At 47.7% G+C, this 60,948-nt stretch overlaps 7 protein-coding genes across 7 annotated transcripts; all 7 read left to right on the forward strand.

Annotated features, from left to right (window-relative positions):
- Positions 1–29,803: 29,803 nt before the first annotated feature.
- On the forward strand, positions 29,804–32,839 carry LOC146761705 (uncharacterized). The gene is made up of 2 exons (XM_085537079.1): positions 29,804–31,575; positions 31,753–32,839. Exon 2 carries the CDS (start codon positions 31,836–31,838, stop codon positions 32,817–32,819), a length of 984 nt encoding a protein of 327 aa, XP_085393205.1. The 5' UTR covers positions 29,804–31,575; positions 31,753–31,835; the 3' UTR covers positions 32,820–32,839.
- Positions 32,840–33,176: 337 nt separating this feature from the next.
- LOC146761706 (uncharacterized) lies at positions 33,177–36,742 on the forward strand. The gene is made up of 2 exons (XM_085537080.1): positions 33,177–35,478; positions 35,656–36,742. Exon 2 carries the CDS (start codon positions 35,739–35,741, stop codon positions 36,720–36,722), a length of 984 nt encoding a protein of 327 aa, XP_085393206.1. The 5' UTR covers positions 33,177–35,478; positions 35,656–35,738; the 3' UTR covers positions 36,723–36,742.
- Positions 36,743–37,079: 337 nt separating this feature from the next.
- On the forward strand, positions 37,080–40,646 carry LOC146761707 (uncharacterized). Its single transcript, XM_085537081.1, has 2 exons — positions 37,080–39,382; positions 39,560–40,646. The coding sequence occupies exon 2, from the start codon at positions 39,643–39,645 to the stop codon at positions 40,624–40,626; it is 984 nt and encodes a 327-aa protein (XP_085393207.1). The 5' UTR covers positions 37,080–39,382; positions 39,560–39,642; the 3' UTR covers positions 40,627–40,646.
- Positions 40,647–40,983: 337 nt separating this feature from the next.
- LOC146761708 (uncharacterized) lies at positions 40,984–44,550 on the forward strand. The gene is made up of 2 exons (XM_085537082.1): positions 40,984–43,286; positions 43,464–44,550. The coding sequence occupies exon 2, from the start codon at positions 43,547–43,549 to the stop codon at positions 44,528–44,530; it is 984 nt and encodes a 327-aa protein (XP_085393208.1). The 5' UTR covers positions 40,984–43,286; positions 43,464–43,546; the 3' UTR covers positions 44,531–44,550.
- A 361-nt stretch (positions 44,551–44,911) lies between these two features.
- Positions 44,912–48,453, forward strand: LOC116652932 (uncharacterized). The gene is made up of 2 exons (XM_085537083.1): positions 44,912–47,189; positions 47,367–48,453. Exon 2 carries the CDS (start codon positions 47,450–47,452, stop codon positions 48,431–48,433), a length of 984 nt encoding a protein of 327 aa, XP_085393209.1. The 5' UTR covers positions 44,912–47,189; positions 47,367–47,449; the 3' UTR covers positions 48,434–48,453.
- Positions 48,454–48,790: 337 nt separating this feature from the next.
- LOC146761709 (uncharacterized) lies at positions 48,791–52,357 on the forward strand. Its single transcript, XM_085537084.1, has 2 exons — positions 48,791–51,093; positions 51,271–52,357. The coding sequence occupies exon 2, from the start codon at positions 51,354–51,356 to the stop codon at positions 52,335–52,337; it is 984 nt and encodes a 327-aa protein (XP_085393210.1). The 5' UTR covers positions 48,791–51,093; positions 51,271–51,353; the 3' UTR covers positions 52,338–52,357.
- A 337-nt stretch (positions 52,358–52,694) lies between these two features.
- Positions 52,695–56,260, forward strand: LOC146761710 (uncharacterized). Its single transcript, XM_085537085.1, has 2 exons — positions 52,695–54,996; positions 55,174–56,260. The coding sequence occupies exon 2, from the start codon at positions 55,257–55,259 to the stop codon at positions 56,238–56,240; it is 984 nt and encodes a 327-aa protein (XP_085393211.1). The 5' UTR covers positions 52,695–54,996; positions 55,174–55,256; the 3' UTR covers positions 56,241–56,260.
- The last annotated feature ends 4,688 nt before the right edge of the window (positions 56,261–60,948 follow it).

The following is a 60,948-nucleotide window of genomic DNA, read 5'->3' on the forward strand; positions in this document are numbered from 1 at the left end:
AAATGGAGCTCACAAGGAAGAGACAATGTGGGAGAAAAGATATATCCATGAAACAACTTCACTGAAAAAAAAAAAAAAAAAAAAAAAAAAAAAAGAAAGAAAGAAGAAAAAGAAAAAGAAAAAGAAAAAGAAAAAGAAAAAGAAAAAGAAAAAGAAAAAGAAAAAGAAAAAGAAAAAGAAAAAGAAAAAGAAAAAGGAAAAGAAAAAGAAAAAGGAAAAGAAAAAGAAAAAGAAAAAGAAAAAGGAAAAGAAAAAGAAAAAGAAAATAAAGGACAAAAACCAGGGACCTCGAAAATCATAGCATTCCATGAAGTATTTGGATTGTTACTGAAATACACAGGCAGGTGGATTTGGAAGGACAACCTCAAAATCTCAGATTCAAAATGCAATATAAAAATATGTAACAGTGGCTGAGCATATCGGAGGACTGCAATATGCTTCTGTTCATACAGATATTTAATAACACTGAATGGCCAGTGCACACTGACACAGAAAAACAAACTTCACTACAGCCATCATTAAAGCACAAAGGCAGCTGTGCATAGGTTGCAAATCCCTATCTAGTGAACAGATGTTTTAAAATGTACAACTATAACACACTTACTTTTCACATCAACAAGATTGTGAAATACATTTCAAGATTTTGAGTAGATGTATATATCAGGTTGAGAAACTGAATCAATAAAAGGTAGGTAGAATAGAAACAAATGTGGGAGAGAATGGTAAGGGCTTTTTAAATGCTAGCTACAGTATTAAGAACCTTTGGAAATCATAATTTTTGTTATTTAAAGCCAAAGGACTGTATAAATTTGCCAATGAAGTCTGAAAAGATGTAAGACTGCATTGCTCTGGTTCCACTCTACAATGACAACCAGTAAGAAACTGAGGGGGAAAATCTGATTTGCTTCAAAACCCTCAGAATCAGCTTTGAATTTGGCTAACTATAAAAACAGATTTAGAAAACAGTACCTCACATGCAAAATACTGATAGAAGTATGAAGGAAATCTTGATTTTGTACAATGAATAATACCTAAATACATTGAGATTTTCTTAAATATCTGTTACGGTGTCCTTTAAATATGCATTTCCTATATGTATCAGTATTCAAGTCTATGTAATCATGTTCAGCATGTATATAATCTTCTCTGAATAGTGAGCTTGTGTTTACATATATCTTATGTTCTATATAAGTGTACACACAATATGGATCAGTTGGTTTTGTAGACTGAGATTAATTTTACCCCAGTTTTGTGCACATCTTCAGAAGCCATTACAGTATGTTACCAAGGCGTAAAAATACCCCTCTATTTTCACATTATAAAAATTAGAGTAACAAATGAGCATACGACCAGATTTTCCTGTCTGCAGAGTATAGAAAAACACGTGATTAGAGACCTCCTGAAAAGGACATTTATGATAAGAAGGTTCTATATGTCGCCATTTAGAGGTCATTTGCTGGTTAAATAAGCAAAATTAAACTGGCCATCGGAAAACAGCAAATGGAAAAGTCTTCTGCCTGATGCCAGATATCTCCATTCCTCTTTTTGTCATGGATGTGAGTGCCAACAGTTTGCACCTTCTGAAGGATTTACAGTAAATGAGAGGTAGAGAAGATGAAAAGGGGGGGAAAAGGGGGCAAAAAGATATTATTTGTTATCTTAATATTTTTCTTTTTAAAAGACTGAAGTGTGGGCAGCCACCATTGCATGGAGGTCAGATGGAGAAGCCCAGCTCCAAGCTGGGAGCAGTGGGTGAGTAGTGTGACTGCAAGGCTGAGCTCATGGAATGGAGCAAGCGTGCTGCTGCTAGCAGAGCTGCACAGATAACTCGGTAACAGCGGTTTTGTCTCCCACACTTCCAGTTAAATATCATTCAATTTTTAAGGCCCATAAAAGTCAGAGAGCCTGAAAGGAAGAAGAGATCTTGGGAAGATCTGAGGGGAAAAATGGTATTTTTAATTAGTATAAAGATTATTTAACTTTGGAGCTCTACTAATGATAATTTCTGTGACCAAAAATGTCCCCTTACGATTAATCAATTATGCAAACCATCCCCATTTCAAGGCTAGTAAAGACTTATTTAATGACATTTTTCATGCATCTCATGTCTTTAATATATTATTTTTCCCTTTGCTCTGACAGAGCAATCTGCTCTGCAGAAGGAGTACAGTGTGCTGCCAAATAAGATCATTCCCCATATTGGGAAACAATTGTTTATTTATAATACATTCTAAAAACTGATCCTTTTAAAATAACTGATTGAGGGTTGAGCTTGTTTTCTTTGCAGCATGTCTTATCCCTCCACAGGAATGTTTCAGTGCAGATTGTTCCCACATTAATGGCATAGGAAACAGAATATCAGGTCAGTTTTGGGCTTTTTTTTTTACTGTCTGCATGCACTGGCCTGGAGATTGATCCCACCTCACCTTGGGTACACCCTGTACCTGTGGATGCCACGAGCAGCAACACAATCCTTTCACTGATTCATTTTAGGGCATCTTCTGGGAGGGACTGGCAGTAATCTGCACACTCTGTGGTGTGCACCTCTGTGTCCCTATGAAATGAGCTGAGACAGCCAAGCTCATTTCAGCTAAGACCAGTCTGTAGCAGCATCCAAAGGCCTGATGTCAGTGCATTTTATGCCACTCTGCAATGTAATTTGCTAAAGTCCAGTTTACTGAAGGGAGAAAAGATAATCCATCAAGAAAGAAAGCATTTAAGACAATAGCTCAATATATGATTCACGTTTTATGGCTGAGTTTGCTGTAGCATGAAAGAAAGGCACACTTACAAAACAAACAACATGTTAACAGGAGGGGTTTGTTCATTACCATGTGCACAAGTCATATGGAGATCTGGGGAAAAGTGAAAGAAAGCAACGTTCACAGCTGTATTGCTCAGGTTTAGTTGGCACACAAAGATTGTATTTATGCAAACAACAGTGCTTGGGTCATCAGTAGTGCTGCACGTGAATGGCTCCACTGTCTTATCATAACCTGTGCTGCACAGTAGTAGGACAACTGTCAGTGTAGCCACGTCCTGCACTGAAAAGCGAGAAAACAATTGTAATATGCCATTGGAATTAAATAATTCATATGAAGAAAAGCATGTGTTCTGCAGTTCCAGATGCATTCCCTTCTCTTTTGGAAGATACGGTATAACCTTAAACTTGTATGTTTAAAAGTAAATATTTATTTACTTTAGATTATCCTTCCCTTATAATAAATAAATAAATAAATAAACTAGTAAAAAACATAAATGCCTGAAGAGTAAACTTGCATTGCATGTACTCTGTCCATGATAAAACAGATTAAAATAAAGCAGAGCAGGATAAAGGAGTCTCTGGCATGGCTGACTCAAGATCCCCATCTAGCGTCCATATGAAGATTAACAGAACTGTTTAAAAATTAGTACTTTAAATTTAAATTTAAATATATACACATATTTCCCCGAGGTTTTACGTTTCTTAATATTATGTTACATCATAATATAGAAGAGTTAGGCCACATTTATTTATTTATTTGTTTATTTTATGATCACTGATTTGTTTCCCATCACTTTGCTTCTATTCTTTTCCTGCTCTGCCCTGCTGTATTCATGTCCTTACACTGCCATCCTCAACACTACTTACAGGGATGGGGCTAACACACACCATGTACTTTTCTCCTAACTTCTCTTTGGCACAAATTTTTATTTAGTAAGGTGTCTAATTAGGGTATTTTGAAGTGGTTTGCATGTCCAGCTAAGCTTCTGCTAATGTCTTTCTGCTGCTGTCACTGCATATGCAGAGAATGATCTGAATTTCTGTCATAAAAGGTCAGAGAAAAGTATGGTGTGCTCAGGGAAGCAGGTAGATGGGGTTGCATAAGTTGCTGCTTTATAGCACTACCATGCTGACCTGCCATATTCCCCTCCCATTGAAGTCAGTAACCTAATGTAAGGTTCAATGGTCATGGGGTATTCCACTTCAGAGCCTACAATGGGTAGCAACACATTAACAAATACCAGAAACATTTAAGAAAGAAAAAGTAATATTTAATCCGAAATTATAATACACGCTAGCTTAAAATTAAGACTATTTGAAGTTGGAGGAGAGATTTTTTTTCCTTCTTCTCTTTTTACAGATCGATGCCTCTACAGTCTCTATAGTTCAGGTAGAAAAGAGGATGATATTTTAAGAAAGCTTTTACTATCCGCACATGTTTATACAGCAAATACCTCTCAGCTATCTTCCTCTGGCTAGCAACACAGGAAGGAAATTCAGCTATACAAAGGAAAGAGAAGCTTGTGCTTCTGCTACTCAAGCCCAGAAATAACTCTGCTAGACCCAGAAGTGCTGCTCCACATGTGACTGTAGTGTAGGCACCTACAAAGGTTTAGTTGTCACAGGGCACAGAGGGCTGTTGCCTGTCCATTTGGATGGAGATGTCTTAGTGCCTCGATGAACACATGACTGTGTGTCTCTCTCAGGTGTGAAATTCCGTGTGTATCCTCAGTGCCAGCCAGCAGGACTAGGAAATGGGTTACAGGAACACATGCACATAAAAACAAAACAGAACAGTCTGAGTTGCTGAGAAAGGCTGCATTTGATATTGTTTTCAATACATAAAGGACTAGTAGACAAAACTTTCATAAGACAGTCTCTTCTTTGAGATATTCTCCAGTCTTTGGATTGGAGCAGTTTGGATGGAGCGAGCCTGCAGATACCTGGGGCTCGTGCTCCTTCACTTCATGTGAACTAGAACACTTGAGCACCTGACCCTGGTTCTTATAACTTCCCACATGGGTTTGGGGCTTTTTTGTTTGTTTGTTCATTTTGTTTTGTTTTGTTCTGAAATTCCTTATATTTACAGTGAAGAATCCTGCTAGAATTGGTAATATTTCTGAAAGTGGAATCAATTTTTCAAGAGCAGGGCTGTAACTAAGCACATTACAACCCTGCTGAACTCAGCAAATGAACAAGAATCTCTGAGCTGACTCCTAAATCCAGCTGGATATTCTGTGAGGGAAGGATAAAGTGCTCTGTCTTTTCCATACTTAAACTTTCAGATCAGGACTGGGCTTTCATAACACACAAAGACCATGTACCCCAGGTGTAGTATGTAGTCTGTATGGGGGCATCCTTCAGCTCTAGGGATAGGGTATGAGAAAGGGAGAAAGAAGAATAGATCTGACAAAAGTTAAAATTAGGCAGCAGCAGCTGGCAGTCACAGGGTGGATGGAGGTAGGAATCAGACATGTCAAGGTGTGGAATAACAAATGAAGGAACCAAATGTGGTGAGATGAGGTAAGGGCCAATCAGTCACCGTAGCCAACACACTTAACAGGACAAAGCAGTGCCTTTCCTCCAGGTGGTATCACTAAAATACTAAGGGCTGAGGATCAGATATGTGCTTTTATGCATTATGAATACTTTTATTTCTTTCTAAAAATAAGAATCAGCTGCACCTTTTAAGCAGTAAGAGAAAAAAATTAAAAGTTCATATGTAGTTGTATTCTTTACTCTTGAGTTTTTAGAAGCATAAATATCTCCAAAACCTTTGTGCATCTTTAATTTTCAAACAAAACCTGATTGCTTTTCCATGCATTGGTCTTTCTCAGGGTAAAGTACTGCATTACATACAAATGCATGCTGTGTGTTCGCTTCCTTTAATTCACAGATTCTTAATTTTTGTTTGTCTACACTTTCATACACTGTTAAGTACTATGATTAACAGAAATGATGGGAAAATGGCAAACTGACAGAAGAAATGAATATCAACCAAATCTTTGTAATCTTGTATGTACCAGTGAAACAATCACTTTCTTTCTGGCTGCTATATCCACATGTGTACACATAGATAAATCTTTTCTAACCGTACTCCTAAAGCCTTGTTATCCAGGATCCTGGTTCTTTGAAGAAGAGCCTTCACATCCAAATTTCTTCCCTCTTCAGATCCATTCTGGAATTCCTTCTCCTTCACACTTTGCTTCCCTCATTTCCTATGATTACCCATATCAGGTCTCATTGCTTCCAGTCCAATGCAGTTCCAGTTTACATACTTGTAAACATCTCCCCATTAGTAGTTTGGCCAGGATACATTTTGTGGAACTATGTGGTGCTGTTTGATAAGATAGCAGGAAAGAAGCTATTTTCTGATTTGAGAGATAACGTATCTCTCTTGACAGTTTGTGTGGCAGTTAAAAAGTCCTAAAAACATTTGGATTCCCATTAGAACTCTGATGGTAGGACACAGATAAAATGACAAATTTTATCAACTTGCAAAAATTTCCTCCGTTCTTAAAGTGTAAACCTGGCCCTGTTATATCAGTTGTTAGTTCCTTAGGTAAACCAAAAGTCACAGAAATGCAGTGACCTTTAGAGTTGAAGAAACTGAATAAAAGGCATAGGGAAATTCTGGCTGTTTTGGTCTCATACACAAAGTTTTCATTCAAGAAATGGCTGGCAAAAGCAACACGAGATCTCTGTCATCAACATGGTGGGCATTTTGCAGGGATTTGTTGGTGAAGGAGAAGCTTTCAGCTATAAAAACTGCCAGGCTTTATAGCTATAAATTGATTCTGCAATACCTTCTGACCACTGAAGCCTAAGCCTAGCTCAGGTTTTCACGTGGGACACATTTGAAGGGACCTCCTATTGGCAGGCATTTTCCAGTGCTGTAAGTTTGGCACCCACAAGAGGTATTGCTTTTCTACTGAAATTCATTCTTCTTATAAATAATCACATCTCCAAAGCGGTGTGGTATACTTTCCAAAGTATCTCTGGAGTTGAGGGGCCACTTTGCATTGCATTTGTGAGAATGGGTTTGGTATTTGAGATAATATGGTCTCACTGAGTGCTCTCTGTCTTGAGCATGATTTAACAATATTTAACAGTAGGTTGATGACCTTTTCTGAGGCTAGCTATGCAGATTATAAATATGCAGTACTGCTTGCAAAGCTCAGACTTCTCCAACCAGTCATAACCAGGTGACTTGATATCATCATGCCGCTCTTATATTTGCCCATGTTGTCAGAGGTGGATGTTGTTGGTATGGCAGTAGAGGTAGAACTTTCCCCCCAGTATTCCATTACATTTTGTTGCTATCTGACAGATGGCAGCAGAGGGACAATATGACAAAATGCCTTCTGACAAAGAAGCAAAGGTGTGGAACTGAATTTCTCCATGCAGAAAAAATGGCACCCATTGACAGTCACTGACACTTGCTGAACGTTTCTGGAGACCAAGCAGTGGATGTGAGCACAGGGAGGTGGTGGGTGGTGCGTTTCAGCAGTGATGACAGCAACAGTGGGTCACCTCCACTGATGCAGATGTTTGCAAGTGTGGCATGCAGGCTCTTGTTCATCGCTTGCAAAAATGTGTAGCTAATGGTGGTGACTGTGTTGAAAAATAGTGTTTTGTAGCTGAGGCTTTGCCATATCAAAGACTGTTATTGTATTTTTCTATGTGTTTCCATGGAAATAAATAGGAGGCATTAGTTTCAGAGCGACCTATTTATGTGGCCCTGAAACAGTCTGCTTTCACTTGGTGTCAAGGCAAGAAAAGAAAAATGGAGTAAAAAAGCTGTCTAAGACTCTGAATAAAGACAGAGCAGAAGCCTGCCCTGCCTGACACGGTTCTCATTTAGAATTAGCTGTAGTGCCAGCTTTGGGATGGTAAATTCTCCCTGTGTGCTCTTACACTGGGGAAATCTTTGCTCATCTCCTGCTACAAATAGCCAGAAACTGAACTATAGTTATATTTAAACAAGACATTGTTTATTCAAGACAGAGAGAGAGAGAGAGAGAGAAAGCACTGACAAAGCCAAATAAATAAAATAAAAGCCTGACAAGAGCTTTCCTAAAGGAATCCAAACTTCACTATGAAACAGTGGTAGCAGTAACCTTCCACAGCTCTGACTCCCTCCCTGATATCAGCAGTTCCTGACAGGTCGCCCAGAAGGGAGGCTGTTTTTCTTCACCTTCCAAAGCATTTGGTACTTGCTTCCAATAAGAGGCTGTGGCAACACCCTTGGGCTCCAGTAGGACAGTAGCACCGAACTGTGCTCATCTCAGTTCAACCACGCAGCGAACACTGCTTGAGAACTGCTTTAAATCAACACATTACCAGATGCTCAGCCCTGCCAGGTTTGGCAGCTGTGCCATCTGTCTCAGTCCCCATGATGGAGTAGATTTCATGGACTGTTTGCAGCTCCCAAGGGTTCCTGTGCTCAGAGCACACAATGCCAGGACGTGCTACCTGGGCTCTGCCATTAAAACAAGAGGAATTAATCCATCTGAATGATCCACAGCAACAATGGTGGTGATATCTGTAAAAAAGTGTTTCCCTCAATGTGCATCCCAGAAGGAGTAATCTTTATTTCCATGTAGAACTCCCATTTTCAGAAGAGACAACAGGCTTGGATTTAAAATCTACAAAGGCTTTTTAAAGTTCTGCCTTCTTTCTTGTATCTTTTTGCTGAAGTCTGGAGAAATTGTTATCACTTGCCCTTGGAATTCAATGCTTCTCTTTCCAGGCAGCCTGGAGGATCTTCTCCTTATCTCTCATTTCCACTAAAGTCACAAGCACTGTGTTCTTGGAAGGAGTACCCTTCAGTTGGTTGTGGGTGAGCATTTCAGAGCATCAATCAATGCAGGAAACAGCCTCATTCTCTGGCAACTCCCAAATAGTAGATTGTCATTTTTCTAGGAAACTGCTAGATGCTTTCAGTCACTTCCAGCTGAAGATACTGAGAGTTATTCACACCGAGGGACTGGTTGAAATACTAGCTTGTTTCTGGGAAATTCTGCTCCCTGAACGTGGGTTATATGGCACATTTCAACTGATCTTTATTTAGCCTGCACACAGAAGGCCTCTATGTGTCTGACCCATTGATCTGTACAGTCGATGTGATTTTCCCACACACCAATATAGAATAGGAATACTACTCAGCTTTGCTGGAAGCCAGACACTACCCAAGAGACAAATCCAAGGTCTGCATAAATAATCAGGATCTAAAGAAAGAATGCTACTGTTACCTTCTCATTCTTTTCCCCTTCCCCACTTTAGAAATCAGTGAGTTGTGTGCAGAGATGTGGGACTGAGAGAGGGGAGAGGAAAGGGTTGGCACAGAGGACAATTTCTGATATCTCGTTTAACAGAACTGATTCCGTGTTTTCCCCTTTTTATTTCTCCTCCTAATTCTATTACTCAGCTGAGATTGCAAAGATTTTGTTAAAAATATTTGTATAAAAATCAACCTTCGCTCACTGAGTACCGGACAGATGAAATTACTTTATTACATACTGAATGTATTACAGTAAGTGACATCTTCGCTTCAAAGTTTAAAAACCTCGCTGGATTTCTTGAAGAGATGGAGAGCAAAGAAATCCAGATTCCCATCCTGTGACCCTCCAGCATTCACATTCGATAAAGCTGAAACAATGGCAAACAGTCCAAAATCAAATGAGAAAGAATGCAATGAATTCTGCTGTGCCACATTCATAACAAATTGGGATTAATCTCAGCAACCCCATCTCTCACTGAGAGTGCAGAGAAGCAGCAATCCAGCCCATGGTGGAAATAATCCCATATCTCCCCTGTCAGCCAGAATTCCTTTGGAGACACTTCCAGAAGTGGCACTCCCTGTACAACCCATCTCTTACATTTTAGTACCTTGTTGCAGACAAGATCTTCATCAAGAATAAATCAGTTTAGCTCCACTGAAGGCTGTGAAATCATATCAGTGTAAACCAATTTAGAGAGTGATACAATCTTGATCAAAGTGTGCTTCATTAGGAAACATTCAAGATTCTGAATTCATTAAAATTAGGAGGTTATTATTTAAAAGATAAAAAATAAAAATGGTAAGGAGCACATATATGGCAATTTTTGACTTTTCCCATCTACAGATTAATCAGAAATCACTTACAGATTTGTGAAATATACATATTATTTGAAATCAGTGGAAATTTTATGAATAATTTAATCCTCAAATTGTGTATCTTCGGGCCTTATTAAGAATTTTTTATCCACGGTCTGAGATATTTATATTTGTTTTGACTGAACACACAGATCAGTGATGGATTTCTGCTCATTAGTATGAATTTTATGTTGTTGCACGTAAGATTTACTATCCCATAAATAATATCAGCAAACTCATTTGTTAGCATAGCCTGACAAAATGAACACAAGAAGAATATAAGCACAGCTGAATATAATGTAGTTAGAAACTGGATCATCACAGAATTTGACCTTTTCAAAGCCTCTTTGTGTGGATCTAGCTTTAGTATGCTGAGAAGTAGTCAAGTCTTTAATATATTTAGGGGGAAAAATGTGAATTTATGCTCTTTTATACCTTTTTATATAGTCTCAAATGGAACTGAAAGCATATGCCGATGAGATGCTGCAATAGCAACAGCTGGGGAAGAGATAGAGACAAAGAGCTGGGCAGAAGATGGACTCTTGGCACACAGCAAGAAAATAGTAAATTCAATATGTAAGTACACTGTGGGCAGAGGGAGACAGTACCTGCTCTGAGATCTCTTTGATATGGTGTGAACCAGGTGTCAGAATAACCACAGCTAGTTCAAGAGATGGTCAGAGATGTCAGTGGGTTTGAGAGGTTGTGAGATATACCTCACAACCAAGCTCTGCTCATTTTGTATCACAGCTTTCTTTCCTTGCAGGAATCTGTAGCAGTCATGGTGCCTTCCTGACTTCTTTCAGAGCTGAAGCAATCTGAGATGCCACCAGGTTCAAGCCTGGCCCAAGGTCTCAAGAGGATAACTTGAGCCTCCTGAGGAATACAGGAGGGCATGGTGGCTCTCTGCAGGAGGCCAGTGCTGGGCTCCAGAGGGGTATTTTCCTTTCCACAGTCTTCATGAGTCAGTTTGCTTCATGTTATGCCTGTTCTGTTTATTTCTGAAACAACCTCCTACAGTGGAAGTCTCTATTTGCTCCTATTTGATATCAGTTTTCTCTAACAGTGACAGTTTGGTACAGCATTACTTTTGTATTCTGAGAAGTACTATGGCTATCTTGAAAACAGTCACTTTCTGTCCACCACAGTTTCAGGCTTTCCTGGGATCCCACCTCCCCAGGCTTCTTGTGAAAGTACAGCAAGCTGTAGAGAATTTAAATGGTCGATTTCTTTCTATACCCAACTATAAAACTTCATGTTGATATTAAGGGTTTAATAATTATGGTGCAAAGCATTTACAGTCTCAGCTGAGAAATGAGTCACACCATCAAGGAAACTTCCCAGTAACGCCGTAAGATTTGTATATGTAATCTGTAGTTGTCACTCGTAAGATAAAGGAGAAAATAATTATAAGCATTATATGATGTTGAAAATTTTTATGGATGAACAAAAGACAGAAACACTGTCAAAGGAAGAAAATAAATAAATAAAAGTAGGAGGCGAGGTTGCCCTGGACAGAAAATGTGTACTGTTGGACTGAGTTTGTGTTAGGAATTCCTTTGAGATGAGGCTGTTTGTGTAGCCCATCACTGATAAATAAAACATTAACAAACTAGGTCAAGATTAGAGCAATGAGACACACACACACACAAAAAAAAAAACTTGATAATGAGCAGCTCTTTTATGCTGAATAAATATGCCAAGACTCATGAGCTGAAACTGTTAAAAACTGCTCATTATTAACTTTAAATGTCCAGTGGAAAAATGAGAGCCATAAGAAAGAAACCTATGGAAAAATTCAGAGTATCTGAGCTGCTCAATTTTGGCTGAAGTTCTTCGGCTTCAGGACATTTGAACTTTAAACAATGTTTTGTAAGTACGAAGGAATCTGTTTAGCATAGTCAGCCTTTACTGTGGAAGTAAAATTGGCAATGACATGGAAAATGATTCAAAAAATTGTGTTTATCATATCACTACTCAACATGTATGACAGTATATACAGGGCACAGGAGCGTATGACAGTATATACAGGGCACAGGAGTGTTGGGAACAGCTTGTCAGAACTATGGGATGCAAAAAGGTTACTGCCAGCCAGTCTGTGACAGGCAAAGCAGATATCAGAACATTGAAGCCACGTCACTGAATAAAGCCTATCCCAGGCCATGCTCCCGTGTTGTGCCCACATTTGCTGCCATGTTTCAAGGCATGAGGGGCAGCACAGCTTCTATTCCTGAGTCTGAGATCTATGGCAGTGCACTGAATTCACTTTCCAAGAAAGTGGTAGCAAATAGAAGATCTCTCATACCAGTTGAGGAAACATCACAAATGTGGACTGCTGTCTTCAGCTTCTGCCTGGATCTGGATCCAGACAGTGTGGGTCTACTGTGGGATTGTTAGAGCAATTCAGTCAAACCTGGAGGTTATTAGTTTCTTTTGTCATTCTACAGCCTGTGTGACTCTGATCATAGCCTCACATGCTACTCACACCGGGATTTCAGTTTTATTACATTCCTGAGGACAAAAATTGTTCTTATTTAGAGATTATCTTGTCTCCAGCATGAAGCAATCCTATATCCTAATCCAAATATACTTCAAGGGTTTGATCCAGGAATGGCCAGTTCAGGCACCATCACTGAGACTAATGGTGTAGGTTTGCTGTGGGAGTTACCTGTTACTTGAAGCATCTGCTTCCAAGAGGTACTCACAAAGAGCAAGTTTGGTAGTTTGATTAGCTTGAACTGGTGTGGGATCCAAAGATCTACACATACACAGGGGAACAGATTCTGAATTTGGTAAGATAAATGCAAGCAGTGTGAAAGAGGAAACATAGTTTAATATCTTCTTTGACTTCTGGCAGAACACATTTTATTGTTGATCTGTTCATTCACTGATGAATATGGAAGTACCTGATTAAGATGGGTGTCTGACCAAAGAATCTGTGTTAGTAAGTGAGCATTCTGATCGGTTCAGAATTAGCTTATTTTAAAAGCTGCCTCACTCAGCAAGCAGTGATAGCCACATTTCAACAGGAATTTTTCAGCAGCGGATTTTAACTTTCGCTTCCTGAAAACAGGGAAGTGGCTGTGACGGATCTCTCGCCTTCGTCTCCTCGACAAAGGACCGCAGCAGCTCCTCCAGCCGGTGCCGGAGCACGCCATGCTGAGGCCGCTAGGGGCTGCTCTCCGGCCGGCGCTGAGGGCGCGGGCCCGGCTGAGTGTGGGCAGGGCGCGGCGGGGGGCGAGGCCTTGCGGGCAAACTGCTTCCCTGTCAGCTCGGTGCCATACACAGCCCAGTTATGGTGTGAGACAGTCCCAGCTAGGTGCGTTATCTGGGCTATTGTCTGTTTTTAGGGCACAGTGATCAGAGGGAAACCAGAGGGACCCAGCTGGCTGGTTGATGTGAAGTTTTTCACAGAGGGAGGTGAGGCGCTGGCACAGGCTGCCCAGAGAAGCTGTGGATGCCCCATCCCTGGAGATATTCAGTGCCTGGTTGGAAGGGGCTCTGGGCAATCTGATCTAGTCCTTCATCTAGTTGGCAAGCCTGCCTGTGGCAGAGGGTTGGTTCCAGATGATCTTTGAGGTCCCTTCCAGCCCAAGCCATCCTATGATTCTGTATTCATACGGTCATGAAAACTGATTTTCAAATAAAAATTCTCTCTGCATAGATTTTTTTGTAAATTGTTTGCACAGAATTCTAAACAAAAGCATCTGCAGCAGTGCTTCACAATTACAATTTAATAAGAAAGCCGATTTAAACCTTTTTTTCCTCTTAGTTTATTCCATAGCAAATGATATGTTGTTTTTGTGAAACCAAATATATTTTTTTAGATCTGTTCATTTCAGGGATTTTCCTTTGCATTGACACAAGCCTCTTCAGTAAACAAAATGTGGGTCAGGATCTTGGCAAGAGAAATGGTAGAAAAGAATCATGTATAAACCATTTCATCCAATTTTGAGCCACTTTTTAGCTGCTGATCCTCCTGTTTCTTTCAGGGGTCAAGCAGTGGCCACGATACTGTTTGCACATTACATTATTTTCTGCTGCTGATGATGTAAATTCTTTTCTTCTGAAGTTATTTGTGTCTTTCAATTTACTGAAAACCTGCGGCTGTAATTTCAGCTTCAACTTTATAATTTATAAACTATTGTTGCTAACTGTCTGCATGCCAGATAGAATCCCTGGTCCTTTGTTACTATATGGAGTTACACATATCTTTTACTTTCTTATTTATTTACTTATTTTTAATGTTATTAATGATAATTTTAAAAAGCTAACAAAAATTACAGTTTAAAAACAAACAAACAAACAAAAACCTCTCCAAAATATTCCAGGTTGCTGTATTCTTTTCTACTGCAGCCTAGCTTTTATAAAGGAGACCAGATGAGCACTAGCATTTGGCTTCATAGTCCATAAGTTCTGTCACCTATGAAGCTTCTATAAGTAAACCCTGAATGCCCTGTTTAATGTGTGTCACTGTCTGTCTCTTCTATCGCATTGTTTTGTTCCTGGGAGCCATGTGGCAGACAAAGCTTTGTCTGTGCTTTGCTCATTCCAACTCATTCCAACCGGTATGAGCTGCTCTCTTCTTTCTAAGTTACAGAGAGCAGTGAGATATTTCTGCATTTTATTTTTAGCACTTTCTTTTGTAAATATTGTGACTTTAAGTTACTTCTTGTTTGCATATATATCATAATAGTTTTTTGAAAGTAAGCAGAGAAAATGAATTTGTGACACAAAAAAGCTCATCGACACAGATAAAGGGGATTCAAGGGAGCAGAAGCAGCATCCACTCTTTTCAAGAAGCTCTCTCTGTTCCTGATGGTGTTGAGTGAAGCAAAAGGAGAGTATTGATCTGCAGGAGGTTAGTGCTGGTCTTGGTATGTGCACGGAGCTCAAGGATTCACCTTCAAAACCACAGTGAATGCCATGGCGAGGTAGAGTGGGAGCACAGCAGGAAAGTTGTTGACTCCTTGACTTTGAACTGCCAACTTCAGACCATTCAGCTTTCTGATGGGATGAGGTAACTCACCCAAAACAAATGCAGCTGTTCTGCTTACATCAGCTAGTTTCCAAAATCCCAGTGTGCATGAAGCATGTAGTCAGGGGACTCTGTGCAGCTGATGGAGTGGTGAAATCTCAGAGGCAGGCAAGATAGGAGGCCCAAAAGGAGAGTGATGTACAGCTCCGCCATCAGGCAGAAAGCAGATTGGGAGTGTGACACTTGTCACAGAGAGTTTGAATTTAAAACATTGAAAAATGACTGAATCACATGTTATTCTGCAGAATTTCTATAGAACTGCGTTTCTAAACTACATTAGGCAGCCAATGGTCTTTTATCTGTCTTACTTTTTAATGACAGACCTTGATGATAAGACTGTACCTGCTCATGCAGTATTGCATTTCAACATATAGCCACAATGATGTTTAACTGAAGAAAATCCCATATCCCAACAAATCTTGGTTTAGGGAGAGATAGCCACAAAATATCCTAGCTTGTATATACATAAATGTAGACATCATTGTACTTTCAAAAAAGGTCTTTGTAGTGTAAATCTACTCTGGCCTGGTGAGGCCTCATCTGGAATACTGTGTCCAGTTCTGGGCTCCCCAGTACAAAACAGACAGGGATCTCTTGGAAAGAGTCCAGCAGAGGGCCACAAAGATGGTGAAGGGCCTGGAGCATCTCTCCTAGGAGGAGAGACTTAGGGAGCTGGGTCTGTTTAGCCTTGAGAAAAGAAGGCTGAGAGGGGACTTGATCCAGGTTTATAAATACCTGAGGTGTGGGAGCCATAGTGGTGAGTCTGGTCTCTTTTCAGTAGTGCGTGGGGATAGGACCAGGGGTAATGGAATGAAAGTACAGCATAGGAAGTTCCACACAAATGTGCGAAAGAACTTCTTTACAGTGAGGGTGACGGAGCACTGGAACAGGCTGCCCAGGGAGGTGGTGGAGTCTCCTTCTTTGGAGATATTCAAGACCCGCCTGGACGCCTACCTGTGTGACATGGTGTAGGGAGCCTGCTTTGGCAGGGGGGTTGGACTCGATGACCTCTAAAGGTCCCTTCCAACCCCTACAATTCTATGATTCTGTGATTCTGTGAAATATTCAGTGCTTCTTACTTCCATCGCTGTCTCCTCTTGGCCTGCTTATTTGACTGAAGAATATGAATCTTCCTGGTAACACATGAAGTGAACTCACATCTGTCACATGTTGCTCTTTCCATCTTTCTCTTGTCCCATCATGGTAGAAAAATATTTATCAGCCTTGTTGATTTGTGCAGTTATGAAAGGTAAACAGCAGAATTTGAAGCAGGGCATGTGAGGTTTCTTGTCCAGAAAGTCTTTTATGGATAGCAGACCAAAGTAGGAGAATTGTATTCCAAAGTAGAGTTTCCCAGGTTTCTTAACATTATTCAAAACCAGAGCAAAGACCAAGACATTGCAGGCATTCAATTGTCTTCCTGTTATATCAGCGCAGGACAAGAGGCAAGATGTATATAAGCAGAATTTTGGTGCTCAATTAATATTCTGCTGTAAAATAGGACAGAAAAAAATAAAATAAAAAAAAAAAACCTTCAGAAAAATAAAAATGAAGGATATATGCAGAAAAAATCATTAAACTGTTTTAGAAACTGTGCTAAAAAGGGTTACTGTGTATGTTGTCCCCAGACTCTCAGTTATCCTGGGGTGTCCCAGCAGAATAACCAGGGAACATTGTGCTTCTTGGCTGTTCCTCTGCTATTTGCTCTACTTAGTACAAGGGAAAAGGACAGACTGCTGACCTGAATGCTCAGGTACTGACAGCAGTTCTGAAAAATGCAAATGGAAGCACAACTGAGAATGACTTTTAGAAGAAACCGTGGCTTTCCTCTCAGCTAATCTATAGTTTAATTCTTGCATTAATCAAGATTTCACTTGGGATTCCATTTAGCAAGATGTATCTCAGATACATGTTAGCTGGCTGCTCTTCCTACCCTGTGGGAAAGCTGTGGATCTCCCAACAGAGCACTGCATTGGAGCTCCCTGAGAACATAAACCTGTCTTAAAGGATGCTGCAGGTAGCTAACAAGGACACAGCAGCTTCAGTGTTTTTTGCCTCCCACTTTCACCAAGGTGGCTATTTTCCATTGAAGCTGAGACCTGTGCCTTAGGGAAGTTGGATGTTCAAGGACTTTTCAGCCCAAAATGAATGAACCCTGAAAGGTCCTAGAAAGTACCATGAGCATAGAATAAAATTAAGCTTTGGGTAACAGTTTCACCCTTCTACTGCTGAAGAGCTGCTTCTGTACATTATGCGAACCAAAATCATGAGGTCAAAAATGAGAGTGACTGTAAAATAATGACATAAGTTGTCAATGCATTCTATATTAAACATTCATTAAGTTAAAAGTATAGAAATAACCCAAGGAAGTACTCCCAATCCTTTTCCCATAAGGCTGGTGAATTCATATCGCTGTTGATGCTTATTTCGGATTGTGACAGACAAAAAATAACATGTTCTTTGACATGGAAAAGTTCAAGTGAGTTGTTACAGGAAACTGTAATGGCCATAGAATGTGTGATCTCTCAAATTTGGCTGATGGAATCACTTCAGCTGATAGTTTCCATTGGTTTGGATGCAATGTGTTTTAAAAGAAATAGGAGGTAAATATAAACTCACTACAAATCAAAATGACCCATCATGTTTCTGTGGCAAACAGTAGTAACTTCTGCAGGACTCCGCCTGGGAAACTTTCTGTATTTTTCTTGGTCTGTATCCCAAATTTCTCCCTTAGCTTAGCTGAGGTATATTTTATGTCGTTTTTTTTTTCCTTTCCCCCCTGTAGCCATGGAACCAGAGGACACAGGGCAGCGGGACGAGGCAACAGGCAAGCCTGGTCTGGAAGCAGCATGCAGCCTGGCTAGATGAGCTTTGGTTCTTCTCCCTTTGGGGCCTGAGGAGCAGCAGGTGGGTAGAAAATGTGCTGGCAGCAGCTGCATGGATTCACATGAAGGGATATGAGCTCCCCCACTCCCAACTTTCTATCTATCTGCACTGGATCTGGCTTTGTGGTGCCATTCACCATCACCAAATTTAAAGCTGCTGTTGCAGACAGCCACAGCCAAATGCATTCCGGGTGGCTTTGCTGTAAGTGGCACTTGACTGTGCTGAGTGAATGCTGATGGATGTTCTTTAATTAAAGTGCTATAATAAAAAATACAGAACATCTGTGCCAAGGTGCTAAGTAATCTGTCTAAACAGATATCTAATTTTAAACTCAGTTTTTTTACAGAAATATTACATAAGATTTTCAAATAGGAAATAGAGTTCCCGTGTGTGTAGTATTTCTCTTTATTCAATAAAAATCTTCTTGGCTTTGTATTTGAAGTCAAGTGAGCTGTTCTCCTTTGGGCTTCCAGTTAAACAGCTGACATTCTCTGTTGGTACATAAAAAAGTAAAGAAGTTTCCCTTTTCTTTTATTGTGATTTAACATCCTATTATCTACTGCATCTACACTACTGGAAACAAATATACATACAGATATGAACTTTTATGATAAACTTACTTTGCAGAAAACACTCGGGATTGCTTGCATTACAAGCACACTGACTTTGTTAACCAGCCCTGCAGTGCATTTCTACTCTCTCTTTTTAGTGGGGAGTCTGTGGGTTCCAGCATAGCCTCACCACTGACAGTGAGTGTGCCAAACTGCAACACAATCCTGAGACACCAGCCTCACCAATTCCAACAGTTATCTTCTGCAAAAGACAGCAAGAAGAAAATAGGCAGCAGCAGCAGCAGCAACAACAAGAAAAGCACATTTGTTTTGAGGCATCATTGAGCTGGTACTCATGAACCATATTTTTTATATCATTTTAAAGCCATCCTTTTACTCTGTTTATTTTCTATCCAGTTCTTCAGAAAAGCAGTTATAGGATGGTATTTTGATGTTTCTCCTGCAACCCAAATCTTCCCAGTGCTTACCAGTCACTAACAATATGATAATGACATTCACATTTACATACAAGCTGCTGCTTCTTTCTTTTAAGGCTCTCCCCTGTTTAGCCTTGCCATCAATATCAAAACACATCTTTGGTCAAAACACCAACTCCATGAGCTTCAGCGGAAAGTTTGGAGCTCTGGGAACAGCCTCGGGGAGTGTGGGATGCCTGGGGCAGCAAGGAGCTCTGCTACAATTTCAGCACAAAGTCTGTGGGATAAAGACCTCTGCTGAAAATAGCTTTGCTTATGTTTTGTCACATTCTACCACAGCTCTCCAGAAACCCAGAGAAATAAAAATATGTTTTGATTGTTCTTCCTGATGGCTGAAGCTTACCCTGGCTAAAGCTTGTCACTCACTGCCCTACAGGGAAAACAACATAAAGAACGCTGTTTAAAATAAAAGCAACCAAAACCACACACACAGAGGAAACAAGGAAAGGGAGGACATTCTCTAAGCAGGGAAGTGTGAGCCTCACTTGCAATCCAAAACTATAATGGGAGGTAGAATTGCCAAAAGACCTTTAGCCTGCCAGTTTTTCAGTGAGACGGGTAGCTTTTTCCACAGGAAAGTGGAAATGACCCTGAAACTCAACCCAAAGCAGTGGCTACTGGAGCAGCAGAAAAAATAAAGGGGTAAAAAACAAAGCTGATTATATTCTGCAGGAAAAGTGATTTGGGAGGGAAGGAGGAGGAGGCTGTGTGGAAAATTCAGAAAACATTCTGTTTCTGGAAGAAAAATAAATGGTGTGTAGGAATGACCACAGGGAGGGGATGGAGGAGCTGCAGGGAGCATGGGCAGGACTTAAATAGGTCAGGAGGGTGAAGAAACACAGATGTGGGTAAGAAGAGAAATGTGGTCTTCTAGACCACAGCTACTGTACATTCAAATGACCTCGGACACATACCCCTCCTGTCTGAAAACCTTTCCCAGATCAGATTTTAATTTTTTATTCTGCTGACAGCACCCTGCTTAGGGTAATTGCTTTAGGCATTGTGTATGCGCTGTGTGTCCATCAGTTCTAAGGAAGTCCAATGTGGAATGGCTGACAGCTGGCTCAGGAAGCAGCTGTGCTGTACCTTCAATGTTCTGCATGTACAAGACACTCGGGTCCCATACCTGACTTTAATTGTAGCCTGCAAGCAGGTAGGTCAGTGGAAGTTACTCAAGAGGCACAGTCTCTGTGAGGCAGTCAGTGCAGAAGGGACTTGAACAGAGGCTGGGTTTGCTTGCTTCAATAAGATATTCCAAGATTCTATGTTGAAAGATGTTAAATTAATTCATGGCTCTTGCTGTCTATCATGTAGGTCCACATCACTCCTGGAAATATGTTGCTGCGGGATTCAGCAAGAAACAGAGCATCCTACCTAATTCTTCTCTCCTCTGAATGTTTCTGTTCTCTTATGCTGCCTAAATGTGAGTATTCGTGATGTCCATGCCCCATTTCCTGCACTCCATATTGCCATTTTTTGTGACTGCATCAGGTAGCAATGAAGGAGGAGGAGGAGTAGAGGCAGGATGGGAGGGCTCAGACTTGCCAGCAGAGGGGTTAGATATCCAGTCTGCCTAGCCTAGTGTCCTGGCTGAGGTAAGGGAGCCGTGAAGCTCTGAGCATAAGAAATGTCTCTGATTTATGTCTGCAGTAGCAAAGAATTGGGCAGCTAGGAACAAGTATCTCAGCCTAAATGGTTTTTAGAAGGCAGATCGTTTGATAGAGTGAGAGGAGGGAAGATGAGCTAGAAAAGCTGCCACTGCATTTTATTGTGCCATTGATCCTGCCAAGGTGTGGGAGCAGAGAACCTGATGTATCATGTTATGGCTCTGCAGAGAGCAGCTGGAGCTTTCCACACTGTTCCTGGTCCATCCAAGCATAAATGTGGACCCGGTTCCTTGGTCTGTGTAGTTACAAGCAACTATGCAAATGGACAACTGCCTGTCTCCTTCTGTACCCTTGCTACATGTTTATTGGCCTTAGTCATGAATGGATCTTAGAATTTTGTGCATGTCTGTCATCAGGTCTTCAAGCTATATCGGCCTTTGTCACTTGAAGGTCACTTTGTCACCTTTCTTATCATAAATTTGTGGTATTCACAATGCAATTCCACCAAATACAGTTCTGCTTTTTCTGTGTGCTCCATAGACATTCATACAGCCTTACTCAAATCTACCTCTACTATGGCTCCCGGCTGCTTGCTTATGGTTGGTTTGCTGGTGAACTGAGACTAGTTACTGTACATGAGGACCAAAACTAAGGAAGGCATAGTAAATGTCTACTCCATCTATTGTGTTTGTGTTTTGCAACTTAGCCAACACAATTCTCAGAACATCAAGCTTTGCAGACCAAGGATTTTCTTTTCCTCCTTGTTTGTGTAGTTTCTAACACAGTGGAATCCTAATCTTTGTTGTGTGCTGCGTTATAAACCAAGATCAATTATTGTACCTTTTTGGTAGTAAAGGGAACAAACTAGACAGGAAGGAGATTAAGCTTTATTTCAAAGGGCAATACAGAGGAAATGACTCAGATGAACATTTTGTGGTCTAGTGCACCTAAGTTTGCAGGTAGTATAAATGATCTCTTATAGGCTTCTTTGTCTTAAAGGAACACTATGCATCCAAGGAAAAAAAAAAAGAAAGAAATAGAAATAGAAATAGAAAAGCAAAAAAAAAGCATAGGCTTACCTTAAGAAATGGAGAATAAATGGCCATAAAGGAAAGGTCTCTTATCTCAGCAACAATAATCTTTGGAGAGCTGCAAAAACTTGTCCCCAGATCACTGATATTTCTAATATACATGAATTAATTCAGACAAATTCAGTGAAAATTCTGGTTACAATGTTAAGACTGAAGTGTTTAGAGAGCAGAAAATGCTACATAGGTTGCTCAAAATGTAATAGCTCCTGTATATTTCCATTGAAAATATAACAAAGTGTACAGTAACACTATTTGATAGAACAAATTCTCAGCTACAGAACACTATTTTTCAATATAGTCACCACTTTAGCTATTGCATTTTTGCCAGCAATGAACAAGACCCTGCTTTTGGCGCTTGTAAAAATCTGCGTGGCAATCTGAAACATGGCTTGTCTTTCACACTGCTGTCTCCAGTGCTGAAATGTACCACCCACAGCCTCCCTGTGCTCACATCCGCTGCTTGGTCTTCAGAAATGTTCAGCAAGTGTCAGTGACTGTCAATGGGTGCCATTTTTAATGCATGGAGAAATTCCATTCCACGCCTTTTCTTCATACACACTTCCATGTCAGACACCATTTTCTCAGGGTGTCCCTCAACTGCCATACATTGTATAGCTACAAAACGTATGAGAATATTGGCTGGAAGGTTCAACCTCTGCTTCCATACCACCAGCATCCATCTCTGATGTCATGGGCCAACATAACAGAACAGGAGGCATTGCTTTCAGAGCAGCCTTCGTATATGTGTTGTAGCTGGAGAATCTGCCTGAAACAAATGGATTTTCAGGAAATGTTTTCTGATATTGCAATGTAATTGAGTAGCAGGGAGGAGGTCGGTACCTTATTTAATCAGATTGCCTTTACCTCTACTATTATTTGTTTCATTCCCACCCTTATTTACCTTCCAGTCTAATGCAGGAATTAACTACAGTGTGAGGGAAAAGTGACATTCGTGGGGGAAAAAAAAAAACAAAAAACACAAATGCTGGTCATATTTGCATAAATGTGTGGGCACAGAGTTTTATGCACAAATGTGTTGATCAGTTTGCAATAGCTCTGCTTTTCGTCTTGTCTATTAAGAACTTACTATTTAAGCAGGGAAAAAGCATGTGACTAGTTATATCCAATATAACTCTTTTTATTGTATGTAGAAGCAATTCACCAGGTGGTTTGTGTTTTGTAAGAATGCAGTACTTCTGTAGCTCAAAGACTTTCCTGTTACCTGGAAGTCATGTCTGTGTAACTCACAAGTTATAGCGTGTTCATTTCTTATCCTTTCTGGGTTCTGAGGATGTTTAGCAACAGTGTAGTCTGAACAAGTCTAGAAAACTAGTCTTCTTAATTAATAACTATTTATATTGAAACAATGAAGATATGTCAAGGCAATATGTGTAGAAGACTGAGTTATATAGCTGGAATGTTTTCCTATTTCATTCTACTTAGAAATATAAATACTATTTTTCAATAGAAATAGTAGAAATAATAAATGTTTTCCAGCTGCTATCATGTCATTCAGAATAAATAGCCTTCTTGGTCTGCATTTGTTTCTGTTTGTAAGCTATTCACAGAGTACTTCTAAGCCTTAGATATATTTCTTTGAGGACACGCAGCATGTACATCAGCCCAAGGTTCCTTCTCCTACTTTAACTCTTTGTTCCTCACTGTTGGTAATATGGGCGTTGTCAATTCCAGCCAAATGGGACCGCTTCTGGTTTCTAGTAAGGTGAAATACTTAGGCATTCCATTTGCCCTGACTTCATCCTGCAGTGACTTCTGTTGCTCCCATCCACTAACGGTACACCCACACCATGCATTTGCTTTGTGACTATGACAGGTTGAGTGCCTTCTTGTTCAGTCTCATTTGCTCCAGCCACCTATGTGCACCGCAATACAACTAATTACAGCTACAGTTCTCTGTTATGTGTAATTTGCTTGAAAATAAAAATTGTCATAGGTCTGTGAATTCCAAATGAGTTTTGTGTGTTTGAACCATGTAGCAATTTATAACAACTGAACATCTGCCTTAATACTGGAAACAAGTCTTTTGTTAGGAAGCAAATTGAGAATCCTTTTTTATTGAGTATGTGTGCCTGCTTTTTTCTATTGTGCTCATGCATGCATGATTGGAAGAATATTTCTTTGTGCATTTAAAAGGTGATACCAGGCAACAATTTCAGGAGTAGAAATTTGTCTGCCACAGGGACATCTTGATAATCAAACATCATTGGCAGGAGCAGAGTTGGTGTCTGCTCTAAAGACTCCAACAGCTGAAGGCCATGAAATGGCTTTGTCCTTTCTGCTTGCATTGCCTGTGGCAGAACTGAGAAAGGCAGAATTAGAAACAGCTGCTGCATGAGGATGAGTGTGTGCAGGCAGCCCAGCACAGCCCAGCCATAGTGCCCACTCCACCTCTCCAACAAAACCAGCAAAACCAGCAAACCTTGGACTTTGAGCAGCTTTCCATGCCAGTTCTGCTCTTTCCAACAGTTGCAGCCTTGGCTTTTCCAGACCCAAAGTGGCAAAATTCAATTCTACCGATGCATCTGAGAAGCCTTAAGCTTTCTCTGTACAGTACAATTCCACACTTCATTATTAAAATCTCTTTTTTATCCTTCTCCAACAAAGAGCATTCATTGGTGATGACCTCACAAGATTTCCTGTGTGGCTTCATTGGCCTGGAAAGCAGCACTTTAGGGATTGCAGAACTGCAACATGTTCAGACTTTATCCAGATTAGAACTGATAAAAAAAACTTAAAGATTATGATCTTTAAGGGAAAAAAAAAAAAACAAAACCCAGAGCTGTTTTAAAGTTAAACATTCAGCTTTTGATGAATGTGAACAGCTAGGTAAAATACACTTTGGATTGTGTAATGTAACCAGTATAAAAGCAGACATTGGGCTTGATCTGAAAATAAGAATTAACCTTCATCTGATTAGATCTATATAATTATTTAGGCACATTTTACAAGTTTGGTCTGTTTACCTTCCTAAAGACACTGTTAAACTGCATGTGCATTCCTCATTTCACTTGCCTGTTAAGGCTAGAAATACAATTAATTCCTACCTTGTTAATGACTGAATAATTTTGGTCTGTTATTAATAGAGACCGAATTGATAAAATCCAAATTGTAGATCTGGACCCAGAGGTAAACTCCTTAAACCTCCCTCCTTACTCAGAGCAAACTCAGAGATTAAACAGCTTTCTAATTCTGTCTCAAAGACCAAGTATACAACGTAAATATATTCAACATTTGTGCTATAGAGAGCACATGAAACAATGCACTATAAGCTTCCAAATTTCTGCATTCTCCTCTTAAAAGTAGATAAATGGCCTTTTGATTACTGGCAACAAAAGAGGCCCGTAAAATGGCTAATGTAATAACATTTTATCCTGCAGTTTTGGAAAACATTTGCACAATTGAATGGTTAAGAGCAATATAGATGCCTCAAATGACCCTACAAAAGCGTATGCAAACAACTCTCCGTATCTAATGGGAGGCTTAAACATCTGCATAAATGTCTTGCAAGGTTAGGAGTTGATGATAGAATAAAAATCTGATTGTGCTGTGCCTCCTTTGATCCTTGTCAGACTTACGTGCAAAGAGTTTTGCTATCTCTATAGAGAAAATAATGACAAACTACTGATTTTAGGGAAGCAAGTTTCCACTCAGTGATGTGGCTGCTGCTTGCAGAGCTGTGTCACCCATCCAGGTGTGGAAAGAACAGCCCAGCACAGTGGGTTTATTGATGACTCCTCCCTCATTAAGAAGAACATTAAAGTGCCTTTGAAAAATCTGGGAGTTTTATTGTTGCTGTTTTTTACTGGGTCTCAGTTAAACCAGTAATCAGTTAAATTATATTAAGCTTTTAAGACCCGTCCATTTACAGGAAAGACCTGTAAATGGAAAACAGGAAAACACATTTAGCTTTAAAAGTTTCGCCAACTCCAATCAGTGCTGCATCTCATCTTCTTTATGGCTTTGCAGCCTACCAAGGAATAGTAATAGTTGCTCAGCTTCAGTTATGTGTATTTTGAATGTAATTACCTTGGTTTTTTAAGCCAACCAGGATTAAAAATATTTTAAATGGCAGAACATGGAACTGAGTACAATTATTTTCCATGGCAATAGTAAATATTTGCTCTCTACTGTAGCTGTTCTTGTTCTTTGAATGTACAGCTTTGTAGGAGTTATCCAAGCATATCTGGGATTTGTTAGCTGAGGAAGGAGGAGAGCGAGAGGACACAGGAAGCTATAAATAACACAGTGCAGGCCCTGAGTGGTGCGATCACATGCCTAAAAACTTTTGGCTGCACAACTTTTTCAACTGTTTTTCTGTGTTCTGTAGTTCAGCGCATCCCACCTGTACCTGCTGTAGGATGGAAGCAATTAAATTCTGGTAATGACAAGCTGAGGCAGTCCTGGGAGAAGCTAACACACAAAGTGTCATGCATCCATCTCGGGGAATTTTGGCCTTGCATGTGTACAGCCAGGTGGCTCTCCCCAGGGGAACATGGGGACAGGACCGGCAATGGGAAATCTGGGAGAGCCTGGGTGAGCAGCTGATAATGCCTTGCCAGATTTGATCTCTCTGTTTTGTTGGCAGGGCTGAGGAAGGCAGACTGGAGCTGGGAGGACCAGACACACAGGACATAGCTGGAATGCCACACAGATGTCTCAAGGCTGTGTTCTTCCCCTTGTTAAATGAGGGTTTAGAATAGGACCTGGGTACTGTACTTCATTCACAGTGAGATTTCTGGGTGTCACTCATTTCAGCATGGCAGAGAAAAAGCTATGGGATGACTTGTTTCCCAGCTACGATCAGAAATTGATAAATGAGGGGTTTTCTGTGTGTGTGGTGGATGAAGATGTGACTGGGAGCCTGTAGCACATGCTTGACAAAATTAAGCCTGGAATCTGAATGTATTGCTTAATTTGCTCTTTTTTTTTTTTTTTATTTTGCTTCAACAGTGAGGGAAAACAATTAATAAGTGAATGTTTGAGGCTCTTCACCATGCTTAAGATATTTTTCTATTTTTATATTTAAACTTTTTTAAGAGATCTACAGGCTTTTAACTGGTCACTTATTCAAGGATATTGCATAGTCTTATCAATAAGGGCAAAAAAAAGAGATTATTATAGAGATTCATTCTAGTCCTGGAAGGTTCTGTAACCATTTAACACAAAAAAGCAAATCTAATGTGTAAGAAACAATGTAATTTCCCACAGTGCTTACTCTGAGTCTGCTGGGAAGTAGGACGGACAGGGAAAAGACAAACAAATACCATGTGAACTAAAAATAGGATGTGAATAATGATTTTCAACTGGTAAAGAAAGAGGTTGATGAATTCCCACAGAATTGGGAAACGGCATGCATTGCCCATTCTGAGTAGAGATCAGGAGACATGGGGCGTTTCATCCTCACTCCCTTCTGCAATCCACTCGAGGAAACAAAGCATGAGAAAACAAACAGTCAAATAAAATGCACGGAATTCAGTGAGGCTTCGTAAGACTTGAAGAGCTTTCAGCTCTTGAACTCTCTTCTACACAGCTGCTTCTTTCTCCTTTCTGTGACTAGGAGGTGCACATCACAGAATCAGAGAATGAGAATCAAAGATTATCTCAAGATGGAAGGGACCCATAGGAATCATCAAGTCCAATTCCTATTCGAAGTGACAAGCCACACACAGTCAAGTTAACCACTGTTCTGGTGTCTTTAAAACCTCTGCGATACCTCTGTTCTGGTTCCAAAACTTCTTTGTACCTCACTCTGTGATCTTAAATTTAGTCTCTCATGCTTGTGTAGTCAGTTGGTTTTCATTTTGCACACCCTACCTATCATACAACAATTCTTTTTTGAAATCTTAAAGCCTGTATGAATATTTCTGTGGTTGCTGCCATAGTGCCTAATCTCCAGTCACACCAGGATGCTGTTGTGTAGCAACAGTACAGAAGCACAGGGAGAAAGAGTTCTTCTCCAACATATTAGCTGCTTAAGTAGCAAAGTGTTTTCCTTTCATCTGACAAATGCTGAGTTGTGGCACAGAAACATGAAGAGAATTGGTAAATACAGAAATTGAGTCTGGGTTTTCTAATCATAACACGAGTCCTTAATCACGTGGCAATCCAGCTTTCAGTTGCTCTTTGTTTAACAGAAAGCCTTTCTTTATTATTTCCTTTTTAATTTTTTAAGCAGGGATTTCCTGCAGTGGTTGCTGCAGAGACCCTAAAGGTAACGCTTCCTTGAAAGCGATGAATTGATTTACTGTCATTCCCCTGGTGAGACTGTTTGGAGAGAGGATGATTTTAAAAAGCTCCATAATGATGAACATCTGCGTAAAGACATTGTTATAAAACAAAAATTATTTTAGTCTCTTTTTTTTTTTAAGGCATACATGGGATAAAAACGTTTCAAAATCAGCACCGCTGATGTAATGACACATTAACTTAAAGTTATTCTAATATAAAAGATTAATTGATACTTCTCACGTAGGAAGAGTGCTAATGTTCTTATTAGCAACTATAGAAAAAGAACACTTAGCGTAGTTATAAACTACAGCTTTGTAGGATTTAAAAGCAGTTTGCAACTCTTAAGAACCGTAGCATATAGCTAGTCTTTTTCTGTATTACTAGAAAATGTACTCCTATTGAAAGGTAAGTAAATTTGACACATCAGGTCAGTTCTAAAAAAGTAAAGAAAAAAGATTAGCGGTAACTAAATTGAATGAATTATGTACTTACCGACAAAGAACACTGGCATTTCCTAATCCCTTCTAAGGCTTTTTCTCTGTGTGTAAGATTATGGATATTTTTTCTGAATATAATAATATGTTTTCGTGGGTCCCTAGAGGCTGACACCTGAATCTCCTCATCTTTTTGGGATAAAGAATTATTTCTTAAAATTATGGAGCATTATTAGCACGTTTAAACTGGTTCAGAAAAAGATTAGAAAGTTATACCCTGCCGGGGGAGCGTCAAAATTTCTCAGAACAAAGCTCCCTTCCAGAGAAATCCAAGAGTTTGTGTGGGCTCGGTGTCACAGAATCACACAGAATCACAGAATGTCCCGGGTTGGAAGGGACCTCAAGGATCATGTAGTTCCAACCCCCCTGCCTAGCAGGACCACCAAACATATACATTTACTAGATCAGGTTGCCCAGGGCCCCGTCCAACCTGGTCTTGAACACCTCCAAGGACGGGGCATGCACAACCTCCCTGGGCAGCCTGTTCCAGGGCCTAACCACTCCCCTAGTAACATCCCCCTAACATCCAACCTAAATCTTCCCTCTTTTAACTTAAAACCATTTCCCCGTGTCCTGCTATTGTCAGCCCTTTCGAAGAGTTTACTTCCCTCCTGGGTGTAAGTTCCCTTCAGGTATTGAAAAGGCTGCAATGAGGTCACCCCGCAACCTTCCCTTCTCTAGGCTGAACAAGCCCAACTCCCTCAGCCTGTCCTCATAGGGGAGGTGCTCCAGCCCCCTGATCATCTTCATGGCCCTCCTCTGGACCCTTTCCAAAATCTCCACGTCTTTTTTGTACTGAGGGCTCCACACCTGGACACAGTACTCCAGATGGGGCCTCACAAGAGCAGAGTAGAGAGGGACAATCACCTCTCTATTCCTGCTGACCACCCCTCTCCTGATGGAGCCCAGGATCCCATTTGCTTTTCGGGCTGCTAGAGCGCACTGCTGGCTCATGTTGAGTCTTTCGTCCATCAGGACCCCCAGGTCCTTCTCTGCTGTGCTGCTCTCAAGGACCACTCCTCCCAGCCTGTACAGGTGCCTGGGGTTCTTCTGGCCCAAGTGTAAAACCTGCACTTTGCCGTGTTGAACCTCAGTAGGTTCACCCGAGCCCAGCTTTCCAGCCTGCCCAGGTCCCTCTGAATGGCATCCCTTCCTTCCACCGTATCGACCGCACCACTCAGCTTGGTGTCGTCAGCAAACTTGCTGAGGGTGAACACCATTCCCTCATCAATGTCATTAATGAAGATGTTTAAGAGCACCGGTCACAAGACAGACCCTTGAGGGACACCACTCGTTACCAGCCTGGACATAGAGCCATTGACCACCACCCTCTGTCTGCGGCAGAGGGTGTTATGATGCTGTTCAATGATGCACTGTTATGATTTCGAATATTGATAAGAAAAGGCACAAAACCATAACATTCTACCCCTTATAGGTGTGGTGCTCAGAGATATGATTTAGAAGAGGGTTGTTAGAAATAGGGTACTATGGTTAGGCTGGGTTGGACTTTATCACAATCAAGGTCTTTTCCAACCTGGGTAATTCTATGATTCTATGATTCTTCTATGATTCTATGACTCCGCGGATGGCCATCTCTCTAGTGTCCCTCCCAAGTCCCTCCATGCTCCCTGCCACTCAGTACTTTCTGGCTCTGGGGAAGGCGTCTGCAAAACATTGTTACTACAGATACTGATAGAAATGATGAAGAGTACAGTCAGGGAGACTGACAGCATGGACATCCATGTCCAAAACCAAAGGACTTACTCTAATGCTGAAGGCATGACGACTATGGAGCACAGACGCTGCTGGGATGAGCAGAGGAGGAAAAGAGGCACCCCATGATCTGCAAACAGTTTGTTCTTTCCCTCTGAACAGAAAAGGGTAACACAGAGTCCTCTGGGGTATGTCATTCTTCTCTTCTGAGACAGGTATACCAGGAATTATCGACACCCCACAGAACTGGAGCACCTGACACTTTAACTACTCCTCATGTTTTACATGATGTTACCATGTGGAATAACAGGAACAAAAGTGAAACAACCACAAGACACACTCATGGATAAACTGTGCAGAACTGTCCATGTTCAAGTCCACTTTTCAGTCTTGAGTCTCTGTAGTACCTCTTCATGGGTACTAAGTAGAACCCACCAAGCTAGAGATAATTCACCCGCCTGACAAACTTCAGTCCTACCAGCCTGATTTGCAGGACAGCTTTTCTGATGTATTTGGGTGGCAGAATGGGGGCAAGAGGAGGCTCCAGAAGTCCAGGCACTGGGGCCCATAAATAAGGCCATGTACAAGTCTGGGGAGGCCCAGTTTCCCTCCACACTTGACACCGTCATTAGCAGGTCAGACATGGGATCCAGGACTGGGGAGCTCTCTCAACTCCCCCTTTCACTCTTTCCTGCTGAAGCTGCTAAGACAAGGTTTCCCATAAGTTGCTAAGTAACTCAAGGCTTTCTTTGGTTCCCATAAAAATGCACAGCTTAGGTAGATAGAGGTAGATCCTTGCGAGAGGGCCAACAAAATAGCTGCTCTGTAGAAATTCCCCATTCAAGCTGATGTTTATGTATGAGCCAAGAGTGTTATTTCACCACAAGCCTTCCCAAAGGAATTAAAGAATGTTACTCACAGACCCAAGCCCACAGGTGGCACACAACACTCAAAATGAAAGGTATTTCCAAATTGATAATGGAAGACATTCCCCAAAAGCAGCAGGGCAATGCTGACAGAAGAGGAATGAGGGAAAGACAGGGCATTCCAAAAGCAAGGGAAGGAGAATGCCAAACCCAGTTTCTACATAACACTTAAGTGAAAAATCGAGAGCTTAATTGCGAAAAAAAACAGGAAATATATAAACAAGTAGAGTCCTTTTAGTGCATAAATTTGAGCTGTTTTAATTAGAGAAAAGAAGGTAACATCTGAAACATGGGTGGGGACTGTGGGGGCGGACGGCCCATGGCGACGTCCCTGAGCAACAGGCTGTGACATCACCGCATGACGGATTGTGACCACTCAGCCCTCAGTGCTCATAGTGGGGTGCCGGCAGAGCCCGGCTCAGTCTGGCTCGTTCCTGGACCTGCTGAGCAGCTGTGCGAGGCTTGTTGGTCGAACGAGGATTTTTTGGTTGTGCTGTGCTGGTCGTGCCTGGGGCTGCTTGCAGCATCTCAGTGCCCGATCCCACGGCATCGCTTGTGTTTCCCTGGCCCTGCCTAGAGCAGCCAGCCGGGGCCCTACGGAGCGCACCCGCAGCAGCGGAGGTGAGTGGCGCAGGGACACGGGGGTCCATCGGGGCAGCCGTGGGGAGCCCGGCCTTGTGCCAGCGGGGAGCACGAGACGGCCCAGTCGTGGGCATGGGAGGGCTTCGTGCTGAGGGACCACTGAGGGCTTTCACCCCCTGGGACAGCGAGTGACCGTGGCTTCTCTTCCTCTTGCAGAGCTCAACACCATCTCTGCAGCTGAGGTGACGGAGAGCAACTTGTCATCGTCGGTTCTCCCATCCCGCTGCAGTGAGAAGAGCATGGCCACAGAAGAGGCGTGGATGTGCTCCATCTGCCGCGATGTGAGACGGGACGTGGCGTCCGCAAATCCCTGTAAGCACACGTTCTGCGTCGGCTGCATCCAGCGCTGGGCGATGCTGAGAGACAGCTGCCCGCTGTGCAGAACGGCCATGAAGACCATCCGGGTGTCGGTGCGGGGAGACGACGAGTACGTGGAGTGCATCGTCTCCCCGCCCGCGGTGCCCGTGCCCGTCGGCTTTGGCACCGCCACCGGCCCCAGCGGCACCGCGGCATCAGCTCCGCCCTCTGCACCACCGTCCCCCGAGCCCGAGGCCGCGGAGCCGGAGAGAGTGGGCGGCCTTGTGCCAGAGGCATGGGCAGCGCTTTTCAGGGTCAGACGCAACATCCTCGACCCGGTGCTGCCCTGGCTGGAGCAGGAGCTGCGGCGCAATGGGGAGCTGCGCTGGTGGAGAATCAAGTGGCTGAAGAGCATGATCCTGGCGTTCCTGTGCCAGGTGGGGCCGGACAGGGACATCCTGGCGCAGTGCACGGAGCACGCCCTGGGGCCCGTCGCCGCTCCGCTCATGGGCGCTCTTGTTGGAACCATCGAGAGCCGCTGCAGCCAGGAGGCCCGGAGGCTGCTGGGCCTCGAAGACCCCAGCGGCACCCAGGAGGTGGAGGACGGCCCCGCAGCCCCGTCTGGTCCCGCTGCCTCCCCGCAGGTGCCCGTTGCCCCCGGCGCCACAGCGGCCGGCAGCCGCGCGGGTCCCGACTCGGAGGAGCTCCCCGGCACGTCCAGCGGGGCCCTCGGAGGGGGTCCTGGCGAGCCGGGTCCCGAGGCGGCCGGTCCCGCCACCCAGGGCTGCAGCCACGGCTCCTCCACTCGCGGCCGAGGCACGAAGCGCTCGGCTGGGGGGTCCCGACGCCCCACCAAGAGGAGGGCCGGCAGTGCCCAGCGCGCTGCTCGGCCCTGCAAGAGGCGCCCCGAGCGGGGCTCACAATAAAAGCTACAAACCAAGAAGCACGTGCTGTTCCTCGTGTCTCTTTCCAGACGGTTTGCCCTTCACGCCCCAGCCCTGCACACGCTGTGCCGTACGAGAGCCAGTGCTCTCATCACCCGGTGTGGCTGGGCCGCCATTCCACCCTTCTGCTGGGCCCTGTGCAGGGCGTGAGGCGCAGAGCCGCTGTGAGCGGGATCCTGTGAGTGGCAGGTGAAGGCCGCACAAATAGCGGCAGGTGAAGGCACTGTATAGAACAGCCACCTGTGCACTCAGGCAGAACGCTCCAGAGTTCCCAGTTCACAAGTCTTGATCAACTGCAGCACGGCTGTCACACTGCTGAGGCTTTATCGCTATGTCTGCATCTGTGACAGGGGGACAGGGCAGGGCCATTGCACACTGGGCCTAAAAGAAGGGGAGAAGGGGAAAGGGAACAGAAAGGAATGAGAGGAGGAAAAACACTGTAGCAACAATCTGAGCAGGAACAGAAACTTAGTTTACTAATTAAATAGCAAAAATACAAGTTAGCAGGGATTGAAGCTAATACAGCAAAGCAACGAGAGTTTCTGTAGGCCGAGGTTCTTACTCTGATGCACCAGGGAGCACAGAGAACTGCTCTCGTGAATTCCCGTCAGTCGTATCTTTCCCACCAACTGGAAAATGGAAACACAACAGTGAAGACTTCTAGGAGCTGCTGTACATCTTCTCTTCTGAGACAGGTAAACGGAACTGTCGACAATCCACAGGACCGCAGCAATAACCCCCAAGTGCACCATGCGCTGTTATGACGTGGAATATTGATAAGAAAAGGCACAAAACCACAACATTCTACCCCTTATAGGTGTGGTGCTCAGAGATATGATTTAGCAGAGGGGTGTTAGAGTTAGGGTAGTATTGTTAGGCTGTGATCGGACTTTATGACCTTCAAGGTCTTTTCCAACCTGGGTAATTCTATGATTCCATGACTCCGCGGATGGCCATTTCTCTAGTGTTCCTCCCAAGTCCCTCCATGCTCCCTGCCACTCAGTACTCTGGCTCTGGGGAAGGCGTCTACAAAATATAATAAATACAGATACTGAGAGAAATGATGAAGAGTACAGTCAGGGAGACTGACAGCACGGTCATCCATGTCCAAAACCAAAGGCCTTACTCTAATGATGAAGGCAAGACGACTAAGGAGCACACACGCTGCCGGGACGAGCAGAGGAGGAAAAGAGGCACCCCATGATCTGCAAACAGTTTGTTCTTTCCCTCTGAACAGAAAAGGGTAACACAGAGTTCTCTGGGGGATGTCGTTCTTCTCTTCTGAGACAGGCATAACAGGAACTATCGACAGCCCACAGAACTGGAGCACTGACTCTTTAACTACTCCTCATGTTCTACGTGATGTGGAATACCGGAAACATTTATCATGTGGAATACCGGAAACAAAAGTCAAACAACCACAAGTCACACTTGTGGATAAACTGTGCAGAACCATCCATGTTCAAGTCCACTTCTCATTCCTGAGTCTCTCTATGTAGTACCTCTTCCTGGGTACTAAACAGAACCCACCAAGCTAGAGATAATTCACCCGCCTGACAAACTTCAGTCCTACCAGCCTGATATGCAGGACAGCTTTTCTGATGTATTTGGGTGGCAGAACGGGGGCAAGAGGAGGCTCCAGAAGTCCAGGCACTGGGGCCCATAAATAAGGCCATGTACAAGTCTGGGGAGGCCCAGTTTCCCTCCACACTTGACACCGTCATTAGCAGGTCAGACATGGGATCCAGGACTGGGGAGCTCTCTCAACTCCCCCTTTCACTCTTTCCTGCTGAAGCTGCTAAGACAAGGTTTCCCATAAGTTGCTAAGTAACTCAAGGCTTTCTTTGGTTCCCATAAAAATGCACAGCTTAGGTAGATAGAGGTAGATCCTTGCGAGAGGGCCAACAGGATAGCTGCTCTGTAGAAATTCCCCATTCAAGCTGATGTTTATGTATGGGCCAAGAGTGTTATTTCACCACAAGCCTTCCCAAAGGAATTAAAGAATGTTACTCACAGACCCAAGCCCACAGGTGGCACACAACACTCAAAATGAAAGGTATTTCCAAATTGATAATGGAAGACATTCCCCAAAAGCAGCAGGGCAATGCTGACAGAAGAGGAATGAGGGAAAGACAGGGCATTCCAAAAGCAAGGGAAGGAGAATGCCAAACCCAGTTTCTACATAACACTTAAGTGAAAAATCGAGAGCTTAATTGCGAAAAAAACAGGAAATATATAAACAAGTAGAGTCCTTTTAGTGCATAAATTTGAGCTGTTTTAATTAGAGAAAAGAAGGTAACATCTGAAACATGGGTGGGGACTGTGGGGGCGGACGGCCCATGGCGACGTCCCTGAGCAACAGGCTGTGACATCACCGCATGACGGATTGTGACCACTCAGCCCTCAGTGCTCATAGTGGGGTGCCGGCAGAGCCCGGCTCAGTCTGGCTCGTTCCTGGACCTGCTGAGCAGCTGTGCGAGGCTTGTTGGTCGAACGAGGATTTTTTGGTTGTGCTGTGCTGGTCGTGCCTGGGGCTGCTTGCAGCATCTCAGTGCCCGATCCCACGGCATCGCTTGTGTTTCCCTGGCCCTGCCTAGAGCAGCCAGCCGGGGCCCTACGGAGCGCACCCGCAGCAGCGGAGGTGAGTGGCGCAGGGACACGGGGGTCCATCGGGGCAGCCGTGGGGAGCCCGGCCTTGTGCCAGCGGGGAGCACGAGACGGCCCAGTCGTGGGCATGGGAGGGCTTCGTGCTGAGGGACCACTGAGGGCTTTCACCCCCTGGGACAGCGAGTGACCGTGGCTTCTCTTCCTCTTGCAGAGCTCAACACCATCTCTGCAGCTGAGGTGACGGAGAGCAACTTGTCATCGTCGGTTCTCCCATCCCGCTGCAGTGAGAAGAGCATGGCCACAGAAGAGGCGTGGATGTGCTCCATCTGCCGCGATGTGAGACGGGACGTGGCGTCCGCAAATCCCTGTAAGCACACGTTCTGCGTCGGCTGCATCCAGCGCTGGGCGATGCTGAGAGACAGCTGCCCGCTGTGCAGAACGGCCATGAAGACCATCCGGGTGTCGGTGCGGGGAGACGACGAGTACGTGGAGTGCATCGTCTCCCCGCCCGCGGTGCCCGTGCCCGTCGGCTTTGGCACCGCCACCGGCCCCAGCGGCACCGCGGCATCAGCTCCGCCCTCTGCACCACCGTCCCCCGAGCCCGAGGCCGCGGAGCCGGAGAGAGTGGGCGGCCTTGTGCCAGAGGCATGGGCAGCGCTTTTCAGGGTCAGACGCAACATCCTCGACCCGGTGCTGCCCTGGCTGGAGCAGGAGCTGCGGCGCAATGGGGAGCTGCGCTGGTGGAGAATCAAGTGGCTGAAGAGCATGATCCTGGCGTTCCTGTGCCAGGTGGGGCCGGACAGGGACATCCTGGCGCAGTGCACGGAGCACGCCCTGGGGCCCGTCGCCGCTCCGCTCATGGGCGCTCTTGTTGGAACCATCGAGAGCCGCTGCAGCCAGGAGGCCCGGAGGCTGCTGGGCCTCGAAGACCCCAGCGGCACCCAGGAGGTGGAGGACGGCCCCGCAGCCCCGTCTGGTCCCGCTGCCTCCCCGCAGGTGCCCGTTGCCCCCGGCGCCACAGCGGCCGGCAGCCGCGCGGGTCCCGACTCGGAGGAGCTCCCCGGCACGTCCAGCGGGGCCCTCGGAGGGGGTCCTGGCGAGCCGGGTCCCGAGGCGGCCGGTCCCGCCACCCAGGGCTGCAGCCACGGCTCCTCCACTCGCGGCCGAGGCACGAAGCGCTCGGCTGGGGGGTCCCGACGCCCCACCAAGAGGAGGGCCGGCAGTGCCCAGCGCGCTGCTCGGCCCTGCAAGAGGCGCCCCGAGCGGGGCTCACAATAAAAGCTACAAACCAAGAAGCACGTGCTGTTCCTCGTGTCTCTTTCCAGACGGTTTGCCCTTCACGCCCCAGCCCTGCACACGCTGTGCCGTACGAGAGCCAGTGCTCTCATCACCCGGTGTGGCTGGGCCGCCATTCCACCCTTCTGCTGGGCCCTGTGCAGGGCGTGAGGCGCAGAGCCGCTGTGAGCGGGATCCTGTGAGTGGCAGGTGAAGGCCGCACAAATAGCGGCAGGTGAAGGCACTGTATAGAACAGCCACCTGTGCACTCAGGCAGAACGCTCCAGAGTTCCCAGTTCACAAGTCTTGATCAACTGCAGCACGGCTGTCACACTGCTGAGGCTTTATCGCTATGTCTGCATCTGTGACAGGGGGACAGGGCAGGGCCATTGCACACTGGGCCTAAAAGAAGGGGAGAAGGGGAAAGGGAACAGAAAGGAATGAGAGGAGGAAAAACACTGTAGCAACAATCTGAGCAGGAACAGAAACTTAGTTTACTAATTAAATAGCAAAAATACAAGTTAGCAGGGATTGAAGCTAATACAGCAAAGCAACGAGAGTTTCTGTAGGCCGAGGTTCTTACTCTGATGCACCAGGGAGCACAGAGAACTGCTCTCGTGAATTCCCGTCAGTCGTATCTTTCCCACCAACTGGAAAATGGAAACACAACAGTGAAGACTTCTAGGAGCTGCTGTACATCTTCTCTTCTGAGACAGGTAAACGGAACTGTCGACAATCCACAGGACCGCAGCAATAACCCCCAAGTGCACCATGCGCTGTTATGACGTGGAATATTGATAAGAAAAGGCACAAAACCACAACATTCTACCCCTTATAGGTGTGGTGCTCAGAGATATGATTTAGCAGAGGGGTGTTAGAGTTAGGGTAGTATTGTTAGGCTGTGATCGGACTTTATGACCTTCAAGGTCTTTTCCAACCTGGGTAATTCTATGATTCCATGACTCCGCGGATGGCCATTTCTCTAGTGTTCCTCCCAAGTCCCTCCATGCTCCCTGCCACTCAGTACTCTGGCTCTGGGGAAGGCGTCTACAAAATATAATAAATACAGATACTGAGAGAAATGATGAAGAGTACAGTCAGGGAGACTGACAGCACGGTCATCCATGTCCAAAACCAAAGGCCTTACTCTAATGATGAAGGCAAGACGACTAAGGAGCACACACGCTGCCGGGACGAGCAGAGGAGGAAAAGAGGCACCCCATGATCTGCAAACAGTTTGTTCTTTCCCTCTGAACAGAAAAGGGTAACACAGAGTTCTCTGGGGGATGTCGTTCTTCTCTTCTGAGACAGGCATAACAGGAACTATCGACAGCCCACAGAACTGGAGCACTGACTCTTTAACTACTCCTCATGTTCTACGTGATGTGGAATACCGGAAACATTTATCATGTGGAATACCGGAAACAAAAGTCAAACAACCACAAGTCACACTTGTGGATAAACTGTGCAGAACCATCCATGTTCAAGTCCACTTCTCATTCCTGAGTCTCTCTATGTAGTACCTCTTCCTGGGTACTAAACAGAACCCACCAAGCTAGAGATAATTCACCCGCCTGACAAACTTCAGTCCTACCAGCCTGATATGCAGGACAGCTTTTCTGATGTATTTGGGTGGCAGAACGGGGGCAAGAGGAGGCTCCAGAAGTCCAGGCACTGGGGCCCATAAATAAGGCCATGTACAAGTCTGGGGAGGCCCAGTTTCCCTCCACACTTGACACCGTCATTAGCAGGTCAGACATGGGATCCAGGACTGGGGAGCTCTCTCAACTCCCCCTTTCACTCTTTCCTGCTGAAGCTGCTAAGACAAGGTTTCCCATAAGTTGCTAAGTAACTCAAGGCTTTCTTTGGTTCCCATAAAAATGCACAGCTTAGGTAGATAGAGGTAGATCCTTGCGAGAGGGCCAACAGGATAGCTGCTCTGTAGAAATTCCCCATTCAAGCTGATGTTTATGTATGGGCCAAGAGTGTTATTTCACCACAAGCCTTCCCAAAGGAATTAAAGAATGTTACTCACAGACCCAAGCCCACAGGTGGCACACAACACTCAAAATGAAAGGTATTTCCAAATTGATAATGGAAGACATTCCCCAAAAGCAGCAGGGCAATGCTGACAGAAGAGGAATGAGGGAAAGACAGGGCATTCCAAAAGCAAGGGAAGGAGAATGCCAAACCCAGTTTCTACATAACACTTAAGTGAAAAATCGAGAGCTTAATTGCGAAAAAAAACAGGAAATATATAAACAAGTAGAGTCCTTTTAGTGCATAAATTTGAGCTGTTTTAATTAGAGAAAAGAAGGTAACATCTGAAACATGGGTGGGGACTGTGGGGGCGGACGGCCCATGGCGACGTCCCTGAGCAACAGGCTGTGACATCACCGCATGACGGATTGTGACCACTCAGCCCTCAGTGCTCATAGTGGGGTGCCGGCAGAGCCCGGCTCAGTCTGGCTCGTTCCTGGACCTGCTGAGCAGCTGTGCGAGGCTTGTTGGTCGAACGAGGATTTTTTGGTTGTGCTGTGCTGGTCGTGCCTGGGGCTGCTTGCAGCATCTCAGTGCCCGATCCCACGGCATCGCTTGTGTTTCCCTGGCCCTGCCTAGAGCAGCCAGCCGGGGCCCTACGGAGCGCACCCGCAGCAGCGGAGGTGAGTGGCGCAGGGACACGGGGGTCCATCGGGGCAGCCGTGGGGAGCCCGGCCTTGTGCCAGCGGGGAGCACGAGACGGCCCAGTCGTGGGCATGGGAGGGCTTCGTGCTGAGGGACCACTGAGGGCTTTCACCCCCTGGGACAGCGAGTGACCGTGGCTTCTCTTCCTCTTGCAGAGCTCAACACCATCTCTGCAGCTGAGGTGACGGAGAGCAACTTGTCATCGTCGGTTCTCCCATCCCGCTGCAGTGAGAAGAGCATGGCCACAGAAGAGGCGTGGATGTGCTCCATCTGCCGCGATGTGAGACGGGACGTGGCGTCCGCAAATCCCTGTAAGCACACGTTCTGCGTCGGCTGCATCCAGCGCTGGGCGATGCTGAGAGACAGCTGCCCGCTGTGCAGAACGGCCATGAAGACCATCCGGGTGTCGGTGCGGGGAGACGACGAGTACGTGGAGTGCATCGTCTCCCCGCCCGCGGTGCCCGTGCCCGTCGGCTTTGGCACCGCCACCGGCCCCAGCGGCACCGCGGCATCAGCTCCGCCCTCTGCACCACCGTCCCCCGAGCCCGAGGCCGCGGAGCCGGAGAGAGTGGGCGGCCTTGTGCCAGAGGCATGGGCAGCGCTTTTCAGGGTCAGACGCAACATCCTCGACCCGGTGCTGCCCTGGCTGGAGCAGGAGCTGCGGCGCAATGGGGAGCTGCGCTGGTGGAGAATCAAGTGGCTGAAGAGCATGATCCTGGCGTTCCTGTGCCAGGTGGGGCCGGACAGGGACATCCTGGCGCAGTGCACGGAGCACGCCCTGGGGCCCGTCGCCGCTCCGCTCATGGGCGCTCTTGTTGGAACCATCGAGAGCCGCTGCAGCCAGGAGGCCCGGAGGCTGCTGGGCCTCGAAGACCCCAGCGGCACCCAGGAGGTGGAGGACGGCCCCGCAGCCCCGTCTGGTCCCGCTGCCTCCCCGCAGGTGCCCGTTGCCCCCGGCGCCACAGCGGCCGGCAGCCGCGCGGGTCCCGACTCGGAGGAGCTCCCCGGCACGTCCAGCGGGGCCCTCGGAGGGGGTCCTGGCGAGCCGGGTCCCGAGGCGGCCGGTCCCGCCACCCAGGGCTGCAGCCACGGCTCCTCCACTCGCGGCCGAGGCACGAAGCGCTCGGCTGGGGGGTCCCGACGCCCCACCAAGAGGAGGGCCGGCAGTGCCCAGCGCGCTGCTCGGCCCTGCAAGAGGCGCCCCGAGCGGGGCTCACAATAAAAGCTACAAACCAAGAAGCACGTGCTGTTCCTCGTGTCTCTTTCCAGACGGTTTGCCCTTCACGCCCCAGCCCTGCACACGCTGTGCCGTACGAGAGCCAGTGCTCTCATCACCCGGTGTGGCTGGGCCGCCATTCCACCCTTCTGCTGGGCCCTGTGCAGGGCGTGAGGCGCAGAGCCGCTGTGAGCGGGATCCTGTGAGTGGCAGGTGAAGGCCGCACAAATAGCGGCAGGTGAAGGCACTGTATAGAACAGCCACCTGTGCACTCAGGCAGAACGCTCCAGAGTTCCCAGTTCACAAGTCTTGATCAACTGCAGCACGGCTGTCACACTGCTGAGGCTTTATCGCTATGTCTGCATCTGTGACAGGGGGACAGGGCAGGGCCATTGCACACTGGGCCTAAAAGAAGGGGAGAAGGGGAAAGGGAACAGAAAGGAATGAGAGGAGGAAAAACACTGTAGCAACAATCTGAGCAGGAACAGAAACTTAGTTTACTAATTAAATAGCAAAAATACAAGTTAGCAGGGATTGAAGCTAATACAGCAAAGCAACGAGAGTTTCTGTAGGCCGAGGTTCTTACTCTGATGCACCAGGGAGCACAGAGAACTGCTCTCGTGAATTCCCGTCAGTCGTATCTTTCCCACCAACTGGAAAATGGAAACACAACAGTGAAGACTTCTAGGAGCTGCTGTACATCTTCTCTTCTGAGACAGGTAAACGGAACTGTCGACAATCCACAGGACCGCAGCAATAACCCCCAAGTGCACCATGCGCTGTTATGACGTGGAATATTGATAAGAAAAGGCACAAAACCACAACATTCTACCCCTTATAGGTGTGGTGCTCAGAGATATGATTTAGCAGAGGGGTGTTAGAGTTAGGGTAGTATTGTTAGGCTGTGATCGGACTTTATGACCTTCAAGGTCTTTTCCAACCTGGGTAATTCTATGATTCCATGACTCCGCGGATGGCCATTTCTCTAGTGTTCCTCCCAAGTCCCTCCATGCTCCCTGCCACTCAGTACTCTGGCTCTGGGGAAGGCGTCTACAAAATATAATAAATACAGATACTGAGAGAAATGATGAAGAGTACAGTCAGGGAGACTGACAGCACGGTCATCCATGTCCAAAACCAAAGGCCTTACTCTAATGATGAAGGCAAGACGACTAAGGAGCACACACGCTGCCGGGACGAGCAGAGGAGGAAAAGAGGCACCCCATGATCTGCAAACAGTTTGTTCTTTCCCTCTGAACAGAAAAGGGTAACACAGAGTTCTCTGGGGGATGTCGTTCTTCTCTTCTGAGACAGGCATAACAGGAACTATCGACAGCCCACAGAACTGGAGCACTGACTCTTTAACTACTCCTCATGTTCTACGTGATGTGGAATACCGGAAACATTTATCATGTGGAATACCGGAAACAAAAGTCAAACAACCACAAGTCACACTTGTGGATAAACTGTGCAGAACCATCCATGTTCAAGTCCACTTCTCATTCCTGAGTCTCTCTATGTAGTACCTCTTCCTGGGTACTAAACAGAACCCACCAAGCTAGAGATAATTCACCCGCCTGACAAACTTCAGTCCTACCAGCCTGATATGCAGGACAGCTTTTCTGATGTATTTGGGTGGCAGAACGGGGGCAAGAGGAGGCTCCAGAAGTCCAGGCACTGGGGCCCATAAATAAGGCCATGTACAAGTCTGGGGAGGCCCAGTTTCCCTCCACACTTGACACCGTCATTAGCAGGTCAGACATGGGATCCAGGACTGGGGAGCTCTCTCAACTCCCCCTTTCACTCTTTCCTGCTGAAGCTGCTAAGACAAGGTTTCCCATAAGTTGCTAAGTAACTCAAGGCTTTCTTTGGTTCCCATAAAAATGCACAGCTTAGGTAGATAGAGGTAGATCCTTGCGAGAGGGCCAACAGGATAGCTGCTCTGTAGAAATTCCCCATTCAAGCTGATGTTTATGTATGGGCCAAGAGTGTTATTTCACCACAAGCCTTCCCAAAGGAATTAAAGAATGTTACTCACAGACCCAAGCCCACAGGTGGCACACAACACTCAAAATGAAAGGTATTTCCAAATTGATAATGGAAGACATTCCCCAAAAGCAGCAGGGCAATGCTGACAGAAGAGGAATGAGGGAAAGACAGGGCATTCCAAAAGCAAGGGAAGGAGAATGCCAAACCCAGTTTCTACATAACACTTAAGTGAAAAATCGAGAGCTTAATTGCGAAAAAAAACAGGAAATATATAAACAAGTAGAGTCCTTTTAGTGCATAAATTTGAGCTGTTTTAATTAGAGAAAAGAAGGTAACATCTGAAACATGGGTGGGGACTGTGGGGGCGGACGGCCCATGGCGACGTCCCTGAGCAACAGGCTGTGACATCACCGCATGACGGATTGTGACCACTCAGCCCTCAGTGCTCATAGTGGGGTGCCGGCAGAGCCCGGCTCAGTCTGGCTCGTTCCTGGACCTGCTGAGCAGCTGTGCGAGGCTTGTTGGTCGAACGAGGATTTTTTGGTTGTGCTGTGCTGGTCGTGCCTGGGGCTGCTTGCAGCATCTCAGTGCCCGATCCCACGGCATCGCTTGTGTTTCCCTGGCCCTGCCTAGAGCAGCCAGCCGGGGCCCTACGGAGCGCACCCGCAGCAGCGGAGGTGAGTGGCGCAGGGACACGGGGGTCCATCGGGGCAGCCGTGGGGAGCCCGGCCTTGTGCCAGCGGGGAGCACGAGACGGCCCAGTCGTGGGCATGGGAGGGCTTCGTGCTGAGGGACCACTGAGGGCTTTCACCCCCTGGGACAGCGAGTGACCGTGGCTTCTCTTCCTCTTGCAGAGCTCAACACCATCTCTGCAGCTGAGGTGACGGAGAGCAACTTGTCATCGTCGGTTCTCCCATCCCGCTGCAGTGAGAAGAGCATGGCCACAGAAGAGGCGTGGATGTGCTCCATCTGCCGCGATGTGAGACGGGACGTGGCGTCCGCAAATCCCTGTAAGCACACGTTCTGCGTCGGCTGCATCCAGCGCTGGGCGATGCTGAGAGACAGCTGCCCGCTGTGCAGAACGGCCATGAAGACCATCCGGGTGTCGGTGCGGGGAGACGACGAGTACGTGGAGTGCATCGTCTCCCCGCCCGCGGTGCCCGTGCCCGTCGGCTTTGGCACCGCCACCGGCCCCAGCGGCACCGCGGCATCAGCTCCGCCCTCTGCACCACCGTCCCCCGAGCCCGAGGCCGCGGAGCCGGAGAGAGTGGGCGGCCTTGTGCCAGAGGCATGGGCAGCGCTTTTCAGGGTCAGACGCAACATCCTCGACCCGGTGCTGCCCTGGCTGGAGCAGGAGCTGCGGCGCAATGGGGAGCTGCGCTGGTGGAGAATCAAGTGGCTGAAGAGCATGATCCTGGCGTTCCTGTGCCAGGTGGGGCCGGACAGGGACATCCTGGCGCAGTGCACGGAGCACGCCCTGGGGCCCGTCGCCGCTCCGCTCATGGGCGCTCTTGTTGGAACCATCGAGAGCCGCTGCAGCCAGGAGGCCCGGAGGCTGCTGGGCCTCGAAGACCCCAGCGGCACCCAGGAGGTGGAGGACGGCCCCGCAGCCCCGTCTGGTCCCGCTGCCTCCCCGCAGGTGCCCGTTGCCCCCGGCGCCACAGCGGCCGGCAGCCGCGCGGGTCCCGACTCGGAGGAGCTCCCCGGCACGTCCAGCGGGGCCCTCGGAGGGGGTCCTGGCGAGCCGGGTCCCGAGGCGGCCGGTCCCGCCACCCAGGGCTGCAGCCACGGCTCCTCCACTCGCGGCCGAGGCACGAAGCGCTCGGCTGGGGGGTCCCGACGCCCCACCAAGAGGAGGGCCGGCAGTGCCCAGCGCGCTGCTCGGCCCTGCAAGAGGCGCCCCGAGCGGGGCTCACAATAAAAGCTACAAACCAAGAAGCACGTGCTGTTCCTCGTGTCTCTTTCCAGACGGTTTGCCCTTCACGCCCCAGCCCTGCACACGCTGTGCCGTACGAGAGCCAGTGCTCTCATCACCCGGTGTGGCTGGGCCGCCATTCCACCCTTCTGCTGGGCCCTGTGCAGGGCGTGAGGCGCAGAGCCGCTGTGAGCGGGATCCTGTGAGTGGCAGGTGAAGGCCGCACAAATAGCGGCAGGTGAAGGCACTGTATAGAACAGCCACCTGTGCACTCAGGCAGAACGCTCCAGAGTTCCCAGTTCACACGTCTTGATCAACTGCAGCACGGCTGTCACACTGCTGAGGCTTTATCGCTATGTCTGCATCTGTGACAGGGGGACAGGGCAGGGCCATTGCACACTGGGCCTAAAAGAAGGGGAGAAGGGGAAAGGGAACAGAAAGGAATGAGAGGAGGAAAAACACTGTAGCAACAATCTGAGCAGGAACAGAAACTTAGTTTACTAATTAAATAGCAAAAATACAAGTTAGCAGGGATTGAAGCTAATACAGCAAAGCAACGAGAGTTTCTGTAGGCCGAGGTTCTTACTCTGATGCACCAGGGAGCACAGAGAACTGCTCTCGTGAATTCCCGTCAGTCGTATCTTTCCCACCAACTGGAAAATGGAAACACAACAGTGAAGACTTCTAGGAGCTGCTGTACATCTTCTCTTCTGAGACAGGTAAACGGAACTGTCGACAATCCACAGGACCGCAGCAATAACCCCCAAGTGCACCATGCGCTGTTATGACGTGGAATATTGATAAGAAAAGGCACAAAACCACAACATTCTACCCCTTATAGGTGTGGTGCTCAGAGATATGATTTAGCAGAGGGGTGTTAGAGTTAGGGTAGTATTGTTAGGCTGTGATCGGACTTTATGACCTTCAAGGTCTTTTCCAACCTGGGTAATTCTATGATTCCATGACTCCGCGGATGGCCATTTCTCTAGTGTTCCTCCCAAGTCCCTCCATGCTCCCTGCCACTCAGTACTCTGGCTCTGGGGAAGGCGTCTACAAAATATAATAAATACAGATACTGAGAGAAATGATGAAGAGTACAGTCAGGGAGACTGACAGCACGGTCATCCATGTCCAAAACCAAAGGCCTTACTCTAATGATGAAGGCAAGACGACTAAGGAGCACACACGCTGCCGGGACGAGCAGAGGAGGAAAAGAGGCACCCCATGATCTGCAAACAGTTTGTTCTTTCCCTCTGAACAGAAAAGGGTAACACAGAGTTCTCTGGGGGATGTCGTTCTTCTCTTCTGAGACAGGCATAACAGGAACTATCGACAGCCCACAGAACTGGAGCACTGACTCTTTAACTACTCCTCATGTTCTACGTGATGTGGAATACCGGAAACATTTATCATGTGGAATACCGGAAACAAAAGTCAAACAACCACAAGTCACACTTGTGGATAAACTGTGCAGAACCATCCATGTTCAAGTCCACTTCTCATTCCTGAGTCTCTCTATGTAGTACCTCTTCCTGGGTACTAAACAGAACCCACCAAGCTAGAGATAATTCACCCGCCTGACAAACTTCAGTCCTACCAGCCTGATATGCAGGACAGCTTTTCTGATGTATTTGGGTGGCAGAACGGGGGCAAGAGGAGGCTCCAGAAGTCCAGGCACTGGGGCCCATAAATAAGGCCATGTACAAGTCTGGGGAGGCCCAGTTTCCCTCCACACTTGACACCGTCATTAGCAGGTCAGACATGGGATCCAGGACTGGGGAGCTCTCTCAACTCCCCCTTTCACTCTTTCCTGCTGAAGCTGCTAAGACAAGGTTTCCCATAAGTTGCTAAGTAACTCAAGGCTTTCTTTGGTTCCCATAAAAATGCACAGCTTAGGTAGATAGAGGTAGATCCTTGCGAGAGGGCCAACAGGATAGCTGCTCTGTAGAAATTCCCCATTCAAGCTGATGTTTATGTATGGGCCAAGAGTGTTATTTCACCACAAGCCTTCCCAAAGGAATTAAAGAATGTTACTCACAGACCCAAGCCCACAGGTGGCACACAACACTCAAAATGAAAGGTATTTCCAAATTGATAATGGAAGACATTCCCCAAAAGCAGCAGGGCAATGCTGACAGAAGAGGAATGAGGGAAAGACAGGGCATTCCAAAAGCAAGGGAAGGAGAATGCCAAACCCAGTTTCTACATAACACTTAAGTGAAAAATCGAGAGCTTAATTGCGAAAAAAACAGGAAATATATAAACAAGTAGAGTCCTTTTAGTGCATAAATTTGAGCTGTTTTAATTAGAGAAAAGAAGGTAACATCTGAAACATGGGTGGGGACTGTGGGGGCGGACGGCCCATGGCGACGTCCCTGAGCAACAGGCTGTGACATCACCGCATGACGGATTGTGACCACTCAGCCCTCAGTGCTCATAGTGGGGTGCCGGCAGAGCCCGGCTCAGTCTGGCTCGTTCCTGGACCTGCTGAGCAGCTGTGCGAGGCTTGTTGGTCGAACGAGGATTTTTTGGTTGTGCTGTGCTGGTCGTGCCTGGGGCTGCTTGCAGCATCTCAGTGCCCGATCCCACGGCATCGCTTGTGTTTCCCTGGCCCTGCCTAGAGCAGCCAGCCGGGGCCCTACGGAGCGCACCCGCAGCAGCGGAGGTGAGTGGCGCAGGGACACGGGGGTCCATCGGGGCAGCCGTGGGGAGCCCGGCCTTGTGCCAGCGGGGAGCACGAGACGGCCCAGTCGTGGGCATGGGAGGGCTTCGTGCTGAGGGACCACTGAGGGCTTTCACCCCCTGGGACAGCGAGTGACCGTGGCTTCTCTTCCTCTTGCAGAGCTCAACACCATCTCTGCAGCTGAGGTGACGGAGAGCAACTTGTCATCGTCGGTTCTCCCATCCCGCTGCAGTGAGAAGAGCATGGCCACAGAAGAGGCGTGGATGTGCTCCATCTGCCGCGATGTGAGACGGGACGTGGCGTCCGCAAATCCCTGTAAGCACACGTTCTGCGTCGGCTGCATCCAGCGCTGGGCGATGCTGAGAGACAGCTGCCCGCTGTGCAGAACGGCCATGAAGACCATCCGGGTGTCGGTGCGGGGAGACGACGAGTACGTGGAGTGCATCGTCTCCCCGCCCGCGGTGCCCGTGCCCGTCGGCTTTGGCACCGCCACCGGCCCCAGCGGCACCGCGGCATCAGCTCCGCCCTCTGCACCACCGTCCCCCGAGCCCGAGGCCGCGGAGCCGGAGAGAGTGGGCGGCCTTGTGCCAGAGGCATGGGCAGCGCTTTTCAGGGTCAGACGCAACATCCTCGACCCGGTGCTGCCCTGGCTGGAGCAGGAGCTGCGGCGCAATGGGGAGCTGCGCTGGTGGAGAATCAAGTGGCTGAAGAGCATGATCCTGGCGTTCCTGTGCCAGGTGGGGCCGGACAGGGACATCCTGGCGCAGTGCACGGAGCACGCCCTGGGGCCCGTCGCCGCTCCGCTCATGGGCGCTCTTGTTGGAACCATCGAGAGCCGCTGCAGCCAGGAGGCCCGGAGGCTGCTGGGCCTCGAAGACCCCAGCGGCACCCAGGAGGTGGAGGACGGCCCCGCAGCCCCGTCTGGTCCCGCTGCCTCCCCGCAGGTGCCCGTTGCCCCCGGCGCCACAGCGGCCGGCAGCCGCGCGGGTCCCGACTCGGAGGAGCTCCCCGGCACGTCCAGCGGGGCCCTCGGAGGGGGTCCTGGCGAGCCGGGTCCCGAGGCGGCCGGTCCCGCCACCCAGGGCTGCAGCCACGGCTCCTCCACTCGCGGCCGAGGCACGAAGCGCTCGGCTGGGGGGTCCCGACGCCCCACCAAGAGGAGGGCCGGCAGTGCCCAGCGCGCTGCTCGGCCCTGCAAGAGGCGCCCCGAGCGGGGCTCACAATAAAAGCTACAAACCAAGAAGCACGTGCTGTTCCTCGTGTCTCTTTCCAGACGGTTTGCCCTTCACGCCCCAGCCCTGCACACGCTGTGCCGTACGAGAGCCAGTGCTCTCATCACCCGGTGTGGCTGGGCCGCCATTCCACCCTTCTGCTGGGCCCTGTGCAGGGCGTGAGGCGCAGAGCCGCTGTGAGCGGGATCCTGTGAGTGGCAGGTGAAGGCCGCACAAATAGCGGCAGGTGAAGGCACTGTATAGAACAGCCACCTGTGCACTCAGGCAGAACGCTCCAGAGTTCCCAGTTCACAAGTCTTGATCAACTGCAGCACGGCTGTCACACTGCTGAGGCTTTATCGCTATGTCTGCATCTGTGACAGGGGGACAGGGCAGGGCCATTGCACACTGGGCCTAAAAGAAGGGGAGAAGGGGAAAGGGAACAGAAAGGAATGAGAGGAGGAAAAACACTGTAGCAACAATCTGAGCAGGAACAGAAACTTAGTTTACTAATTAAATAGCAAAAATACAAGTTAGCAGGGATTGAAGCTAATACAGCAAAGCAACGAGAGTTTCTGTAGGCCGAGGTTCTTACTCTGATGCACCAGGGAGCACAGAGAACTGCTCTCGTGAATTCCCGTCAGTCGTATCTTTCCCACCAACTGGAAAATGGAAACACAACAGTGAAGACTTCTAGGAGCTGCTGTACATCTTCTCTTCTGAGACAGGTAAACGGAACTGTCGACAATCCACAGGACCGCAGCAATAACCCCCAAGTGCACCATGCGCTGTTATGACGTGGAATATTGATAAGAAAAGGCACAAAACCACAACATTCTACCCCTTATAGGTGTGGTGCTCAGAGATATGATTTAGCAGAGGGGTGTTAGAGTTAGGGTAGTATTGTTAGGCTGTGATCGGACTTTATGACCTTCAAGGTCTTTTCCAACCTGGGTAATTCTATGATTCCATGACTCCGCGGATGGCCATTTCTCTAGTGTTCCTCCCAAGTCCCTCCATGCTCCCTGCCACTCAGTACTCTGGCTCTGGGGAAGGCGTCTACAAAATATAATAAATACAGATACTGAGAGAAATGATGAAGAGTACAGTCAGGGAGACTGACAGCACGGTCATCCATGTCCAAAACCAAAGGCCTTACTCTAATGATGAAGGCAAGACGACTAAGGAGCACACACGCTGCCGGGACGAGCAGAGGAGGAAAAGAGGCACCCCATGATCTGCAAACAGTTTGTTCTTTCCCTCTGAACAGAAAAGGGTAACACAGAGTTCTCTGGGGGATGTCGTTCTTCTCTTCTGAGACAGGCATAACAGGAACTATCGACAGCCCACAGAACTGGAGCACTGACTCTTTAACTACTCCTCATGTTCTACGTGATGTGGAATACCGGAAACATTTATCATGTGGAATACCGGAAACAAAAGTCAAACAACCACAAGTCACACTTGTGGATAAACTGTGCAGAACCATCCATGTTCAAGTCCACTTCTCATTCCTGAGTCTCTCTATGTAGTACCTCTTCCTGGGTACTAAACAGAACCCACCAAGCTAGAGATAATTCACCCGCCTGACAAACTTCAGTCCTACCAGCCTGATATGCAGGACAGCTTTTCTGATGTATTTGGGTGGCAGAACGGGGGCAAGAGGAGGCTCCAGAAGTCCAGGCACTGGGGCCCATAAATAAGGCCATGTACAAGTCTGGGGAGGCCCAGTTTCCCTCCACACTTGACACCGTCATTAGCAGGTCAGACATGGGATCCAGGACTGGGGAGCTCTCTCAACTCCCCCTTTCACTCTTTCCTGCTGAAGCTGCTAAGACAAGGTTTCCCATAAGTTGCTAAGTAACTCAAGGCTTTCTTTGGTTCCCATAAAAATGCACAGCTTAGGTAGATAGAGGTAGATCCTTGCGAGAGGGCCAACAGGATAGCTGCTCTGTAGAAATTCCCCATTCAAGCTGATGTTTATGTATGGGCCAAGAGTGTTATTTCACCACAAGCCTTCCCAAAGGAATTAAAGAATGTTACTCACAGACCCAAGCCCACAGGTGGCACACAACACTCAAAATGAAAGGTATTTCCAAATTGATAATGGAAGACATTCCCCAAAAGCAGCAGGGCAATGCTGACAGAAGAGGAATGAGGGAAAGACAGGGCATTCCAAAAGCAAGGGAAGGAGAATGCCAAACCCAGTTTCTACATAACACTTAAGTGAAAAATCGAGAGCTTAATTGCGAAAAAAAACAGGAAATATATAAACAAGTAGAGTCCTTTTAGTGCATAAATTTGAGCTGTTTTAATTAGAGAAAAGAAGGTAACATCTGAAACATGGGTGGGGACTGTGGGGGCGGACGGCCCATGGCGACGTCCCTGAGCAACAGGCTGTGACATCACCGCATGACGGATTGTGACCACTCAGCCCTCAGTGCTCATAGTGGGGTGCCGGCAGAGCCCGGCTCAGTCTGGCTCGTTCCTGGACCTGCTGAGCAGCTGTGCGAGGCTTGTTGGTCGAACGAGGATTTTTTGGTTGTGCTGTGCTGGTCGTGCCTGGGGCTGCTTGCAGCATCTCAGTGCCCGATCCCACGGCATCGCTTGTGTTTCCCTGGCCCTGCCTAGAGCAGCCAGCCGGGGCCCTACGGAGCGCACCCGCAGCAGCGGAGGTGAGTGGCGCAGGGACACGGGGGTCCATCGGGGCAGCCGTGGGGAGCCCGGCCTTGTGCCAGCGGGGAGCACGAGACGGCCCAGTCGTGGGCATGGGAGGGCTTCGTGCTGAGGGACCACTGAGGGCTTTCACCCCCTGGGACAGCGAGTGACCGTGGCTTCTCTTCCTCTTGCAGAGCTCAACACCATCTCTGCAGCTGAGGTGACGGAGAGCAACTTGTCATCGTCGGTTCTCCCATCCCGCTGCAGTGAGAAGAGCATGGCCACAGAAGAGGCGTGGATGTGCTCCATCTGCCGCGATGTGAGACGGGACGTGGCGTCCGCAAATCCCTGTAAGCACACGTTCTGCGTCGGCTGCATCCAGCGCTGGGCGATGCTGAGAGACAGCTGCCCGCTGTGCAGAACGGCCATGAAGACCATCCGGGTGTCGGTGCGGGGAGACGACGAGTACGTGGAGTGCATCGTCTCCCCGCCCGCGGTGCCCGTGCCCGTCGGCTTTGGCACCGCCACCGGCCCCAGCGGCACCGCGGCATCAGCTCCGCCCTCTGCACCACCGTCCCCCGAGCCCGAGGCCGCGGAGCCGGAGAGAGTGGGCGGCCTTGTGCCAGAGGCATGGGCAGCGCTTTTCAGGGTCAGACGCAACATCCTCGACCCGGTGCTGCCCTGGCTGGAGCAGGAGCTGCGGCGCAATGGGGAGCTGCGCTGGTGGAGAATCAAGTGGCTGAAGAGCATGATCCTGGCGTTCCTGTGCCAGGTGGGGCCGGACAGGGACATCCTGGCGCAGTGCACGGAGCACGCCCTGGGGCCCGTCGCCGCTCCGCTCATGGGCGCTCTTGTTGGAACCATCGAGAGCCGCTGCAGCCAGGAGGCCCGGAGGCTGCTGGGCCTCGAAGACCCCAGCGGCACCCAGGAGGTGGAGGACGGCCCCGCAGCCCCGTCTGGTCCCGCTGCCTCCCCGCAGGTGCCCGTTGCCCCCGGCGCCACAGCGGCCGGCAGCCGCGCGGGTCCCGACTCGGAGGAGCTCCCCGGCACGTCCAGCGGGGCCCTCGGAGGGGGTCCTGGCGAGCCGGGTCCCGAGGCGGCCGGTCCCGCCACCCAGGGCTGCAGCCACGGCTCCTCCACTCGCGGCCGAGGCACGAAGCGCTCGGCTGGGGGGTCCCGACGCCCCACCAAGAGGAGGGCCGGCAGTGCCCAGCGCGCTGCTCGGCCCTGCAAGAGGCGCCCCGAGCGGGGCTCACAATAAAAGCTACAAACCAAGAAGCACGTGCTGTTCCTCGTGTCTCTTTCCAGACGGTTTGCCCTTCACGCCCCAGCCCTGCACACGCTGTGCCGTACGAGAGCCAGTGCTCTCATCACCCGGTGTGGCTGGGCCGCCATTCCACCCTTCTGCTGGGCCCTGTGCAGGGCGTGAGGCGCAGAGCCGCTGTGAGCGGGATCCTGTGAGTGGCAGGTGAAGGCCGCACAAATAGCGGCAGGTGAAGGCACTGTATAGAACAGCCACCTGTGCACTCAGGCAGAACGCTCCAGAGTTCCCAGTTCACAAGTCTTGATCAACTGCAGCACGGCTGTCACACTGCTGAGGCTTTATCGCTATGTCTGCATCTGTGACAGGGGGACAGGGCAGGGCCATTGCACACTGGGCCTAAAAGAAGGGGAGAAGGGGAAAGGGAACAGAAAGGAATGAGAGGAGGAAAAACACTGTAGCAACAATCTGAGCAGGAACAGAAACTTAGTTTACTAATTAAATAGCAAAAATACAAGTTAGCAGGGATTGAAGCTAATACAGCAAAGCAACGAGAGTTTCTGTAGGCCGAGGTTCTTACTCTGATGCACCAGGGAGCACAGAGAACTGCTCTCGTGAATTCCCGTCAGTCGTATCTTTCCCACCAACTGGAAAATGGAAACACAACAGTGAAGACTTCTAGGAGCTGCTGTACATCTTCTCTTCTGAGACAGGTAAACGGAACTGTCGACAATCCACAGGACCGCAGCAATAACCCCCAAGTGCACCATGCGCTGTTATGACGTGGAATATTGATAAGAAAAGGCACAAAACCACAACATTCTACCCCTTATAGGTGTGGTGCTCAGAGATATGATTTAGCAGAGGGGTGTTAGAGTTAGGGTAGTATTGTTAGGCTGTGATCGGACTTTATGACCTTCAAGGTCTTTTCCAACCTGGGTAATTCTATGATTCCATGACTCCGCGGATGGCCATTTCTCTAGTGTTCCTCCCAAGTCCCTCCATGCTCCCTGCCACTCAGTACTCTGGCTCTGGGGAAGGCGTCTACAAAATATAATAAATACAGATACTGAGAGAAATGATGAAGAGTACAGTCAGGGAGACTGACAGCACGGTCATCCATGTCCAAAACCAAAGGCCTTACTCTAATGATGAAGGCAAGACGACTAAGGAGCACACACGCTGCCGGGACGAGCAGAGGAGGAAAAGAGGCACCCCATGATCTGCAAACAGTTTGTTCTTTCCCTCTGAACAGAAAAGGGTAACACAGAGTTCTCTGGGGGATGTCGTTCTTCTCTTCTGAGACAGGCATAACAGGAACTATCGACAGCCCACAGAACTGGAGCACTGACTCTTTAACTACTCCTCATGTTCTACGTGATGTGGAATACCGGAAACATTTATCATGTGGAATACCGGAAACAAAAGTCAAACAACCACAAGTCACACTTGTGGATAAACTGTGCAGAACCATCCATGTTCAAGTCCACTTCTCATTCCTGAGTCTCTCTATGTAGTACCTCTTCCTGGGTACTAAACAGAACCCACCAAGCTAGAGATAATTCACCCGCCTGACAAACTTCAGTCCTACCAGCCTGATATGCAGGACAGCTTTTCTGATGTATTTGGGTGGCAGAACGGGGGCAAGAGGAGGCTCCAGAAGTCCAGGCACTGGGGCCCATAAATAAGGCCATGTACAAGTCTGGGGAGGCCCAGTTTCCCTCCACACTTGACACCGTCATTAGCAGGTCAGACATGGGATCCAGGACTGGGGAGCTCTCTCAACTCCCCCTTTCACTCTTTCCTGCTGAAGCTGCTAAGACAAGGTTTCCCATAAGTTGCTAAGTAACTCAAGGCTTTCTTTGGTTCCCATAAAAATGCACAGCTTAGGTAGATAGAGGTAGATCCTTGCGAGAGGGCCAACAGGATAGCTGCTCTGTAGAAATTCCCCATTCAAGCTGATGTTTATGTATGGGCCAAGAGTGTTATTTCACCACAAGCCTTCCCAAAGGAATTAAAGAATGTTACTCACAGACCCAAGCCCACAGGTGGCACACAACACTCAAAATGAAAGGTATTTCCAAATTGATAATGGAAGACATTCCCCAAAAGCAGCAGGGCAATGCTGACAGAAGAGGAATGAGGGAAAGACAGGGCATTCCAAAAGCAAGGGAAGGAGAATGCCAAACCCAGTTTCTACATAACACTTAAGTGAAAAATCGAGAGCTTAATTGCGAAAAAAACAGGAAATATATAAACAAGTAGAGTCCTTTTAGTGCATAAATTTGAGCTGTTTTAATTAGAGAAAAGAAGGTAACATCTGAAACATGGGTGGGGACTGTGGGGGCGGACGGCCCATGGCGACGTCCCTGAGCAACAGGCTGTGACATCACCGCATGACGGATTGTGACCACTCAGCCCTCAGTGCTCATAGTGGGGTGCCGGCAGAGCCCGGCTCAGTCTGGCTCGTTCCTGGACCTGCTGAGCAGCTGTGCGAGGCTTGTTGGTCGAACGAGGATTTTTTGGTTGTGCTGTGCTGGTCGTGCCTGGGGCTGCTTGCAGCATCTCAGTGCCCGATCCCACGGCATCGCTTGTGTTTCCCTGGCCCTGCCTAGAGCAGCCAGCCGGGGCCCTACGGAGCGCACCCGCAGCAGCGGAGGTGAGTGGCGCAGGGACACGGGGGTCCATCGGGGCAGCCGTGGGGAGCCCGGCCTTGTGCCAGCGGGGAGCACGAGACGGCCCAGTCGTGGGCATGGGAGGGCTTCGTGCTGAGGGACCACTGAGGGCTTTCACCCCCTGGGACAGCGAGTGACCGTGGCTTCTCTTCCTCTTGCAGAGCTCAACACCATCTCTGCAGCTGAGGTGACGGAGAGCAACTTGTCATCGTCGGTTCTCCCATCCCGCTGCAGTGAGAAGAGCATGGCCACAGAAGAGGCGTGGATGTGCTCCATCTGCCGCGATGTGAGACGGGACGTGGCGTCCGCAAATCCCTGTAAGCACACGTTCTGCGTCGGCTGCATCCAGCGCTGGGCGATGCTGAGAGACAGCTGCCCGCTGTGCAGAACGGCCATGAAGACCATCCGGGTGTCGGTGCGGGGAGACGACGAGTACGTGGAGTGCATCGTCTCCCCGCCCGCGGTGCCCGTGCCCGTCGGCTTTGGCACCGCCACCGGCCCCAGCGGCACCGCGGCATCAGCTCCGCCCTCTGCACCACCGTCCCCCGAGCCCGAGGCCGCGGAGCCGGAGAGAGTGGGCGGCCTTGTGCCAGAGGCATGGGCAGCGCTTTTCAGGGTCAGACGCAACATCCTCGACCCGGTGCTGCCCTGGCTGGAGCAGGAGCTGCGGCGCAATGGGGAGCTGCGCTGGTGGAGAATCAAGTGGCTGAAGAGCATGATCCTGGCGTTCCTGTGCCAGGTGGGGCCGGACAGGGACATCCTGGCGCAGTGCACGGAGCACGCCCTGGGGCCCGTCGCCGCTCCGCTCATGGGCGCTCTTGTTGGAACCATCGAGAGCCGCTGCAGCCAGGAGGCCCGGAGGCTGCTGGGCCTCGAAGACCCCAGCGGCACCCAGGAGGTGGAGGACGGCCCCGCAGCCCCGTCTGGTCCCGCTGCCTCCCCGCAGGTGCCCGTTGCCCCCGGCGCCACAGCGGCCGGCAGCCGCGCGGGTCCCGACTCGGAGGAGCTCCCCGGCACGTCCAGCGGGGCCCTCGGAGGGGGTCCTGGCGAGCCGGGTCCCGAGGCGGCCGGTCCCGCCACCCAGGGCTGCAGCCACGGCTCCTCCACTCGCGGCCGAGGCACGAAGCGCTCGGCTGGGGGGTCCCGACGCCCCACCAAGAGGAGGGCCGGCAGTGCCCAGCGCGCTGCTCGGCCCTGCAAGAGGCGCCCCGAGCGGGGCTCACAATAAAAGCTACAAACCAAGAAGCACGTGCTGTTCCTCGTGTCTCTTTCCAGACGGTTTGCCCTTCACGCCCCAGCCCTGCACACGCTGTGCCGTACGAGAGCCAGTGCTCTCATCACCCGGTGTGGCTGGGCCGCCATTCCACCCTTCTGCTGGGCCCTGTGCAGGGCGTGAGGCGCAGAGCCGCTGTGAGCGGGATCCTGTGAGTGGCAGGTGAAGGCCGCCCAAATAGCGGCAGGTGAAGGCACTGTATAGAACAGCCACCTGTGCACTCAGGCAGAACGCTCCAGAGTTCCCAGTTCACACGTCTTGATCAACTGCAGCACGGCTGTCACACTGCTGAGGCTTTATCGCTATGTCTGCATCTGTGACAGGGGGACAGAGCAGGGCCATTGCACACTGGGCCTAAAAGAAGTGGAGAGGGGAAAGGGAGCAGAAGTGAATGAGAGGGGGAAAAACACTGTAGCAACAATCTGAGCAGGAAAAGAAACTTAATTTGCTAATTATAATAGCAAAAATTCATGATAGCTGGGACTGAAGCTGGTATGGCAAGTTAGCGAGTTTCTGTAGGCTGAGGTTCTTACTCTGATGTACCAGGGAGCACAGAGAACTGCTCTCGTGAATTCCAGTCAGTCATATCTATTCCACCAACTGGAAAATGGAAATACAACAGTGAAGTCTTCTAGGAGCTGCTGTACATCTCTTCTCTTCTGAGACAGGTAAACTGAAATGTCAGCTATCCACGGGACTGCAGCAATAACCCCCAGTGCACCATAGAATCACAGAATCACAGAATGACCCGGGTTGGAAGGGACCTCAAGGATCATGTAGTTCCAACCCCCCTGCCTGGCAGGGCCACCAAACATATACATTTACTAGATCAAGGTGCCCAGGGCCCTGTCCAACCTGGTCTTGAACACCTCCAAGGACGAGGCATGCACAACCTCCCTGGGCAGCCTGTTCCAGGGCCTAACCACTCTCCTAGTAAAGAACTTCCCCCTAACATCCAACCCAGATCTTCCCTCTCTTAACTTAAAACCATTTCCCCGTGTCCTGCTATTGTCAGCCCTTTCGAAGAGTTTACTCCCCTCCTGGGAGTAAGTTCCCTTCAGGTATTGATAGGCTGCAATGAGGTCACCCCGCAACCTTCTCTTCTCCAGGCTGAACAAGTCCAACTCCCTCAGCCTGTCCTCATAGGGAAGGTGCTCCACCCCCCTGATCATCTTTGTGGCCCTCCTCTGGACCCTGTCCAAAATCTCCATATCTTTTTTGTACTGAGGGCTCCACACCTGTACACAGTACTCCAGATGGGGCCTCACAAGAGCAGAGTAGAGAGGGACAATCACCTCCCTATCCCTGATGACCACTCCTCTCCTAATGGAGCCCAGGATCCCATTTGCTTTCCGGGCTGCCAGAGTGCACTGCTGGCTCATGTTGAGTCTTTGTAAGTCACCCCAGAACAGGCTTAAGTCGATGACATTTTTTGCTGGCAATCACATCTAACTGAAAATCTTTCTATAGTAACATACTTCACTTTACATTTACTTTTGTACTAGTCAAACAGAGAAGAACCTGCTTTTTTCCAAAGCTCAGCTGTGCTGTTATCAAAGGTAGACAAACTGCTGCTGTTACTCCAGACTTCAGCTAAACTCTGGATGTCATACAAGCGAGGCATGGAAATCTCCACTTAGTACATGTTTCTTGCTTATTAAATACATTGGCTCCTAGAAGTTTTCAATAAGAAGCTTTATGATCAAAGCAGTAAAGCATTTTTCAGCAGCACATCGATATGACTCAATAAGGCAGAACTGCTTCAAATTAATGTATCTAATTTTGACTTTAGACTGTAACTCTTCCGTATGTTCACCTCAGTGTATTCAAAATGGTTTTATTTTTTGACATAATTTGGGGCTGGGGGAAATTTTAATATTTATTTAAACTTGTAGAATTGTTAAAATATCCATGAAAAGACAGTTCCAAACATTGATGAGCCCATCTTTGAGCTATAGTCAAAACATCATCACTTATCACTTGACTCTTTCTGATGGACAACATGTGTGCATGCAGGGCTCTCAGTGCAGGAAATGTTAGAGGCTTAAAGAGAGCACTGTTTTTTTCTAAGAGGTTTCTTTTAACTTTTTGATGTTTCATTTGTAATTTAATTCTGTTTCAATAACAAGTAATTTTGCATGCAGACTTCTTTGAAATGAACAATCAAAACTTTACAAGCCTTTAGTGTAAGCTGTTTTTACCCATGTTTTTTAAAGAGTACTGTTTTTTCCCTTTAAAACAAAATACAATTCTCCTAATACCAGACTCTCTCAGTTAGCCTGATACTTGAAGGTGGAAAGTGCTATGGAAATTTCAAATATAGTTAAAATGCCAGCACCAGGAAAAGACTGTCATAAAGAAAATGAAACTTCCCATTGCTATAAAATACTCTCCACGGCCTGATTGTTCAGACAGTTTGTTTCCTACTCACAAACCTCTGAGTCCAATAAAGGAAGAAATGAATCAGGCTAGCGGGAAGCATGAATTCTGCTGTGTACTTTTCATCTCTCGGGCATCATAAAATAATGCTTGTTTCAGGATAAGTTATTTCAGTAAATCTTCTGTCACCATAAATGGTTTTATAATTAAAGCAGAAGATAATGTAATATGCATTGATAATTCTCATCATAATATGCAAACTAGTCAGTAATTTAGCATGCATACTAGTAGATAATTATCTATTTCCCAAAACACCATGTCATCAATAAAACTGTTATTCATGTCAGGAGCCATGATTAACCTCTGGGTTCCCACCCGCTCCATAGTTTGGCAGTGCAGTGAGACACGAAGCATTTACAGGCCTATGTGTGACAGTCTGCGGGTTCAGGAAGTTCAGGAAAAGATCCTTTTCTTCAGGAGGCAAGATTATGCTTGTCCAGGAATGCGTATATTGCGTAGACGATCATGTTTCAGCTTCATATCCTGAGGATTATATCCTGTTGTTATTCCTAGGAGCTGAAAGGATCTTTAATTCAGTATTTTGTGACTGTGAATAGCTCAGACACAGTTTCCTTTCAGTGCAGTGGGGAGAGCAGGCAGTCAGGCCTGCAGCAACCTGGGCTTGGTGCTGCTCTGATGGGAGCTGTTTGGCTGAGGGGACCCCGGCTCATTTGGATTTACAGCCCTCTGCTTCCTGGCGATTTCAGCAGCTCTAGCACAGTGCTGTTGGTTAAGTTCAGCCTTTAGTTGCCCATGTAATTTATTTTCCAGATGTGACTGAGCAAATAGGAAACGTAGCAACCTCTCTCCTTTCTCAGCCTGCCTGGACTGGGCCTCCCAGACTCCTGTGCCACCCGCACTGCCCCATGTCCCCACACTGCCCCTTCTGTCCCCTCTGCTCTCCTGGGGACCTGGGGACCTCCAACCCCATACATGTGTGTACCCCTCCGCAGCAGCACTCCCCTTTCCCTCCTGCCTCCCAGTCATACAACTGAGGTGCTCCCTGGAAATAAATAGGTACCAGTGGCTAACTCTGCGCTGACATCTGGGCCACTGACAGCTGCAGGTGTGCTGGAAGCAATGGCTGCACTGGATGCACACTGTAAAAATGGCTGTGAATAATAGAAATGGGCAGAAGTGGCACTCATCATGTGGTACAGACAGAAGAAATGTTACTGGATTGCAGACAAGAATTTGCAACTTTAGCCCGGACTGCCCTAAGTAATAATTTCCATTATTGCCATTTATTTATTGCCATCCCAGTTAAACATAAATAGTCACAGTCGCCTTTGGCCTTTTGAAGCATCATGAGCTACCAAAGTTGGGAAGTCAGGGCCAATCTCTGCTGTAGTTTTTCAGTGAGCCGGAGAATGGTTGAGTCAGAACAAGCCACATAGGCAGAGTATCTCAACAACTCCACTCAGCTGCAGGCTCATTCAGGGTAAACAGAGGTTTCGGTTTGGTTCTGTCCCAGAAGATCTTGCTGCAATGTGCAGCCAAGGCAGAGTGGGATTTATAAACAAACCTGTTAGGGAAATCTTCCTTCTAGCCATGTGGATGTATGGGCTGCCTGTCAGCAAGTGCTGTTCCCAGGATCATATTTCTGTGCATAGTAGAGAAATAGCCAAAGCGGCATTTCTCCTCAAAGCTGTGACTTTTCAAATGAAACTATTTCATTTTTTTAAGGAACCTAAAAATGACTTCGCCTTGAATACATCTGATCTAAATTAAAATCTTTTGAACTGCACTAAAACTTTTCATATGAAGTCATTTCAATCTCCACGTGTTACGGATGATTTCAAGGATTTGTGCAAACGTTTTGTGGTGCTCCTCTACTCTGTGGTTTAGCTTCCCGTGCATCTTTCTCATGAAGCATCATTGGCACACTAGAATGACAATCCTGTGCTGTGGGAAAGGCTGCCCAAGGCTTAGACAGGAGGAGAGGCTCTAAAACATCAGGTTTCACAAGGCACTCCAGCATCACGTCAGCTGCAACATCATGTGGTTTTCAATAAACTATTTTCATTACATTTCAATTCAGGAAAATGTAGTATGTCAACATAGAAATGCTGCAAAGTTTCTTTCTGGTTTGAGAGGAAAAGAAAGACCGTCTCTATTTCTCCACAATATTTTAAACAGTTTCTCAAAATGTTTGGGAATTTAGTCTGTTCATGGAACAAGACAGATCAAAATGTCAGAGCTTAGGAAACCTGAATGAACAGTT

Source organism: Coturnix japonica, chromosome 2 (genome assembly GCF_054131305.1).
Source record: "Coturnix japonica strain WE chromosome 2, WE-NBRP24, whole genome shotgun sequence".
Classification (NCBI taxonomy): Eukaryota; Metazoa; Chordata; class Aves; order Galliformes; family Phasianidae; genus Coturnix; species Coturnix japonica.

Bases quoted from the DNA above. Each gene is read 5' to 3' on its own strand.
- LOC146761709 (XM_085537084.1), top strand. From the start codon at position 51,354: ATGGCCACAGAAGAGGCGTGGATGTGCTCCATCTGCCGCGATGTGAGA.
- LOC146761710 (XM_085537085.1), top strand. From the start codon at position 55,257: ATGGCCACAGAAGAGGCGTGGATGTGCTCCATCTGCCGCGATGTGAGA.
- LOC146761705 (XM_085537079.1), top strand. From the start codon at position 31,836: ATGGCCACAGAAGAGGCGTGGATGTGCTCCATCTGCCGCGATGTGAGA.
- LOC146761707 (XM_085537081.1), top strand. From the start codon at position 39,643: ATGGCCACAGAAGAGGCGTGGATGTGCTCCATCTGCCGCGATGTGAGA.
- LOC116652932 (XM_085537083.1), top strand. From the start codon at position 47,450: ATGGCCACAGAAGAGGCGTGGATGTGCTCCATCTGCCGCGATGTGAGA.
- LOC146761708 (XM_085537082.1), top strand. From the start codon at position 43,547: ATGGCCACAGAAGAGGCGTGGATGTGCTCCATCTGCCGCGATGTGAGA.
- LOC146761706 (XM_085537080.1), top strand. From the start codon at position 35,739: ATGGCCACAGAAGAGGCGTGGATGTGCTCCATCTGCCGCGATGTGAGA.